The following is a 72,089-nucleotide window of genomic DNA, read 5'->3' as shown; positions in this document are numbered from 1 at the left end:
ACCTTTTCATAGATTTATGGAGTTATGGAAAATTATAGCTTTAAATTTTGGTATTTTCTTAATTGTAATTAATTAATATAACATTTATCATTTTACTCATTTTCAGTGGCATTATACTTATATTCTTATGCAACAATCATCATTATTCATCACCATATCTTTTCTTATCTTACAAAACCAAACCTATGTACCCATTAAACAACTCTTCCTTCCTCACTCCCCTAAACCTTGGAAATCACCATTCTACTTTCTGCCTCTATTAACTACTCTAGGTGCCTAATATAAGCTGATTCATATAGCACTTACCCACTTGTGATTGTCTTATTACACTTAGCATAATGTTTTCAAGGTTCACCCATGTTGTAGCATATGTCAGAATGTCCTTCCTTTTCAAAGCAGAAACGAAATGCATTCTGCATATATGACACGTTTTGTTTATTCATGTCAACAAACACAGTTATATATCAATTATATCTCAATAAAGCTAGAAACAATTAAATAACCAGAAATAAAACAATAATTCAGACTTAATAGTTTTACAAAAACTTTGTATATATTCATATACTTTCTCAGGAAAGCGATGTACTCTTCATTAACTTAAGGTTAATCAAATGAGACTCTGAATGAAAACTATTTTTTATAGAGGACTATTTTCTTATAGAAATTAATGTTTCTAATGTTAAGTCTATTCCAAGGCATTTTTAGAAATTTGTAGCATATATACCTTGCTCCTTCTAGCTCTGCTTTCCTTCCTTCCTCTCTTCTCTTTCTCTCCTTTTCTTCTTTCCTACTTTCCTTCCTTTCTTTCTTCTTTGCTTCCCTCTTTCCTTCTCTTTGTTCATCCTCTCATCCCAGTTTATACTAAAATAGTGAACTGTCCACTTATCAAAGTCCAGCCTAAAATATCCTCACCTTAGGGATGAGACATCTTCATGCTAACAGCTCACATTATGTAATACCTTAATATTGTTTCTTAGTTGCATTTTAAACTGAAGGTAAGAGCAAAATAAATAAAAGATCTAAATATATTAAGTGCCCAATATGTACATGGAATTTAGTAGACTCAACTAGAAACCTAATAGAGAAACACTATATCCACATCAAAACAAAACAAAAACAAATAACCACATGAAAATTTCTTTATTATACTATGAGGGAGAAAAATTTTCCACCCTCAAATGTCTCTTTGGTATGCGGATTATTTTGAGTTGAAAACAATCAAGGTCCAAAAGACTCCCAGAGAAATTTTGACATTTTGCCAACTGCTTGAAAGAATTTAATAGAGGGCAAGTTCCCAGAAAAGAGAGATCACCAGAGATCACTGTAAAATAATATGGGTAAATGTGCCAAAGACTGGACAGGGATTCTAGAGATCAGAATCGATTCAGTGTCCTATTGTCTCCATTCATCTGTGTTCGTGCTCAGTCGTGTCTGACTCTTTGCAATGCTATGGACTGTACCCCGCCAGGTTCCTCTAACCACAGGATTCTCCAGGCAAGAATTCTGGATTGAGTTGCCACGCCCTCCTCCAGAGGATCTTCCCAACCCAGGGATTGAACTTGTGTCTCCTGTATTGCACATGGATTCTGTACCGCTAAGCCATCAGGGAAGCTTGTCTCTGTATGGGTCGGCAAACATTTGCTCAACAAACCTTTGCTTTTTGATCTCTCTATGAACTGCCTCCCTACCCTTTTGAGTCTCAAACCATCACCCCCAACATCCTCTTTTGTCTTTGGCTGAAAATGGTGGCAACAGTGAAAGAGGAGAGTGAAAAAGCTGGCTTAAAACTCAACCTTCAAAAAATGAAGATCATAGCATCCGGTCCCATCACTTCATGCAAATAGATGGGGAAACAATGGAAACAGTGACAGATTTTATTTTCTAAGGCTCCAAAATCACTGCAGATGGTGACTGCAATCATGAAATTAAAAGACGCTTGCTCCTTGGAAGAAACGCTATGCCCAACCTAGACAGCAGAGAGATTACTTTGCCGACAAAGGTATGTCTAGTCAAAGCTATGGTTTTTCCAGCAGTCATGTATGGATGTGAGAGTTGGGCCACAAAGAAAGCTGAGTGCTGAAGAATTGATGCTTTTGAACTGTAGTGTTGGAGAAGACTCTTGAAAGTCCCTTGGAGCAAGGAAATCCAACCAGTCCATCCGAAAGGAAATCAGTCAGGAATATTTATTGGAAGGGCTGATGCTGAAGCTGAAACTCCAATACTTTGGCACCTGATGCAAAGAACTGACTCATTAGAAAAGGCCCTGATGCTGGGAAAGATTGAAGGCAGAAGGGGACGACAGAGGACAAGATGGTTGCAAGCTCCGGGAGTTGGTGATGGACAGGGAAGCCTGGCGTGCTGCAGTCCATGGGGTTGCAACGAGTCAGACACAACTGAGCAACTTAACTGAACTGACTGGAGGTGATAGCAAGTTACCCAGTTCTCCTGCGTCTCTCCCATGTATACACATTCTTAAAAAGTTTTATTTCTCCTGTTAATTTATCTCATGTTAATTTAATTCTTAGATCAGCCACAAAAACCTAGAAGGGTACAGGGAATCTTTTTTCCTCCTCAACAATGCTCACTCAGAATATCAGTAATAACATTATAGGATGAAGAGACATTATCACATTGCATCTTATCTAAGGATAATTGGGTAGCAAGCCAGCATTAATCCTTTAATTAATGACACATTAGGTGATACAGGAAAATCCCTCTAATAAATGTGTGGAGATGGTGGGATTATCTGAGTTACAAGGCAGTTGCTGATAGGATACTTGCATATTACTGCATATATTTTGACTTCCTAATCAAAGGCTATTCATATGATATGCAAATAATACATTCCAAGAGTAAGCATACAATAGAAATGCAAAATGATGAAGCAATTTCCTATTAAATTGACCAGGGATTGATGTAGGTGCTTTCATTTGCTTTATTCAGTATTAAAATCTTGACTTTTTTGTGATTGATTTGTTTTAAGGTTAACTATTCCATACACAGCAGGTATTCAATAAATAATGTTGACTGACAGGTGGTTAAATGTTAGAATGTGCTTCATCTTTACAAGCAAATAGACACCTGGTGATTGATCATGGCCAAATATTCTTTAAAATACATTTTGTGCATGTTTCAGAATAATTATTTGCTAAGTTTAATTCTGAATTTGGAATGGTTTATAACTATCATTAATTAGTCTGATTTAGTTTTTATTATGGGGTTGAATCCAAACTGGTTTAAATGCTTTAGCGCCACACTATTTACTGTTTAAAATTCTATTTTTAAAACTTGTAAAGATATACAAGGTAGTTTTTCCTCTGCTATTGTTGTAGTAAATTCCAGGAGAGTTAACTCTAAAAAGATTGCTACTTAATTATTAATGAGAAAATCAGCAGATTCTCTGTTTATTTCTTTTAACTCATGAAGCTGAGATAAATTATATGAAGTCCATTTTCTCACAAGGTAAGCTGGTGTTTGATAACTTTAACCATGATTTTTCCCAACATGGCAATGACTCTCTCAGGTCCTATTCTTTAAAGCACTAGGAACCTATTAACTCCATATTGTGAAGATAATCCATGTGCGTGTAAATGTCCTCATTTAAATGATTCACTTCATTTCTTCCAGTATGTAGAGTTCAGAGGAACTATGTTCTTTGGAAATAAATTCATGCCAGAACCCCAGGCACGGTTATCCAGTGAACAAAAATATTGGACAAAAAAGGTTAACATAGGTGACTTATTTTTTACAATATTCAATGGCCTCTTTTATTCAGACATTTTCACAATTCACATTTGGGTGCTTGGAGGTAAAAACTACATCAAGATAATACTTTATTTTAAACCATTGATTTAATATTTTATTTGAGTAAAAACTTCTCAAATTAAATGGTCAGGTCAGCTTCCAAACTGACATTAGAATAATAATATTAAAACAAAGCATAAAAAATTAGGTAAAATAATCAAAAGGCTACATGTGTGATCTGGAAAACAGTAATATGTAAATAACATGTCAGTCATCCTTACATGGTGATGTTCTGAATATCATTGCAAGAGTATTTGTTAAGACAACATGTGATACATTCTGGTACATTTTTCCCCCCATAAACTAATGACACATATTGTTGTTCCAAAGACAATTAACTAAAACTTTCCCTGAAATTCCTTTTCAAGACACCAGATGGTGCTCTGAATTATGAATTCATTCTAAATAAAGAATTCTTTGGAAATGCTAGAGAATAATAGCACCAAAGAAAAATTTTACATGATCTAGCCACTACTCACTCTCTTCCTACTCCCACATTTAACAAATGAATAATTTCTAGAAAGTTAAAATCTAGGTGACATTACCAATGTCCTCCAGCTTTCTAATGACCATCTGGGAAGGAATCCAATGATCCTGACACCCAGTTGTTTGAATTAGTTTTCATTATTTTGTGCTAAGGATCCTATTTCTGCCCTCACTGCTACAGGGGACTGTTTATACAATATGTAATAGGAAATTGCACTATGTAGATATCTGTGTGCACATGTGTGTTTGTGTTGAATTAAAAAAAAACCTCAGGTGATTTTCTTCCTTCATTATATCAACCTCATGTTAATCAATTTAACAATATTTAAATAAAAAGCTTATATCATCTCAAAAGATTTTTTTTTTACTAAGTTGTACTACATAAATAACTTCATTTTCAGGTAATATTATTTTGTAGAATTCTACTTCCCAAAAGAATTTAGCTAGAATGTGTAAATCATTTATTCCATGTTTACTGATAAATATATGATACTTTAAAAAATATTTCCAATAAGAACTTAGGAATTGTCATGCAAGGTTTGGACTATTCTGTGTACCACCAAAATAAAAAATATTTCCAATAAGAACTTAGGAATTGTCATGCAAGGTTTGGACTATTCTGTGTACCACCAAAACTCTATGCTGTCTCAATGAACACATCTAACAGGGATCTTAGAGGAAATATGAGAGGAGACATGATTCCTCCCCAATGTCACTTTAATGTAGTTTTAAACATACTAGCTCACCATTCTTTAGTAATTGGTCTTTCTTACATGGACTTATCAATGATTTTTGGTTTGTTGTTCTTTTCATTTGTTTGTTTTCTCATCTGCAGGACCTCTTATAATATTAGAGAAATTTTTCACAGCCATTTTTCAAAAAGATCATGGATTAGTTTTTCTTAGTCACAAGCCTTAGGAAGTATCTATATAGCATAAGCAAAAATTTGAAAGAGAGTGGAGGAGGGTCACAAATCAATGAATAAAACTAAATGATATATTATGAAGTATAGGCAGGAAGACTCAGTCCCAAGGAGGGTTGTAAGAAGGAAATGGGAAATCTGGGGTCTAGGAATCCTGTGTTTGCAGGCTGGTATTTTTGAGTGTAAAAGCATGAGTTAATTGAATTAAATTAGAATGTAATGACATGTACCCTTAATCAAAATTATGATATTCATTGTCATCTCCTCTTTATCATGGCATCATCAATTCCCTATAGATAAAATATTTAATAATTTTCTGCAATTTATCAGATATTGCATCTCTTTCATCTCACTGTATCAATGAGTTCCTAAAATATATAACATGTCATTGATAACAAAAATAGTACACAAATGTGAAGGGGACTTGAATAGACATTTTTCCAAAGAAGACGTAAAGAATCATCTATGGGCACATAAAATGATGCTCAACATCACTAATCTGGGAAAATAAAACCACAGTGAGACATCACCTCACACCTGTTAGAATGGCCAATATCAAAAACAACAAATAAGTGTTGGTGAGAATGTGGAGAAAATGCACTGTTGGTGGGAATATAAATTGGTGCAGCCACTATGGAAATTAGTATGGAGATTCCTCAAAAAAATAAAAATAGAACTACTATATGATTCAACAGCTTCACTCCCGAGTATTTATACAAAGAAAAAACAAAAAAACAAAATAAAACACTACTTAGAAAAAATAGGGACTTCTCTGGTGGTCCAATGGCTAAGAAGCGCACTCCCAATGCAGGGGGCCCAGGTTCTGTCCTTAGTCACTGATCCCACATGCTGCAACTAAGAGTTCATTCACGTGCTGCAATCTTTTAACATGCTAAAAGATTCTGCATGCTGCAACTAAAGAACCCACATGCCACAACACAGACAGAAAATCCTGTGTGCCACAACTAAGACCCAGCTCAGGCAAATAAATAAATAAACATTTTAAAATAAAACAAAAACTACATGCACTCCTATGCTCAGTTCAATTCAGTTCAGTTGCTCAGTTGTGTCCAACTCTTTGCAACCCCATGGAATGCAGTACACCAGGTCTCCCTGTCCATCACCAACTCCCAGAGTTTACTCAAACTCATGTCCATTGAGTCGGTGATGCCATCCAGCTATCTCATCCTCTGTCGTCCCCTTTTCCTCCTGCCTTCAATCTTTCCCAGCATCAGGGTCTTTTCAAACGAGTCAGCTCTTCGCATCAGGTGGCCAAACAAAGTACTGGAGTTTCAGCATCAGCATCAGTCCTTCCAATGAATATTCAGGACTGATTTCCTTTAGGATGGACTGGTTGGATCTCCTTGCAGTCCAAGGGATTCTCAAGAGTCTTCTCCAACACCACCGTTCAAAAGCATCAATTCTTCAGCACTCAGCTTTCTTTATAGTCCAACTCTCACATCCATACATGACTACTGGAAAAACCATAGCTTTGACTAGATGGACCTTTGTTGGCAAAGTAATGTCTCTGCTTTTTAATATGCTGTCTAGGTTGGTCATACTTTTCTTCCAAGGAGCAAGAGTCTTTTAATTTCATGGCTGCAGTCACCATCTGCAGTGATTTTGGAGCCCCCAAAAATAACGTCTGTCACTGTTTCCACTACTTCCCCATCTATTTGCCATGAAGTGATAGAACCTGATGCCATGAACTTCGTTTTTTGGAGCGTTGAGTTTTAAGCCAACTTTTTCACTGTCCTCTTTCACTTTCATCAAGGGGCTCTTTCAGTTCAGTTCAGTTCAGTTCAGTCATTCAGTCATGTCTGACTCTTTGCAACCCCATGAACCACAGCACGCCAGGCCTCCCTGCCCATCACCAACTCCCAGAGTTTACCCAAACTCATGTTCACTGAGTCAGTGATGCCATCTCACCATCTCATCCTCTGTCGTCCCCTTCTCCTCCTGCCTTCAATCTTTCCCAACATCAGGGTCTTTTCAAATGAGTCAGCTCTTTGCATCAGCTGGCCTAAATACTGGAGTTTCAGCTTCAACATCAGTCCTTCCAATGAACACCCAGGATTGATTTCCTTTAGGATGGACTGGTTGAATCTCCTTGCAGTCCAAGGGACTCTCAAGATTCTTCTCCAACACCACAGTTCAAAAGCATCAATTCTTAGGTGCTCAGCTTTCTTTATAGTCCAACTCTCACATCCATACATGACCACTGGAAAAACCAGAGCCTTGACTAGACGAACCTTTGTTGGCAAAGTTGTGTCTCTGCTTTTTAACATGCTATTTAGGTTGGTCATAACTTTTCTTCTGAGGAGCAAGCATCTTTTAATTTCATGGCTGCAGTCACCATCTACCGTGATTTACATCATTATTTAAAATAGCCAAGATATGGAAGGAATCTAAGTGCCTATCAATAGATGAATAGATAAAGAAGATTTGGTATATGTATATCTCACTGTATATACTTTGGGGCTTCCCTGAGGGTTCAGACGGTAAAGAATCTGCCTGAAGTGCAGCAGACCTGGCGTTGATCCTGGATTGGGACGATCCCATGGAGGAGGAAATGGCTACTCACTCCAGTATTCTTGGTTGGAGAATCCCATTGACAGAGGTGCCTGGTGGGCTACAGTCCGTGGGGTCGCATACTTCACTCAGCCATAAAGAAGAATCAAATCTTCCCATTTGCAACAACATGGATGGACCCAGAGGGTACTATGTAGTGAAATAAGTCAGACTGAGAAAGACAAATTCTGTATGCTTTCACTTGTATGCAGAATCTAAAACATAAAGCAAATGAACAAATATATCCAAAAAGAAACAGAGTATAGATACAGAGAACAATCAGGTGGTTGCCAGAGGGGTTGGAGGTGGAGGGGTCTGAAAGAAATAGATGAGAGGGCTTAAGAGATACAAAATTCCAGTTGCAAAATAAAAGAGTTAAGGGTATGAAATGTACAGCATGGGGAATATAGTCAGTAACTATGTACTATCTCAGTATACTGACATATTCTAACTATATTTTTAGTGGTAATCATTTTGAAATGTATAGAAGTATTACACACCATGTTGTGTGTAACAGGAACTAACATAGTGCTGTAGGTCAATTATACTTCAAAGACACCAAACTCATAGGAAAAGAGATGAGATTTTTGGCTTCCAGCGGCAGGGTTGTGGGGGGTAGGGGTATTGGAGGAGATTGGTCAAAAGGTACAAACTCCTACTATAAGATAAATAAATACAAGGGACATGATGTACAACATGATAAATACAATTAACATTGCTGTATGTTTCATATAAGAGCTGCTAAGAGAGTAAATCCTTAGGGACCTCATCATAAGGAAAAGTTTTTTGTTATTTTCTATCTATATGAGATGGATGCTCACCAAACTTATTGTGGTAATCTTTTCATAATATACGCAAGTCAAATCACTATGCTGTATACTTTAAACTTATACAGTGCTATATGCCAATTATATCTCAATAAAACTAAAAGAAGAAAAAAAGAAAAATCATACACAGGCATTGACAACTTTGCAAGGCAGAACACACATGTATTGCAACAGTCCTTATAGATTGCCTATGACTGTGAGCTTACATTGAAACACTTGTTTTGAAAGTAACTCATTTAGCATCACATTAATAGTCACATTATAAAAAGGATGATGTACAAATAATTTTCAGTGAAGGGCATTCTTGTGTCATTAAGGAAATGCTCTTTCTAAGTGTCAAACCATTATAGTTAGAACTGTCACTGAAAAGGTAGCCGTCTGTCATTATTTATTGCTGAAAGGAAGATTTGTTGACATTGCTTAAGTGAACTCTTTTAGCATTTCTCACTCCTGTTTAGTCATTATGTCTACAATTGGCCATGTGCATAAAAGCCCACTGGCACAAGTATAACAAAATTTTAAAATTAGATTTTATTTCATGCACTATTTGATTTTATTTTGATGAGAAAAGGAAGCAAGAACTACCAAAAGTATTTTTTTTTTTCTTTTTGGGAATATTGCCTAGTTTATGATCATGAATATCAGTAAATGACAGGTCAATAAGTTTTACCATGTGCAGCTTCTAAAATCCATCGCTAAATCTGAGTAAACTCTGTGTGTATCATTTCAGGATATAGTGCCAACAAGAACTATTCTATTTCAGGAATAATATTAGCAACTAGAGAAAGGTGGGATATATAAGAATAAATACAACCTTAACTTGAACATAGAAAAGAGAACATTTAGGATGACTACGAAATATTCAATTATTATTTTTTTAATTACAGGATCCAAAATGGTTCATTTCTTTGCCCTGAGTGCTTCTGTCTTTTTTCATTTGGAAGTCTTTTGCCTTTCATTCTATTCATCTTCTCCCAATTTTACATCCTTAAGATAAATTTCAAAAATATAACAAATTGTCTGTTAAATAGTTGGCCTTGTCAAACTGATAGGCAGGAAGGGGAAAAAACTGTTCACTGCTGAAGTTCTACTTATTAATGAAAGGGTAGGTTACTATATTTTCTGTGTATGAAGTACTTCAGTCAAGGTGGGAGCCTGGCAGACAGAAATGGGAGTGCTGTATAGTTGGAGAAGCCTTGAGACTACTGGAAGAATAAAACTGAAATCCAGAGGCAGGAGACTTAAGTCCAAATCCTGAGAACACCAGAAAACTCCTGACTACATGGAACATTAAGTAATAAGAGACCGTCCAAAAGCCTCCATACCTACACTGAAACCAACCACCACCCAAGAGCCAATAAGTTTTAGAGCAAGACATACCACGCAAATTCTCCAGCAACGCAGGAACATAGCCCTGAACGTCAACATACAGGCTGCCCAAGGTCACACCTAACACATAGACCCATCTCAAAACTCTTTACTGGGCATTCCATTGCACTCCAGAGAGAAATCTAGATCCACGCACGGGGATGAAAGGCTTTCAAAACGCCACTTAAAAAACCCATGACTCAGATTCCATTTGTTTGAGAAATGGTTTTGAAACTTTTAACTTCTATTTTACAAAGAGCTTGGAGGTAGACAAAATAGCACAACTAGTAAGCATCTTTTCTAGGGTTCCACATGGAACATTACTGGGAAATCTGTTCCATTATTCATTACCTGTGAGGTCTGGAGCAAGACATTTCATATTCCCGAATCTTCATATTCTAATCTAAAAAGGGGTTAAAAATTATTAGTCAGTAATGTTATCTTGAGGATAAGCTATATTAAGTATTTAGAGTAGCTCACACAGTTGGCACTAAATAATCGGTAGCCAATACTATTATTACTAGTGATATAAATATTGTGTGTTCAGAAAAATTGCAGTTATCCAATGGACAATATTGTATATAGTCAACAGTTTGTATTTAGTTTTGTGCTCTTTGTTATAAAGCTTATATTTTATGAACTACAAGAAGAGTTTATATACATTATATTCATCTTCAGGCTTCCCTGGTGGCTTAGAAGGTAAAGAATCTGCCTGCAATGCAGGAGACCTGGCTTCAATCCCTGGGTAGGGAAGATCCCCTGGAGAAGGGAATGGCTACCCACTCCAGTATTCTTGCCTGGAGAATTCCATGGGCAGGGGAACCTGGTGGACTACAGTTCATGGGGTCACAAAGAGTCAGATACAACTGAGCAATGAAGCAGATATTCATCTTAATGCTTTGTGCTGTGCTGTGCTTAGTCACTCAGTTGTGTCCAACTCTTTGTGACTCCATGGACTGTAGCCCGCCAGGCTCCTCTGTCCATGGGATTTTCCAGGCAAGAATACTGGAGTGGGTGGCCGTTCCTTTCTCCAGGGGATCTTTAAGAACCAGGGGTGGAACCCAGATCTCCCACATTGCAGGCTGATTCTTTACTACCTGAGTCATTGAGAACCCCAAGAAGACTGGAGTGAGTAGCCTATCCTTTCTCCAGGAGAACTTCCTAACCCAGGAATTAAACTGGGGTATCCTGCATTGCAGGTGGATTATTTACCAGCTGAGCTACCAGGGAAGCCCATTATGCTTTGTGATTGATTTTATATTTGCATAACCATTTTTGCTAATTTACCAATTACCATATATTTAGGGAACACTCCCAGTTTCTATTTAACTTATATGCAGAATACATTATGCAAAATTCTGGGTTGGATGAAGCACAAGCTGGAATCAAGATTGCCGGGAGAAATATCAATAACCTCAGATACGCAGATGACACCATCCTAATGGAAGAAAGTGAAGAAGGACTAAAGAGCATATTGATGAAAGTGAAAGAGGAGAGTGAAATAGTTGGCTTAAAACTCAACATTCAGAAAACTAAGATCATGGCATCTGGTCCCACCACTTCATGGCAAATAGATGGGAAACAGTGGAAACAGTGAGAGACTTTATTTTGGGGGGCTCCAAAATCACTGCAGATGGTGACTGCAGCCATGAAATTAAAAGACACTTGCTCCTTGGAAGAAAGGCTATGACCAACCTAGACAGCATACTGAAAAGCAGAGACATTACTTTGCCAACAAATGTCTGTCTAGTCAAAGTTATGGTTATTCCAGTGGTGGTGTATGGATGTGAGAGTTGAACCAAAAAGAAAGTTGAGCGCTGAAGAATTGATGCTTTTGAACTGTGGTGTTAGAGAAGACTCTTGAGAGTCCCTTGGACTGCAAGGAGATCCAACCAGTCCATCCTAAAGGAAATCAGTCCTGAATATTCATTGGAAGGACTGATGTTGAAGCTGAAACTCCAATACTTTGGCCACCTGATATGAAGAACTGACTCATTGGAAGGGACACTGATGCTGGGCATTATTGAAGGCAGGAGAAGGGGACGAAAGAGGATGAGATGGTTGGATGGCATTGCCATCTAGATGGTCATGAGTTTGAGCAAGCTCCAGAAGTTGGTGATGGACAGGGAAGCCTGGCATGCTGCAGTCCATGGGTCACAAAGAGTTGGACACGACTGAGCGACTGAACTGAACTGAACCCAGCTTCTAACACTGCCCTCCTTGGGCATAGGGTGCAGGACTTAACAAACCATCTATCACTGGTGAGTCTTTTCCTGTTCACATCAGCATGACAGATGTCAAATAACCTCCCTTCCCTCTCACCCAAAAAATGTACATGAGAGGAAAAACCCAGGTAGACTGTAAGTGGTCTCCCAACATTCACTACAAATCCTGACTAATCACTATTTTCTGATGCAGCCAAGATTATCAGATTTTGTCACCTACCTGTTTCTACCCCTTCAGTGGTTCTTACTGATTTTAGGGACATGAGCAAAACCTTGAGGCCAACACTCTACTTGTCTTCTCACTGACAAAATGCTAGCCATATTGTATGTACTTCTTCCCACTTCTCAAAAATCTTCATGCTCCCTGCTGCCATAATGATTTTTTCTCATGCTAGTCCCTTTAATTGAAATACTCTTCTAAGTTTCTCCTCATTTAGCTCACTCATATTCATCTGATACTGACTATTTCCCCCAGTGAATCCATCACAGATCATATTCTATACTCAAGTCCAGAACCTTTCCCTCTCACAGGATCACATTCCTTTCCTTCAGCGAAAAAGACATAACAATTAGGTCTGGAACTTCCCTGGTGATCCAGTGGCTAACACTCCATGCATCTAATGCAGGGGGCCCAGGTTCAATCCCTGGTCAGGGAACTAGATTCCACATGCTGCAACTAAGATCTGGCATGCAGCCAAATACATAAATAAATATTCTTTAAAACAAAACAGAAAAAATTGATTAAGCTTCCTTTAAATATGATATGTGTATATAGATTTAAAATTTTCCAGATATCTAAAATTTTCAGATAAGAGCCCTATAGTTGGGACAGTACATCAAGATGAATATGGATTATTTAAGTAGACAGCAATCAGCATCTCTCCTGCTTCTGAAAACAATATCTATTCTTAAGAACACTTCTGTTACCATACCACCCAGCAATGCTATCCCTAGGCATCTGTCCAAGGTAAATGAAAGCATATTCCACACAAAGATTTATACAATAATTTTCACAGAAGTTTTATTCCTAATGGCCCCAAACTGGGAACAATTAAATGGCCATCAACTGGTGAGTGGAAACAAAAGTGGCATATCAATATGACAGGGTACTTTTCAATAAGAAAAGGGAATGAAATATTGAGACATGCAACAACGTGGCTGAAGTTCAAAAACATTACAGGAAGTTAAAAAAAATCCAAACATAAGAGACTATATATTGTAAGATTCCATTTATATGACATGTCCAGAGAAGGCAGATTTATAGAAACAGAAAGTAGATTAGTAGTCACCTGGGTCTAGGCATGATAATGAAGATTAACTATAAATGGGCATGAGGGAATCTTATTTGAAGGATTAGATTGTTCTAAAACTTGTTTGTGGTGAGGGTAGCATCATTCAGTGAAGTTACTAAAAATCACTGAATAGTTACAAATATGAAAAATTTAAGTTAGGGGGAAAATAATGAGAGTAATGCAATGCATGTAAAGCATTTTGCACAACATCAGGCATAGAGTTAAAAGGTCATTTAACCTTGGCTAAAGGTATTTTTAAAAAACAATCCCACTGTTCATATGTGTATACCAGCTTTGCCACTAAATGTCTGATGAAAACAAATGTTCGTTCTTCAAAGCTGACTTTGTGTAATTACTCCTTATAAATGTGTTTCTTATAAACCATAGCTGTCGGAGAAATAAAGAATTAGCCACTGTGATTATCTTGGAGAGAAAGCAATACATGTCTTCTGCTGCTGCTGCTGCTGCTAAGTCGATTCAGTCATGCCCGACTTTGTGCGACCCCATAGATGGCAGCCCACCAGGCTCCCCCATCCCTGGGATTCTCCAGGCAAGAACACTGGAGTGGGTTGCCATTTCCTTCTCCATACATGTCTTCAGTTAACCATAATACAAAACTGTATATATTATTTCTTTTTTAAAAAAAATTGCAATTGAAATATAGTAGATTTACAATATCATGTTAGTTTCAGGTATACCACAATGTGAGATATATATCTATATATATCATATCTATATATACATTCCTTTTCAAGTTCTTTTCCCTTATCGGTTATTACAAAATATTGAGTAGAGTTCCCTGTGCTATACAGTAGGTCCTTGTTGATTATCTACTTGATATATATATCATTGTGTATAAGTTAATCCCAACCTCTTAATTTTCCCTCCCCCACCCCTCTTTCCTTTATCGGAAAAAAAACACAAAAACCTGTAAGTTTGTTTTCTATGTCTGTGAGTCTATTTCTGTTTACCAAACAGTATTTGATTGACATCAGGATAGTGGTTATGCTGTTTATTATCAATTTTTACCTATTAAATACACCAGCTAAGACTAAACTAAAGCAATTGAACTAAGCCCTCTAATATATACATACCCATGTACTCACATTAATTCACTCATACATATACAACTCTGTTCACTCATTAACCATATGCATGACTCTCTCAATAAAATCTTTCACAATTATCAATGACTCTAACACCAACGAAGATAATTCTTAAACAAATCTTGCTTCTCAGTTTCAGGATCTTCCTTCCTTGTGTGAGTTTTCCCTAAGCCCCCAGGCCATGATCACACACTAACATAGTCATTATTAATATATGCTTGCTCATCCTTCAATAATATGAGCTTCAAACATCTCACTCTCTAAAGATAACTTCCTCCAGTACCCTGACTGCATTTTTTTGAACTTGTAAGAACCAAAAATCTATTAATGTTACCATATTTTTACATGCTTCCCACTCTTCTAAGTCAACTATAATAACCTTGCTTTCAACCTTACCCAGTTCAGATTCCACAATACAACCTTAAGATAACTGCCTTACATGCCCCCTCAGTTTAATCCTTTCTGACTTCCCCTCTACCCCTGATTATACTTGCCTGAAATCTTGAGTCAAAACAGCTTGAGGTAGGACCTGAAATATGATAATGCTAATGGGGGTTTGGAGTGGACTGGAAGTTATCACTAAAATCAAACACAGAGAAGACCCAACTTTCTAAAATATTTTTTAATTCTGTCATATATAATTTAATGTATATGTTAAACTTAAAAGTTATTTGTTTTCATGGTGAGTAACTTGAGAAATACAAACACATTTCCAAGAGTCACCAAATCAAGGATAGAAACCTAAATTTAGTCTAAAATGTACACTGTTGAAGAACATAGTATTATAATCATTTTGATTTCTACTTGCTTCCCCCCAGGGCTAAGAAAATACTGGTTTCAATTCTAACTGGTTTCAAGTGTATTATATGAAATAGTGTCACTACATTTACCATGTAAGTATTTTCCTAAAATCTGAGAACCTGGCTAAATATATTTATTTCTTGACATCTAGTATAAAGCCAACTATGAGTGAGTTCCATCTGCTTTAGGCTTTTGCCGCATAATGAATGTCATTTAGTGACAGCTTAATTCTGTTGTGCTGATTATCTCAAACCTGAATTTTATGGCAAAACAGACAGGCTCCCTCATTTACCTTTATATGCCCAATAGAATGTATAATTACAGTTGGGATTAGCCTAATCCATTCTCTACCTAATGAGCTGAACTAATATTAAACCCAAAATGGAAAGAAATTCAGCATATTTTAACTCTTTTTCACTCTGGCATGGTCTTCTTTTTATAGCTTCACTTAGCTTGATCCATTACCACCCTCCCTTTCATTCTGGCACACATTCTAAATTAATCCATTTCATAATTTCATGAGTTGAAGTCAATGGCATTTGACCTGGAAATAAAAATGTTATGATTATTAAACCACAAGAAGGCAACTGGTAATTTGAATTTCTATATTTGCATTATAATGCACATGTAGAGAGAACATTTGGATAACAATGATTTATCTGTAGATGAAATAGTTTCTCTAAAGGAGATTGGATTTAAAAAGCTTGAGATGGTTGAAATAGATTACCTTTATTATTGACATCAAACACAAAGTGTTATTCTATGAGTTCCATAGTAAAAATCATATAATAAAGAATAAATAAACAGCGTACTTAAAATGAGTCTCTCTTATCTCTGGTGTACCCACCTCTTACAAAATATGGTTCTGATAGGTTAAAAGAAAATTAGAAATTGGTCACTTAGAAAGCATCCAAGTTTTAGAAACAAACCAATTAATGTTTATTTAAAGAACATGTATATAATGTGTGAAGTGATCATCTATGCATGGAACAAATGACACTAAAACATATAATAGTTCCTATTTTAAATAAGTTCTGAGCTAGTTGTTCATATAATAGATATAGATACATCAAGGTAATTATAATGGAAAATGCAAAACACTTGAACAGACAAAATATTATATAATAAATGAATAGCCAATACATTCAGCTAGATTTAAAGATAGATTTAACTACATAGAAATAAATATTAGGATTTCCCTGGTGGTCCAGTGATTAAGAATCCACCTGCCAATGCAAGGGTCACAGGTTTGATTCCTGCTCCAGGAAGATTCCACATGGAACTGGGCAACTATGCCCAGGCTCCACCACTACTGAAGCTCATGCATCACAACCTGAAGCCTGTGTCCCTAGACTCATGCTCTGCAACAAGAGAAGCCACTGCAATGAGAAGCCCGCGCATCACAACTAGAGAGTGGCCCCCAGTTCCCTGCAACTAGAGAAAGCCCACGCACAGCAACGAAGACCTAGTACAGCCATAAATAATAAATAAAATTTTCTAAAATGTCAAAATAAATAAATAAATACTACTCACTATTGTTTCATTTCAGCTAGTAATGTTTGAGTAGCTTCTTTTCAGAATCACCTTCCTGCAGAAAACCATTATCAACTCTGGTGTAAAAACTACTTGAAGGCACTAAAGAAGGGCCAGAATTAAATAAAACCTGGAGGAAAGGGAAGTGTTTTGAGTAAAATTCCTGAGTGATAAGACTCGTCTGAGGGCACTTCCCAGTTTCTCTGAGGCCACCAGAAGGAAAGGAGTGGTACTGGCTATAGGAAGAGTTTGTCCAGTACTGAAACAGCTGAAAAGTGATGGGCAAGTCTGGAAGGAGGGAGCCAAAGAAGGGACAGTCCTCAAATATACAGAAAAAGTTTGCTTATGCTCTTAGATAGTCCCTGAATATGGCATAAGTTGGAAAGTATGCAATAGCCGAAAGGTTGAATCAACTAAACAATTTCAACTGCTGCCCATCATGGAGTTAGGGGTTACGGTGAGGTCCTGGCAGGTACACACTTGGGATTCAATTGATTTAAGTTAACTTTTAGCTAGAACTAGAATAAGAGAGAGTGATCAGAATCTCTACAGTATCTTATCCACAATATACACTATATAACAAAATTTTGCTCATTATGTGAGAAATAGGACTCAAGAGAAAAAGTCCAAAATGTACCATATACAAACAGCTAACATTATACTTATTTAAGAAGTATGGAATGCTTTTCCCCTAAGATTGAGAAGAAGACAGTCTACTCTCTATGCAATCTGAACTGAAGTTACTAGTTAGTGGAGGAAAATAAAAAAAGAAATAACATAAAGACTAGAAAAGAAGTAAAACTGTATTTATTCACAGATGACATGATTATGTAGAAAACCTTAAGGAATTCATTTAAAAACTTCAAAATATAAGTGATTTTAACAAGGTCATGGGATAGAAGATTGATATACAAATATAATTTGTACTTTTATACACTAGCAATAAAAAAGAAAAAATATACATTTATAATAACCTGGAAATACTTAATATCCTGATAAAGGAATGTAATAAAAGATATTCAAGATCTTAACCATAAAAACAACAAAACATTGAGAAGAAAACATAATGAAGATTTGTCTTGTCTATGGGATTTGAAGAGACTTGATATTGTCAACTTGTCAATTCTCTCCCAACTGACATATAAATTTAATCTGAATAATAATCCAAGAAGGACATTTTACATAAGTTAATGTATTGAATCTAAAATGTATATGAAGATATAGAGGATTTAATATAAACCTTTAAAAGTAAAACTACACTGGAGGACTTTTACTACCTGACTTACTGACCAATATAAACTTAGAGTAATCATTGCATAGTGAAAGACAATAGTTCAGTGCAATACAACAGAGATGCAGAAATAGACCCTCACTTATATAGATAAATGATATATGGCCAAGGCACTCATATGTATACATGTGCATGTGTGCATGTACACACATACATACATATCAATACAAAAAGGAAAGTCTTTCCAACAAACAATGTTGGAATAACATCCATATGGAAACTAAATACACCCTGATCTTTACCTAACAACCTCTATAAAAATTAATATAAGATAGAGCACAGACTTAACTACAAAAAAAGTTAAATAAAACTTCATAAATAAAATGGCTTCCCAGGTGGCTCAGTGGTAAAGAATCGCTTGCTGATGCAGGAGAAAAGGGTTCAATCCCTGGGTTGGGAAGATCTCCTGGAGCAGGAAATGTCAACCCAGTCCAGTATTCTTACCTGGAAAATTTCATGGACAGAGGAGCCTGGGGGGCTACAGACTATGGGGCCACAAAAAGTTGGACACAACTTAGTGATTGAGCATGCACACACATAAAGAAAACATAGGAGAATTATCTTCACTAACTTGGAGTAGGCAAAGCTTTCTTAGCGAAGACACAGAAAAACAAAACTCCACAATAGATTAAAAAAATATACTTTAGCTTTCAGCAAAATTACAAATTTTGTTCATCAAAATAATTGGTAATTAATTATTAAGAAAATTAACTCCTGGAGAAATTGTTTACAAATTGCATGTGTGACAAAGTATTACAAAGTGTAATATACAAAGTATATACAAAGTGTACAGATGAAAGAAAGTTTTCTTGCTTTTAGTACCAGAGAATTCCCTCAAATGTTAATAAAAACACAAAATATATCTAATTTTTTGAGAATCCTCCATACTGTTTTCCAAAGTTGCTGAACTAGTTTACATTCCCACCAACAATGCACAAGGATTCTCTTCTCCATGTCCTTGCCAACATTTACCTTGTCTTGTTTTCATTAAATTTTTCTTTTTTATTGAGGTGTACTTGACTTACAGTATTATATAATTTTCAGGTATACAACATAGTGACTCACAATTTTTAAGGATTATACTCCACTTATAGTTGTTATAAAATACTGGCTATGTTCCCTGTGCTGTATAATATATCCTTGTGACTTATTTTATACATAGTAGTAGTTTGTACCTCTTAAGATTACCCCATCTTGCCCCTCCTCCTTCCCCCTTCCAAATCATAACCACTAGTTTGTATTCTGTATCCATGAATCTGTTTCTTTTTTATTATATTCATCCAGCATGTTTTCCTTCTGTTGTTTTTTGTGTGTGTGTGTGTTGTTTTTTTGGCCATGCCCATAGTTTATGGCATCCTAGGTCCCTAAACCCAGGCCCTCAGCAGTTCAATTGTGCAGTCCTAACCACTGGACTATCAGGGAATTCTCTTTTTTTGGTTATATTCAATAGTTCATTTTATTTTTTAGATTTCACTTATAAGTGATAACATACAGTATTTGGCTTTGACTTATTGCACTTAGCATAATACTCTCCAAGTTCAATCTCTTGTCTTAATAGTGGCCATTCTAACAGGTGTGAGGTGACATCTCATTGTGATTTTGATTTTCATTTTCCTGATTATTACTGACGTTGAGAATCTTTTCATGTACCCATTGGCCATTTTGATGTCTTCTTTGGGAAAATGTCTATTCAGTTCCTCTACCCGTGTTTTAATTGGATTTTTGGGGTTCTGTTATTTAGTTGTATAAGGTCTTTATGCATTTTGAATATCAATCCCTTATCCAATACATGGCTTCAGAAATCCCACTTCTGGGTATATATACAAAGGAAATGAAAACAGAATATCAAAAAACACGTGCACTCACATGTTCATTGCAGCACTATTCATAGCAACCAAGATAGAGAAACAATTTCGGCATTCCCCAATGGATGAAAGAGTAGTGAAGATATATATATAGTGGAATATTATTCAGGCTTAAAAAAGAAAGAAATCCTGTTATTTGTGACAACATGGATAGACCTTGAGGGTATTATGTTAAGTGAGATGTCAGAGAAAGGCAAATACTGTATGATATCATTTATGTAGAATCTAAAAAATAGTGAATTCATAAAAGCAGAGAGCAGAATAATGGTTACCAGGGACTGGGGAAAATTGGGGAGATAATGTTTAAGGATACAAAGTTGCAACTAGCAGATAAATAAGTCCTGAGAATCTTAATAATCAGCACAGTGATTATGGTCAATGATACTATATTATAAACTTCAAAATTGCTAAGAGACTAGATCTTAATTGTTCTCACACTATAACATAAATGGTAATTATGGGACAGGATGGAAGTGTTAGCTAAATGCTACATGGTAATCATAATGCAATATACAAATGTGTCAAATCAACAGGATGTACGCTTTAAACTTACAAAATGTTGTATGATAATTATAACTCAATAAAGATACATACATACATACATACAAACATATATACAATTCTACACTAAGAAGTGCCTCTCAGATTGTTGCTAGGGTAAATCTTATATTCATTTATCAAAATATCCTCTATTTTTCACAGATTTGAAATGAAGTATTGCCTGTTTGTTAAAGAAAAATATGCTTAATATACTGTAGGAACAAAGAATAAAGAGAACACAAATGTACCACTAAAATAATTAAATAACTAAACAACAACAGAAAAGAATAAGGTTTCCTTATTGGTGCTCATAAATATCTCTACAAAGTTGTTAACAATAAGAGATAAAGCCAATTAGAGACAGACTCATATACTAATTGTGATGGAAACATAATGTCTTTTAATTTTTCACTGTGATCACTTTAATATAATGCAATTTTGTTAATAGAATAAATAAGATGGTCTTTATTCCAAAATGATTTTTTAAAATCTATTTAAAAAACAAGGAAAAATGCCTTCTTGATTAAGATTTGGTGTGTTCCCAACATTCTGTTTTCAACTTTCTTCTGCTTTCCATTGGAATAGACTCACTTGATAAAGCTCATATCCTCAGAGTACTCAGATCAAATCTCTGCCATAATTTCCAAACCTAGCTTTCTCTAAACTCACCGCTAAGAATTCTGAATCAAACTTGACACCCACCTGGCTGGTTTAGCAAAACCTTTATTTCAGGGAGACATAAATCAGACTCTTCAATGTTCATTCCATTACAATGACCTTAGAGAAACAGTTTTTCTTTTCAGTATCGATAATCACTCATTCTAAATCTTCTAGTTTTCCTATGTGCCTACCGAGTACTATTGGGTAGGTACTGTGTACAACCCAGTCAGATCCAGACTGCTTAATTATCATAACTTCTCATTATGTTCCTTCATTCATTCATTAAACAAATATTATTGAAGGTCTACTATTTTCAGGGCATGTTTTAATGGAGCCAGCATTCTAACTGAATGGCAGTAAACATGATAAATTATATAGTACAATGCTGTCCTATAGAACTTTCTGCAATTATTAAACTGTCCTGGAATATCTGCGTTGTATGATATGGAAGACAGTAGCCGCATGTGGTTACTGAGCACTCAGGACATGGCTAGTGCTGGTAAGTAAATATTTTAGAAATTTTATTTATGCTTAATTCATTAAAATTGATATTTTAATGGTCACATGTGGTTAGTGGAACCATATTGAACCATGCAGAATACTGAAGTCGGTAAGTTTTATGAAGAAAGAAGAAAATGAAATAAGAACAGGATAAAAGGAGTGCAATACAGAGGTGGTTCAAAGGGAGATTAGCATTGTAAATAGGCTCCTTAGAGGTGACAATGGACACAACATAGATGTAAAAGAGGGAGAGAGTTGGCCTGATTCTATCTGGGGGGAAAATAAGAGGTGAAATCTGTGTCCTTATATCTTCAACTCACTGAATCTAGGTTTTCCTCAAAACAGATGCTTTCTTGCTGTGCTTAGTAATTCAGTTGTGTCCGACTCTTTGTGACCCCATGGACCATAGCCTGCCAGGCTCTTCTGTCCATAGGGATTTTTCAGGCAGAATACTGGAGTGGGTTGCCATGCCCTCCACCAGGGGATCTTCCCAACCCAGGGATCGAACCCAGGTCTCCCACATTGCAGGTGGATTCTTTACTGTGAACCACCAGGGAAGCCCAGATGCTTTCTTACCCACTCTATTTTCAAAACGACAATCTCTTCAACTCTATGAAGACCACATAGCATGTCTAAAAATTCGATTACTTCCAACTAAATTTCAGAATGATATATTTGTTGGTCAACTTATGTATTACATTATTCAAAAATAAGTTTTTCAAATTTATCTCTCCTCCCCTAAGAGATAGTCCATGGTAATGGATGTGGGGGGGAAAGTGTTAAAAAAGATTTCAAAATAAGAACCATTTTCTATCTAAAAGAAGGTCATGACAAAGTTCAGATAGCAAATATTGTGGAATTTTAGAAATCTGGACAATTCAAATACTGAATTTTAAGCAAGGAATCTGACTCCAAATTCCTAGAACTTGTAGCAAAAATGTGATGAAAAGTTAATTTACTCTTGTGAAAGAAAGGAAAACATAATCATTAGGTTACTTGTGTGAAGAAATACTTTTCTTATTTCTAGGAAGAAAAAAGTTTTACATGACTCATTCTGTAGGTGGTGCAGAATAATGCTGTCAACATATGTAAATATATAGTAATAGTGAAAGGAGTATTTTTGCTTAATTTATAATTGTATATATCGGGAAGATCCCCTAGAAGAGGGCATGGCAACCACTTGAGTATCCCCATGGACAGAGGAGCCTGGTGGGCTAAACTTGGACATGACTGAGGCAACTTAGCAAGCACACACGTGCATAGTCTTTGAACATATATTCTTGGTCCCTCTGACTACTTTTTATGGACTATTTTCCTTACTCTTCTGCATACCCATTCTTCCTTCCTGGAGTTAACCAGTATTATAAATTGATGTCTAACATATTGGAACTTGAGTCATATACTTGCACAAACATCTATTTATATACTCATGGAAATTCATAGCATTTTTGTATATATTTTCCATACATCACATCATTTTTCAACATGGTTTGTCTCCAAGCAATGTTTCTTGAAGTTCTGTCTGTGTCATACATTTTTGTCATTTATTCTAGTTATTGCATGGCACTCCATGAAATGGATATACCCCAGTGAACTGAGCTATACTATTTTTGATGGTCTGGCAAGTAGTTTTTATTATGAATAATATTGAAATGAACATCCATGTATAGAATCTTCATGTTCAGGTGCATTTTCCCCCCAATACAGAAACTTAGAATTTCTGCATGATTTTCTTTCTAATATATTCTGTCAAATTACCTTTCAAATTGTTTGAACTTAGGTTCACACACAACAGGATTATAGGAGTTACCCTTTCCTGGAATCTGTATATTGAACCCTTATCAACACATTTATTTTCCAAGGTCTGAATGATTGCCAATCTAATGGTTGAGAATAACCTCACTGTCACTTTCATTTTTTGGCCACACCACACAGCACTAGAGATCTTAGTTCCCCAACCAGAGATCAAACCCACACCTGCCCACTGCATTGGAAGCTTGGAGTCCTAACCACTGGACTACAGGGAAGTCCCTTATTGTTACTTTTAATTTGCCCTTTTGTGATGACTAACAGAATTGACTCTCGTTTCACATCTTTTTTATAACTTAAATCACTCTTTGATTCTCATTTTATTTTTGCCTGTATTTCCATTTCCATTCATTGGCTTCTGTTTTCCTTTTTGATTTCCAATAATTACTTAAATAATATAGAATATATATATATATATATATATATATATATATATATATGATTTCTCTCTTCATCTTAAATTATTCAAAATTGTTTAGATTTTCTTTTTTCATGTATGAATGGGGCTTCCCTGGTGGCTCAGTTGGTAAAGAGTCTGCCTGTGATGTAGGAGACCAGGGTTCAGTCTCTGGGTCTGGAAGATCCCATGGAGAAGGAAATGGCAATCCACTCCAGTATTCCTGCCTCGGAGAATCCCATGGACAAACACAAACAAACAAAAAATTGGAGCCTGGTAGGCTACAGTCCATGGGGTCGCAAAGTTGGACACGACTGAGTGACTAAACCTTTCCATGTATATGATTAATTTTAACGAAGTCACATTTCTCAATCTTTCTCTTCAAGTTTTTTCTGTCTGTGTCTGTTTAAAAATACATCTTGTAACATAAGATCATAAACATATTCACTTATGTTTTCTATTAACCTCTGTGTTTCATTATGAATTAATTTTTCTGAAGGGAAAAGTATCAAACATTTTTTTCACAATAGTCAACTGGTCTAAATTCTATAAAATCGCCTATGCTTTTTCTCATAATTTAAAACGTCACTTTTTCTCATATAATAATGATTATATACATGGATCTATTTCCAGACTCTATTTGGTTCCATGTATTTCTTTGTCTATTCCTATGCCAGCATCACACTATAGCCTTCAGTTTCAGTTTCTTATTACTGTCTTAACAAATTACCACAGGTTCATATACCACAAATTTGTGGTCTGACAGGTGTGGAGATCAGAAGTCTGACCTGGGTCTTACTGGGATGAAATTAAGGTCACAGCAGGGCTACATTCCTCCCTGGAGCTCCAAGGGACAAACCTCTTCTTTGAGTTCTTGGCTGAATTCAGTTCCTGACATTTAGAGGACTGAAGTCTCGTTTCCAGGCTGGCTGGCAGCTGAGGGCTGTTCCTAGCTGCTGGAGATGCAGCTTTTCTTGTCTTGTGGCCCCTTCCTTTGTTTTCAAAGCCAGCAATGGTGTGCACATCCCATCACCCTTCAAATCTCTTCTCCTTGTTCTTTTATCTTGTATTTCTGGCCCACCTTGGCAAGGTTCTCCTTTCTTAATGGGAGAAATTCTTTGAGAAAATCTGCCATTTTTATGATATTTGGGTTTATGACTCAATTTTTTCAGCAAGAAAAGAAGTATAGCTTTACACTTTGAAGGTCTTCCTTTACATTCTTCAGTAATTCTTCATTGCTTTCTCCTAAAATATCTTGTCTTTTTTGTTTTTTTTAGTTATGCCACATGGCTTGCAGGATCTTAGTTTCCCAACCAGGGATTGAACTCTGAACCATGGCAGTTCTAACCATTAGACAGCCAGGGAAGTTCTTGAATTTCTATTAATTACAATATTTTATTATTCTTTGGTAATTTTTAAATAAGTTCCTTTTTTGCCATAACTTCTTAAAATGATTTTTACCAATCTATAGGACAACTGTTAATTTGTTAGTTCTTGCTTTGTAAAGGAAACTTATCAGTCCACTGACGACATATTCAGTTCAGTTCAGTTGTTCAGTCATGTCCGACTCTTTGCAACCCCATGGACTACATGTATTACAGTTTGTCAATTGTTTCTTTTATATTTTACTCAGGATACAAAGACTATGCAAATTATAAATACCCAAACTTCTTTTTTATAAATAATCATTTACATATATTTCTATAATGTCTTATTATAAGCACAATCAATTCTTTGGAGAATAATAGATGAAGTATGTTTGCCATATTCATGACAAAAAAAAATTCACCTTACATTTCACTGTGATTCAAGCTATTACTTCCAATCTTCTGGTTGCTATCTTTTTTCACACTGTTGGACAAAGAGGTGCTTGGATGTTTGATTCCAAAAGGAAAAGACTGTGCAGATCCTCTGGTGTTTTTCCTGATAGTCATTTTTTTTCCCCTCTGGTTTACAGAATTCCATTTTTTTGTTTGTTTGTGTTTGTTTTTTAAAGGCACAGGTAGCTACAGTTTTCAGGACCATGAGTCTGGCTTCAGATGCTGGGGTTTACTGCAGAAAGCAAATTATTATAGACTCTTTTTCTTTCATTACTCATGATACACATTTGGGCTTATGACCCTATCTTGGCACATGGAACCAGCTGAGTGACTCCAGGATAAAATTTGCTATGCTTTATTTATTTATTTATTTTTTTGTTTTTCACCATTGTTTTGACCATGGGCCACTTACAGAAAGCAGAGACTTTTCAAATCTTTGCTGTCCCAAAGTCTTCAAGTATCAGCTTTATTTATCAAATTATGTATTTATACACTTATATGCTGAGGAGTAGAAAGTTTAATGTTTGTATTTAAAGTATAATACAAATTACTCAGTTATACCTGGAGGCCAATGTTTGTGCATAAAAATTTAATACCTCTATACACTAAAAATCAAAAGCAACTTTATTTTAAATGTAACTTATGTCATTTTGTTTTAAAAGCAAACAATGTGAAAAATTGTATGCCTGCAACAAAACATGTTAAGCATTGAATAATTCTATTAACATCTGTAGAAAATGTGTAAGAGGGCATAAAATCACAATTTCTCAAAAAATATATATATGCTTATTAACGGAACACAATTCAAGTTTATTAGAAATCATAAGAATATAAAATTAAATGCATTATCTTTTTAAATGTGTGGATTATGAAATTATAAGAATAAATAATACTATGGGATGATGTGCATAGAGTTATAGAAGTATTTCTCTTTACTGTCAGTGGTTGTGGAACTATACAGAATGTGCCTTAACTATTTTTAATGCATCAAGAGCATTAATTTGAATTTCCCTGGTGGTCCAGTGGTTAAGAACCTGCCTACCAGTACAGGGAACACGAGTTTGATCCCTGGTCTGGGAAGATTCCACATGCCGCAGGGCAACTAAATCCATGCTCAGCTATTGAGTCCAGGCTCTAGAGACCATGTCCTGCAACAAGAGAAGCCACCACAACAAGAAGCCCATGCACTTCAATGAGAGAGTAGCCCCCACATGCCGCAACTAGAGAAGGCCTGTGAACGGCAACAAAGACCTAGCACAACCAAAAATAAAATAAATAAATTTATAAAAGAAGAGCTTCAATTAAATTAACTACCATTTAATAACATCATTTCTCTTCTTAGATTGTATCCTAAATAAATAATAGGAGTTGCAGACCATGTATATACACACAAACACAAACTCAACTGTACTTCAACAGAAAAACGGCTCAATATGGATAGACCGATATAACAGAATATGAATTAGATGTTACAATATTTACAATCTGTATAATATTTCTCATTTTCTTCATTTCTGGGATCTGTGACCTTGAGAAAATTATTTTTTTTCAATTTCCTCATATGTAAATGAGATTAGTAACACATACCTTAGATATTTGTTATATAGATCACAAATGTGTTAACAATGCTTCTCACAGAATAGTTCCCTGAAAAGTGTTATCTATTATTTATTCTTACACACTGAATTAGCACAAGTACTTAGGGAGGTAGCTAATAATTCCTTAATCCTTGTACTAGAAAAACCACTTTCATTCTTAGAACTTTTGTTGCCTAAGAGTATGTACACAAGCAAACATAAAGAATCTATAATTTACAGTATAGACCAGTCCTTCTCAAACTTCACCTGGAGATCTTGTGAAGCTGCAGATTCTGATTCTCCAGTTCTGATTTGGAATGTACATTTCTAATAAACTCCTGTGTAATGATGATTTGACTGGTCCATGGAACACACTTTAAGTAATGAGAGTACAGACTAGTGGTCAAAGGCCCACAGGCCAAATCCAGTCTACTGTTGATTTTTGTAATTTTGTAAATAAAATTTTATTGGAACATATTCTGCATTCATCCTTTTCTATACTGTCTATGGATGCTTTCATGAGATACAAAGGTAGAGTTTAGTAGCTGTAACAAAGATCACATAGTCCACAAAACCAGAAATAGTCATACCCAGACTCTGAACAGAGTTTGCTGATCCCTAGTGTAGACAATATGGAGAAGGCAATAGCAACCCACTCCAGTACTCTTGCCTGGAAAATCCTGTGGACGGAGGAGCCTGGTAGGCTGCAGTCCATGGGGTCTCAAAGAGTCCCAGAGGACTGAGCGACTTCACTGTTGCTTTTCACTTGCATGCGTTGGAGAAGGAAATGGCAACCCACTCCAGTGTTCTTGCCTGGAGAATCCCAGGGACGGGGGAGTCTGGTGGGCTGCCATCTATGGGGTTGCACAGAGTCAGACACGACTGAAGTGACTTAGCAGCAGCAGCAGCAGTATAGACAATATACCTTATTAGTAGAATAGAAGAACAAAATCATATTTTCAGCATTTTAAATATATAAAAGCAGGAATTAATGAATATGAAACACTAACATAAGTGATAAGAGGTCAAGAACTTTCAAAAAATATAAAACACTGACACTAGAACATTTTCTCATACCATATGCAAAAATAAACTCAAAATGGATTAAAGACCAGAAGCCACAAAACTCCTAGAAGAAAACATGGACAGAACATTCTTTGACATAAATTGTAACTATTTTTTTGGATCTGTCTCCAAGAGCAAAGAAAATCAAAGCAAAAATGAATAAATGGGACCCAATTAAACTTAAACGATTTCACATAGCAAAGGAAACCATTGACAAAATGAGAGGACAACCTACTGAAATAGAAGATAGTTGCAACTGATATGACCAATAAGGAGTTAATATCCAAAATGCATAAATAGCCATACACTCAACATCAAAAACAACTTGATTAAAGAATAGGCAGAAGACCTGAAAAGATATATTTTCAAAGAAGACATACAGATGGCTAACAGGCACATAAAAAGATGCTCATCATTGCTAATCATCAGAGAAATGCAAATCAAAACCACAGTGAGATATCACCTCACATCTGCTAGAATGGCTACCACCAAAAAAACAACAAATAACAAATGTTGATGAGGATGTAGAGAAAGAGAACCTTTGTACACTGTTGGTAGAGATGTGAATTGGTACCGCTGCTGTGGGAAACAGCATGGAAGTTCCTCAGAAAACCAAAAATGGAACTACCATATGACCCAGAAATTTCAGTACTGGGTTTATATTTTTAAAAAAACCCCAAAACCCAAAATGTTAATTAGAAAAGATACATGCACCCAAATGTTCATTCGCTCATAGCAACATTACTGACAATTGCTAAGATATAGAAGTCATCAACAGATGAATGGGTATATGCATATATATATGTGTGTGTATACATATATATACATATATACATATACATATACTGAGTCATACAAAAGAATGAAATTTTGCCATTTGCAATAATGTGGATGGACTTGGAGGGTATCACACATAATGAAATAAGTCAGACAAATACAAATATTATATAAGTTACATGTAGAATCTAAAAAATACAACTAGTGAATATAGCCAAAAGGAAAGACTCACAGATCTAGAGAGAACAAACGAGTGGTTGCCAGTTGGGAGAGGGGAGAGGGAAGGGAGAAGGGGTAAGATAGGGGTAGAGGAACAAGAGGCACAAACTATGTATAAAATTAATAAGTTATAAAGATAAACTGTACAACACAAGGAATATAGCTAATATTTTATAATAATCATAATTGCTGTATAACCTTTAAAAATTGTGAGTCAATTTGTACACCTGAAACCTCAGTAAAAAATAGAACAATAACATCATATTTTCAACACTTAAAAACACAGGAGCAAGAATTAGTGAATATTAAACACTAAGCAATTTGGAACTTTTTCACTCCATCTCAATATGATAAATTCTATAGTCTTATCAGTCCAATCATACAAATAACCCATGGATTAAAATGGAAGAAAATGCATAGTTTCTGCAGAATCCACAAAGTCCATTTAAAGGAAGATGGGGGCTTGGGGGAACCATAAACTAAAATGTTCAAGGGATGCAATAATAGTACAGTACAGTAAGTCACTCAGTCGTGTCCGACTCTTTGCAACCCCATGGACTGTAGCCCACCAGGCCCCTCTATCCATGGGATTTTCCAGGCAAGAGTACTGGAGTAGGTTGCCATTTCCTTCTCCAGAGGATCTTCCCGACCTAGGGATCAAACCCGGGTCTACTTCACTGTAGTCAGACGCTTTACTGTCTGAGACACCAGGGAATAAGACTTCTCAATAATAGGTCTCTCTGAATGCTGATTAGGTTTGTAGGTCATATGTAGTGGGGTGATCAAATTAATAAGGGATCAGCAAGGCAATGGCACCCCACTCCAGTACTCTTGCCTGGAAAATCCCATGGACGGAGGAGCTGGTAGGCTGCAGTCCATGGGATTGCGAAGAGTCAGACATGACTGAGCGACTTCACTTTCACTTTTCACTTTTATCCATTGGAGAAGGAAATGGCAACCCACTCCAGTGTTCTTGCCTGGAGAATCCCAGGGATGGGGTCGCACAGAGTCAGACACGACTGAAGTGACTTAGCAGTAGCAGCCTCAAAAGTGCTTCCGTGTCACAGTCAACATCCTATTTTAGAACTATATCCAGAAGACCACGGTAAGTTCATCTCTGCAAAAGGTGTTTGACTCCCTAGAGAATATTATCTCCTCACATGACTACACAGATTAAGATTTTTTGATCAGGCTTCTATGAAAATGTCGGCTTTTTCAGGAGAGATACTTGCTTGAAGACATAAACTTCAAGCTTACAATTCAGTTCAGTTCAGTTCAGTCCAGTCACTCAGTCGTGTCCGACTCTTTGTGACCCCATGAACCGCAGCACTCCAGGCCTCCCTGTCCATCACCAACTCCCGGAGTTTACCCAAACTCATGTCCATCGAGTTGGTGATGCCATCCAGCCATCTTATCCTCTGTCGCCCCCTTCTCCTCCTGCCCCCAATCCCTCCCAGAATCAGGGTCTTTTCCAATGAGTCACTCTTCTCATGAGGTGGCCAAAGTATTGGAGTTTCAGCTTCAACATCAGTCCTTCCAATGAACACCCAGGACTGATCTCCTTTAGGATGGACTGGTTGGATCTTCTTGCAGTCCAAGGGATTCTCCAGAGTCTTCTCCAACACCACAGTTCAAAAGCATCAATTTTTCGGTGCTCAGCTTTCTTCACAGTCCAACTCTCACATCCATACAGGACCACTGGAAAAACCATAGCCTTGACCAGACGGACCTTTGTTGGCAAAGTAATGTCTCTGCTTTTTAATATGCTGTCTAGGTTGGTCATAACTTTCCTTCCAAGGAGTAAGTGTCTTTTAATTTCATGGCTGCAGTCACCATCTGCAGTGATTTTGGAGCCCAGAAAAATAAAGTCAGCCACTGTTTCCCCATCTATTTCCCATGAAGTGATGGGACCAGATGCCATGATCTTAGCTTTCTGAATGTTGAGCTTTAAGTCAACTTTTTCACTCTCCTCTTTCACTTTCATCAAGAGGCTTTTTAGTTCCTCTTCAATTTCTGCCATAAGGGTGGTGTCATCTGCATATCTGAGGTTATTGATATTTCTCCTGGCAATCTTGATTCCAGCTTGTGCTTCATCCAGCCCAGCGTTTCTCATGATGATGTACTCTTCACATAAGTTAAATAAGCAGGGTGACAATGTACAGCCTTGATGTACTCCTTTTCCTATTTGGAACCAGTCTGTTGTTCCATGTTCAGTTCTAACTGTTGCTTCCTGACCTGCATACAGGTTTCTCAAGAGGCAGATCAGGTGGTCTGGTATTCCCATCCCTTTCAGAATTTTCCACAGTTTATTTTAAGCTTATGATTAAAAGTAGATTAAGGAAGGAAGGCGTTACCATGTAGATATGGGAATTCAGCAATGATCAGTCCAGTTGCTACTTTGTATAAGTTGCACTTGCCTACCCTCACTGAGGGAATATTCTTCTCTATATTTATGCCATTGTGATTTACATAATGGACATGATGTAAGGATGCTATTCATTACTACTCTCACTTGTCTCACTAAATGGGCTCTTTCACATAAAAACTGATGTCGTTCATTCTGAAAAATTTGGTACACTCTCTTTCCTCCATTCCCCTCCTTCACTGCTAAAAGTTTTGCTTTTAGAGGAATGTTCTCAACTTTATTTTTTAGCTCTGCATTTAGTTTGGATTGGACAGTAAAGAATCTGCCTGCAATGCAAGAGACTCAGGTTCGATCCCTGGGTTGGGACAATCCCCTGGAGAAGGGAATGGCTATTCACTCCAGTATTCTTACCTGGAAAATTCCATGGACAGAGGAGTCTGGTGGGCTAGAGTCCACAGGGTTGCAAAGAGTCAGACACTACTGAGCGACTAGCACACACATTTAGTTCTAATGTCAGTTAACGTATATTCAATTTCCAAGATCTCTTTCTTATTTTATTAAAATGCTTTACACTTTCGTTTATAATATTACAATAAGGCTGCTAATTATGACAAATTTGAACTTATTTTATAGTCTGCGCATCATTTCTATTTTTACTAATTTAACTTTTTTTTTTTTTGCTGTTTTTTAGATGCTAGTCTTTAACCTTAGAGGCTTTTTTCAAATGTGTAATCATCTGAGGTTGAAAACATCACTGCGTGTGTATAAAGAGGTTTATTTACAGATAGAATTCACAGTATAGTGATTGGGTGATGAGTTTTAAATTGGAGAATCCTCAAAAGTTTCGAAGCTATAAGTCTTATCTCCATGGTCAATGAGTATTCTTAGAATATAATTCTTCATAATCTTGCCTGGAGTTCCTTACTCTAAAAGGTTTACAAAGCTGGAAGTGGGGAAGGTGATGGAGATTTGACCTTCACTCTACAGACTGCCATTGACTGCCACTGTGTTCAGCTTCCTATCTCTCCTTACCCAATTCTGCCTGACGGGAATGAGTTTTAACCCTGAATCAGGAGACTCTTCTCATCATTTTTCCAGAAAATAACTTTCAGGTTTCCTAATTGGGAGAACGGTAGCCATAAGAGAAGGGTCAGAGGGAGAGACTTAATGTCAAGATAATTGACTAAGGAGAAAAGTTTTAATTATGTAATGTACTTCAAATAGAAGGAAATTATCATTTTAAACCCTTAACTTTGCTGGACATCATATTTTAAATGTCTTTTGCACTAGTTTTAAAGATTAATTTAAGTGATTTTAAATTATCTTTATCATATTGTCACAATTATTTTCTGTACTATGTATCTGATTATACAGAGCAGGCTTATGAAATTATGGAGCTAATTATAACATCATCTCTTTACTGTTTGATCCTTAAAGATTTTCTTTGGCATTTACAGAAACACTATATTTTGTGTTTTTATTTACAGTGACTATTAAATCTACTGGTTTTATGGTCATTTTTTGTTTCAGATAAGATATATTGAGTTATGGCTGTCACAGTCTTTTGGAAGTATTGTAAAGTAACTGAAAACAGAAAGTTTCTAAAAGCCCAATCTGATATTCTATTAACCCTAATCTTGTTACATTAGTTACCAATGATTTTGTATTCTGAATCTTATGCTAAGTGTTGAATAATAATAATATCCTCAAGTATCATACCAGTTTAAATAACATTCATCAAAGAAAATAAAAAATGATAAAGACAATGATCTCTTTACAAAGAGCTATAAGTATTCAATCACTGTTTTGTGAGAGTTGATAAGGCAGTAAAATGAAGGAAAACATTTCAGAAGCTGCAGTTTTCTTCAACTGAGAGGCTAACAGAGAGTACAAGAGGATATAATAATCTCTGCTGGGTATAGATGAGTTTATTTGGTGGTTCAGTGGTAAAGAATCTGCCTACCATGTGGGAGCCGCTGGAGACATAGGTTCGATCCCCGGGCCTAGAAGATCCCCTGGAGGAGGGCATGGCAACCCACTCCAGTATTCTTGCCTGGAGAATCCCACGGACAGAGGAGCCTGGCGGGCTACAGTCCATAGGGTCACAAAGAGTCGGACACCACTGAAGCAACTTAGCACAACATGGCTGTGTATAGAATGGTAGAGAGAGGGAGATGGGTGGGAAATATAAGAGGTGGGAAGGTAAATGGGAAGTAATGCCCTATACTAATATTGAGCCAAACATGCCAGAATTAGGGGTGGACTTTTGCCAGCTGCTCAAGTTTGAGGCAATCTTTTAACTTCATATCTACCTTTCTTGTCTTTTATTTTTGGTTTTCCTTCTGAGTTGCCTCAGATCTCACTTCACCATTTAATAACCTGTAAAATTCTGTTGACAATTCAATCATCAAATGAAGAAAAACTTAAGTCTTTTGAAGTTTAATATAACAACTAAAGTTAAAAAACAAATTCCATTCAATTCAACAGAGCTTTGGCACAGGATGGACCAGAACCATCCTACTTTTAAAATTTAAAGTCCCATGTCCTGGGAAGTCCTCAGTCCTGGCAAAATCAGAATAATGGTCACTGTAGCTTGGAATATACTTTGACTCCCACCCTCCCAAAAAGAGTGAAAAGAATGGTATGACAAAGCATGTGGCAAGGCTAATAAATATTGTCTAGATAACCTGCAATTTATAATGATAACAACAACACAGAAACTCATTGGGTGTGCCAAGACATCAACTCATTATTTGAAAATAGGTAATTAAAGGACAATAAATCAGAATTAGTCTCAATTCAGGGTAACAAATAGTTAATGAGGCAAAGTCTTCTGTAGAAGAATTTTAGCTAATAAATGCTAAAGGAATGATTGAATTACAAGACACAATTCCTGATGAAACATGATCCTAAACAAACACTATCCCTGGGGGCTAAAAATATTCAAGTACAAGCCTAATGGGATGTGGAATCCTCCCAGACCACGGGTCAAATCAAAGTCCCCTGCATTAGCAGGCAGATTCTTAACCACGGGACCGCTGGGAAGATTCTACATGCTGTAGAGCAACTAAGCCCACGTGCTACAACTGCCGAGCCTGGGTGCTTAGAGCCTGTGCCTTGCCAATGCCAAAGCACAAGAGAAGCCACTGCAATGAGAAGCCCACACACCACAGCTGGAGAGTAGCCCCTGCTTGCCATAGCTAGAGGAAAGCTCGTGTGCAGCCAGGAAGACCAGCACAGATAAAAATAATAAAATAAATATACAAAAAAAAAATTTAAAGCTTTATAGAGTTTTAAAAGACCTAATGAGAAACTGGGCTTCCCAGGTGGCACTAGGGGTAAAGAACCCACTTGTTAATGGAGGAGACACGCAGTTTCCATCCCTGGGTCGAGAAGACCCCTGGAGGAGGGCATGGCAACCGACTCCAGTATTCTTGCCTGGAGAATCCCATGGACAGAGGAGCCTGGTGGGATACAGTCCATGGGGGCCACAAAAAGTCAGACATGACTGAAGTGACTTAGCATGCATGCACACAATGGGAAACTATGTGACAGATGAATTTGACTCCCAGCACTTGAACAGACTGATCCATTTTATGATTATTAAAAGAGAGATAAGCAGACATATGTGTCTCGATGCAACAGGAAGTGCACAACATCACCTATAAAGTATTCTTTATATTTATCATGGCTCTAAATCTAATAAGCAGTCTTCAGGGCAGGGGCTGGATGAAAATGTTAAATTTAATCATATCACAGGGAAGCAAACAGAAAAATGTGGGAAATTCAGCAGAACAAATGATCTGGTTTCTTAAACAAACAAACAAATACATAATTAAGGAGGAATTGTTCCAGATTTTAGAAGACTGAAGAGAAAACTCAACTAAATGTAACATGAGACTTTGTTTTCTGATACAAACCAACCAACCATAAAAATATGTATTTAGAAAATAATTGGAGAAAGGGGACTTGTTACTGTAGACAGGCTTAGGGGACAACTGGAGAAATGTGAAATATTACTATGATTATGTTGAAATAAAATAGTTCTTATAAAAAAAGTATTATGGAAGTCATCACATTAGATTTAAATTGTCAATAGTTTACTGTATCCTATATTCTACTTTCACCTCCTAGCAATCTTGGAAGAGAATCACTGAACTTATTTTGTGGATGGAGAAACTAATGACCAACATCACACAGGTAGCCGTTATCAGAGCTGTGTAGCTCAGGTGAGTTGCATTTCTAATGTCATCCTCATTTCTTTACTTGCCTAACCAGTGGTTCTCAAACTGGAATCACCTTTAGATTGCTTAAAAAAAAAACTGACTCTTGACTCCCATACTGAGACTTTCCAATCTAATCAATCTTGGATAAGACCAGGACATCAGAATATTTGAAAGTTTTCCAGATGATTCAAATATGACCAAATTTGGGGGACTACTGCTTTAACATAACAGTGTACAACTAGCTGCACACTAGAATCACTCAGAGAAATTTAAAATCTAACAATACCATGACTGTGACCCTGACCAAATACGTTAGCCTCTGAAGCTGGTGTCTTGGAATCCATATTTTTAAAAAGCTCATTGGGTGATTCCAATGTATACCAAGGACTGAGAACCAGTGTACTATAAGTTCGTGAGTGATTTATTTATCTCAAAACAAGAAACAGCACTTTCTTTGTCCTGCCCACATACCTTGCCTACAACACTCCCAATTTCAGAGAGAGAGTGCTTTTGTGCCCAAATCCATACTGGTGAAATTTAGATTCTCAGAAATTTATGATTCAGTACTCTATTCAAATCTACTCATAGAAATTTTTAACTTTTAGTCATCTCTGCCTTTGAGGATCCCTACCTGGTCAAAAAGCTTCATAGGTTCTCAGCATCAAGATCTGAACTGACAAATGTTATTTCGTCCAGTGAGAATTAGACTTTCTATATTCGACTTGGTGATTTTATAAAGAGATATATTTAGATTAAACTCTTAAACAGCTAATGGGATTTACTTCTCAGAAGCTTTGGTTGCTTAGCTAGGAACAACTTGGAAGTAGCACTAAATGTTTAAAAAAAATCTACATGGACTTTGAGGTTGTGCATCTATAAGAGTTGTAAACTACAGACTTTCAGACTCTTATTCAGTGGTGAGAGGAAATATAATTGGCAGAAAATAACTGTCTTGCTCCTAGGGCTTATTACTTTGAACTCTTGATGTTCTCAGTTGAGTGTGTGTGTGTGTGTGTGTGTGTGTGTGTGTGTGTGTGTTTTCCTACCAGGAAACTCCTAAGTAAGACCACCCTGCAACTCAGTTTTTGAAAGTCTCAATTTACTCCAAAATGAAGGAAGAAAAATTAAATTTTTCCTTTAGTTGTGTTGTTGATTCACTAAAAATAAAAACAGAAATGGAGTTTGCATTTTCATTTCTAGTTCCCCTTGTTGCTTATATGTATGCATGCTCAGTCATGTTCAACTCTTTGAGACCCCATGAACTGTAGCCCACCAGTCTCCTCTGTCCATGGGATTTCCCAGGCAAGAATACTGGAGTGGGTTGCCATTTCCTCCTCCAGGGGATCTTCCCGACCCAGGGATTGAACTCGCATCTCTTGTGTCTCCTACACTGGCAGGTGGATTCTTTACCACTGTGCCACCTTATGGATGATTTCAAAGGATAAGAAGGAATTCTGGTTTTACACCACCACCTTCAAACCAGAATTTGAAATCACTATAATTTTCAACATTATACTAAAATCTCATTTTCTTTGTTACACAAATTTTTGACAACTGTTGATACTCAATTACATCAGTGAGGGTAATGACTGTCTCAATAAAATCACCATCTCTCCCACCCCCACATGTATCTTCCATGAAGAATACTTAATTAATTATAGGGCAATATAAATATCATTTATATAGACTCTGATATTTTAAAAAATAATTGAATAATTAAGATGGAAGTGGAGGATGGGAGAGGTAGGCATGTTTTCCTTTTTCTTTATGGGAATGAGTTAAGGAAGAAAGGGATGAAGAAAGAAATGAGGGAGGTAAGAAGAAACTTTGATGTATCAATGTAATAGCTAAACTTTCTGTGGCTCTGATTACTCCCACATACCTTTAGTGATTCCCAAAGGGAGCAAGTGCCTCTTGTAGACAACTATCTAAGCAGAGCGGCAGCCCCATCCTGTCATGTCCTTTGCCAGAGTTCTGTCACCTCAAACCTGTCCTCTTTGGCTCCTAGCTGCTGCTTCCTCCATCCTTGGGAAATGGTGCCAAGTTTCACAGTGGTTGCCATGGTATCAAAACAATCTCTATAAGACTCATGTGGTCCAGTCTCAGCTGTCATGTCTCTCATCAATTTTCAGTTATAGTTTTCCAACTTGAGGTTTTAAAGACATAGAAAAAGTCTTTTATGGGGCCTTAATCCTGTATTTGAACAACTGAGCACTTGTCACGTACAAGGAACTTAATGAGATATTCAAAAGGAAAAAATAAAATAAGGGCACACACATGTGCTGCCTTCAAGAAGGCTGTAGTTTCATACTTTTTAACAGTTTTCATTGTCTCTAATTAAAGGTTAAAATTGATTGAAATTCCACTGTGAGTGCCTAATTGGGCAAAGTAGTACACAAAGATACTTTCCACGTGCTCTCATATCCCAAATCTTTTTAATCATTGAGCCTATGATTATCATTATAGGAAGAATACACAAAAAAAGCCAATAAATCACAACTTTATGTCTACATTCTGAGCTGAGTTTTAGTATAATACTTTTTATGACTTAGTCACTGCAAATGTCAACTCTATCATATAAATTTTTTAAATTAATTTATATTAATTGGAGGCTAATTACTTTACAATATTGCAGTGGTTCTTGCCATATTGACATGAATCAGCCACAGGTATACATGTGTCCCCCATCCCAAATCCCCCTCCCCATCCCTCCTCTGGGTTGTCCCATTGCACCAGTTTTTTTTTTTTTTTTTCCATTTATTTTTATTAGTTGGAGGCGAATTACTTTACAATATTGTAGTGGGTTTTGTCATACATTGACATGAATCAGCCATGCATTTACATGTGTTCCCCATCCCGATCCCCCCTCCCCTCTCCCTCTCCACCCGTTCCCTCTGGGTCTTCCCAGTGCACCAGGCCCGATCACTTGTCTCATGCATCCAACCTGGGCTGGTGATCTGTTTCACCCTAGATAATATACATGTTTCGATGCTGTTCTCTCGAAACATCCCACCAGCTTTGAATGTCCTGTTTCAGAGTACAATCAGTTTATAATTTGAAAATACATGCAAATCTTTTATACTCATCTCACAGAACAGGGTATATATCTAGCACCCTAAGTTTATTTATGTTGGTTTAAATTATTTAATGTTTTTTTTAGTGGCAATACAGTTATAATCTCACCATCATTGGACTGTTATTTTATTTGTGAAAGCAAAATCATTTTTACTTGATGAGGTCTGCAAACATATATGTTCTTTCAGAATAGCAAAAGAATGTAACACAGTGCAATTTCATCTATTTTATACCTCACTCATTTATCAATTTACTCATTCATAATTTTATAAACTAATAATCAAGATTAGTGTCTGCCATTCTCAGTATTTCCTGAACTCTAGACCTTATACAGAAGACTTGTATTCAGTATGTCATTACAAGCTTTTAATGATGACATGATCTAGTTTTACTATCATTCTTACCTGCAAAGGAAGAAGATAAGACTCAGAAAGATGAACATATTCACGAACTCACAGCTATTGAGATTCCATACTAGGTTCTTTTTTCTTTATATGATTATGCCTGCCATGTTGTTGTGGCCTTGTTGGGTAACTGAAATGCTAAAGAGATAAATAAATCAATAAGTGAGCCCTGTTCTTGGATTTCTGAGTTGGTACTAAACTTATGTTACTTTTCAATTTAAGATAGAAAACAAGACAATAACATATTCAAGAAAATAATGAAGTGCTGGCAAGAAAATGTAATCACATGATTTTCAACCCTATGCAATCAAAATACGAGAAGTAAATATTAAACTCAAGAGAATGCTTTTAATGTTTAAAAGACCTAGTAATACTCTATTCTATATAAACTCTTCAGGAATTTAAAAATTCCTAAAACATCCCACTTTGTTCTACAAAGCATATAAAATTCTTACAATGAACTCTGTACAAGAAAATTCAGAATAGTAAAATGTGAACAAATATCATGTAGAAATAATAATGCAGAAATTCTCAAAGTACTAACAGTACTAATACATGAAAAACAGCATATATTGAAGGTTATTATCATTAAGTATAGGTCATTTCTTGAATTACAAATATTTTTTATATCTTTTGAAACTTATTTCTCTTCTAAAATAATAATGCAAAATATTACCTTAATACAGTTTTGATATCTAAAAGTGAAAGTCACTCAGCTGTGTCCAACTCTTTGTGACCCCATGGACTATACATGGACTATATACAGCCCATGGAATTCTCCAGGCCAGAATATTGGAGTGCATAGCCATTCCCTTCTCCAGGGGATCTTCCCAACCGAGGGATTGAACCCAGGTCTCCCACACTGCAAGCAGATTCTTTAGCAGCTGAGCCACCAGGAAGCCCAAGAATACTGGAGTGGGTAGCCTATCCCTTCTCCAGAGGATCTTCCTGACTCAGGAATTGAACTGGTGTCTCCTGTATTGCAGGCAGATTCTTTACCAGCTGAGCTACCAGGGAAGCCCTGTTTTGATGTCTAAATAATATCTTAATTAATGAAAATATTATTTAACTATATCATTTATGTAATTCAAATACTATAACTATGTTAAAGGATTTTATATATTATTATAAAGAAAATATTTCTCTCAAAATATGCTGAAAATTTATTTGCTTAAGTCCAATAGAGACATTCCAAACTTACTTTTTCTTTATTATGCTAAAATTATCCATTGCCAAGTTATTACTCAAATTTAATTAGTATAGATGTATTAAAGTAATTTTCATTATATAGGGAGAAAAATGATACTCACTGTTAGTATTATTAACTCTTTCTTTTCCAGAAATCCAAGTAAATCCAGTTAGATTTGACAAGGGTGAACAGTTGTGGTCATTAGAAATGTAGGGGTATAATCATCATAATTTTCTTATGACATGATAGCCTCATAGGAGAATGATCATGATCTAATACTAATTATTAAACTACTCAATAATGTGTATATTGATTTCATGAATGTTTTTCTACATATCAGCAATTTTAATTATATAAACAGTCACCATTTTACCAATAGCTATACACATCAATTATAATAAATATATAAGCTATCTATGAACAAAGTAAGAATATTTTATTGAACAAAAAATTCTTAAATAAAGAGTACCAAGAATATTTTGATAGGAAAAAAGTAACATTTTAACGTCAGTTTTTTACAAGGATCTCTGCTTTTAGTTGGGCTTCCTCCGTGGCTCAGTGGGTAAAGTATCTGCCTGCAACACAGGAATTGCAGGACATGCAGGTTCGATCCCTAGGTTGGGATTTTAGTATAATTCAAATAAAACTCTTCAAGGGATTTTTTAGAACTTCATAAAGCTCATATAAAATTAAAAATACATAAGAATGGAAAATAAAATATTTGAAATAAAGTGAGAGTATACTTTCACTGATACATATGTTGAAATATTCTATATAGATACAATATACAAATCAAGTACTAGAGGGGCCAATAAACTTAGTAAGTAAAGAGGAATCATTGCAAGACTAGGAATAAATAATGAAATTTGCATTAAACATGTGACATGTTTTCAATGGGCAAAAGTTGGGATCTTTAATAAAAGATAATTTATACATATTTAGAAAATATAGTCAGATTTTTGCCTCATGTTTATAGACACAGAGAATATCCACAGGCTTCCACAATCTGATCACCCACCTACTAGCTTCCATACCTGTATCTTTTGCTTTCCTTCCTGTTGGTGTAGATAAATTTCAAAGACTCCTACATAAAGGCAATTTATGCACTAGAATCTGTTCACTTTTACCCACTTAAGGGCTTCACTCAAATTTTCCTTCTCTGTCACTGGGCTTCCCTTGTGGCTCAGCTGGTAAAGAATCCACCTGCAATGTGGGAGACCTGGGTTGGATCCCTGGGTTGGGAAGATGCCCTGGAGAAGGGAAAGGCTACTCACTGTAGTATTCTGGCCTGGAGAATTCCCTGGCCTGTATAGCCCATGGGGTTGCAAAGAGTTGGACATGACTGAGCGACTTTCACTTTCACTTTCTGCGTCATTATTTCCCCTTCCTACTGATATTATAATTCCCACTGTCCCAACAACATCCTGTTATAGCTACCATCTTAAATAAGTCCTTTTAATTCAATTTCCCTCTAGTTAAAAGTCCTACCATTTATTTATTTATTTTTTTGGCTACCTCTACAATGAGACTCATTGAAACAGTTGCTGTCTCCTATTTCTCTCCTCACATGTTCTCTTCAGTTCAGTTCATTTCAGTCGCTCAGTTGTGTCCGACTCTTTGCGACCCCATGAATCACAGCACGCCAGGCCTCCCTGTCCATCACCAACTCTCGGAGATTCCCATTGAGTCGGTGATGCCATCCAGTCATCTCATCCTCTGTTGTCCCCTTCTCCTCCTGCCCCCAATTCCTCCCAGCATCAGGCTCTTTTCAAATGACTCAACTCTTTGCATGAGGTGGCCAAAGTATTGGAGTTTCAGCTTCAGCATCAGTCCTTCCAGTGAACACCCAGGACTGATCTCCTTTAGGATGGACTGGTTGGATCTCCTTGCAGTCCAAGGGACTCTCAAGAGTCTTCTCCAACACCACAGTTCAAAAGCATCAATTTTTCAGTGCTCAGCTTTCTTCACAGTCCATGTTCTCTTAAACCCACTCTAATCAGACTATTCAACCTACCACCACTCAAGGGCAGTGATGAGATCCATATTACTGAATGAAATGGTCAGATCTCAGTCCTTACATTGCTTGACAATCTGATATCAAGTGATGTAATTACTCTCTGCTCCTTTCTTCACTGGGGTTCAGTACTCTGCTAAATCACTGGATGCTACATTAGTGCACTCAGGCTGTCATAAAGAAATGTCACAGATCAAGGGGCTTAAAAAACAAAAACTTGGGACTTCCCTGGTCATCTAGTGGCTAAGACTCTGCACTCCCAAATGCAGGGAGCTTGAGTTTGATCCCTGGTCAGGGAGCTAGATCTCATGTGACACAACTAAGGATTCCACATGCTGCAACTAAGACTCAGCAGAGCCAAAGAAATAAGCAAATAAATAAATAAATATATATATATATATTAAAAAAAACCAACAACAACTTATTTTCTCAGTTTTGGAAGCAAGAAGTCCCAATCAAGGGGCTATCAGGGTTGATTTCCTATGAGGCCTCTCTGACTTGTGTGCATGCTGAGAGAGAAATCTCTTTCATCTCTTCTTCTTAAGATCATCAGTCCTATCACACTTGGACTCTACCCTTATGACCTCATTTATATGCTAATTATATAATTATAATTCATATCATTAATTGGCATATAATGAGAGGGAAGCCTGGCGTGCTGCAGTCCATGGGGTTGCAAAAAGTTGGACACGACTGAGCAACTGGACTGACTGACCTCTTGTAAAGTCCTATCTCGAAATATGGTCACACTGCACGCAGGCTAGGTCTTCACCATGTGACTTTTGAATACATGTGGCTAGGTCTTCAACATGTGATGCATTTCAGTTCATAACAGATGTTCTCCCTCTATATTCTTTTACTGATAACTTTCATCTCCCTCTCTAATTCAAACTACCTCTGGGTCCAATCTATATCCCTCTTATATTCTCTATCTACAGTTAACCAAGTGATTATCTCAGCCACTATCTCTGTTTTAAATACCAATTCTATGATGGCAATTCCCAAACATACACTTATCATATGACCACAACCACAATGAGAAATCACTTCACATCCACTAAGATGGCTGTGTGTGTGTGTGCTAAGTCACTTCAGTGGTGTCTGATTCTTTGTGATCCCATGGACTGTATGTCTGCCAAGCTCCTCTGTCCATGGGATTTCCCAGGCAAGAATACTGGAGTGGGTTGCCATTTAGTCCTCCAGGGATCTTCCCAACTCAAGGATCAAACCTGAATCTCTTATGTCTCCTGCATTGGCAGGCAGGATTTTTATCACTAGTGCCACCTGAGAAGATGGCTATAGTAAACAGAAAATAACACGTGTTGGTGAGGATATGGAGAACTTGAAACCCTCAAGCTTTCCTAGTGTGAATATAAAATGGTACAGCTTCTGTGGAAAACATTATTGTAGTTCCTCAAAAAGGTAAAAATAGAATTACCACATGACCCAGAAATTCCATTCCTATATAGTTTTGGTATATACCCAAAATAATTGAAGTGTTCAAACAAAAACTTATACACAATGTTTATAACAGTATTATTAATAACAAGGGCTTCCCCAAGCGGCACTAGTGGTAAAGAACCTGCCTGCCAGTGCAGGAGACATAAGAGATGTGGATTTGATCCCTAAGTTGGGAAGATTCCCTGAAGAAGGGAATGGCAACCCACTCCAGTATTCTTGCCTGGAGAATCCCATGGACAGAGGAACCTTGTGGGCTATAGTCCATGGGGTCGCAAAGAGTCGGATACGACTGAAGCAACTTAGCACATTAATAATAATCAAATGGTGAAAGCAACTCAGTATCAATCAAATGACAAATGGACAAAAAAAAAATGTAGTATATCTATACAATTGAATAGTAATCAACCACAAAATGCAATGAAAATCTGAGACAGGCTATGACATGAACCTTGAAAACATTATGCTAAGTGAAACAAACAAGTTGCAAAACATCATATATATAATTCAATTTTTATGAAACATTCAAATAAGAAAATCTAGGTCTTAATAGGAGGGTGATAGGGGATGAGAGCTAAAGGGTATAGGGGCAACTTCCAAGTGATTAAAATATTCTAAAATTGTGTCCACGTGATATGATAGCTACACAGATCTGTGAATATACTAAAAATACTGACTTGTACACCTTAACTAGGTGATCTGTATAATATGTGGCTTAATTCTCAGTAAAACTGTAATTAAAAACAAAAACGTTAAAAAAAAAAAGATGAGGAAAAATGATAATGATAAAGGTCAGAATAGCTAATGCCTCTGGAAAAAGCAAGAGAGTTCCACAAAAACATCTATTTCTGCTTTATTGACTATGCCAAAGCCTTTGACCGTGTGGATCACAATAAACTGTGGAAAATTCTGAAAGAAATGGGAATACCAGACCACCTGACCTGCCTCTTGAGAAACCTGTATGCAGGTCAGGAAGCAACAGTTAGAACTGGACATGGAGCAATAGACTGGTTCCAAATAGGAAAAGGAGTTTGTCAAGGCTGTATATTGTCACCCTGCTTATTTAACTTATATGCAGAGTACATCATGAGAAATGCTGGGCTGGAAGAAGAACAAGCTGGAATCAAGATTGCCGGGAGAAATATCAATAACCTCAGATATGCAGGTGACACCACCCTTATGGCAGAAAGTGAAGAAGAACTACAGAGCATCTTGATGAAAGTGAAAGTGGAGAGTGAAAAAGTTGGCTTAAAGCTCAACATTCAGAAAACTAAGATCATGGCATCCAGTCCCATCACTTTATGGTGAATAGATGGGGAAACAGTGGAAACAGTGGCTGACTTTATTTTTCTGGGCTCCAAAATCACTGCAGATGGTGATTGCAGCCATGAAATTAAAAGACTCTTACTCCTTGGAAGGAAAGTTATGACCAACCTAGACAGCATATTGAAAAGCAGAGACATTACTTTGTCAACAAAGGTCCGTCTAGTCAAGGCTATGGTTTTTCCAGTGGTCATGTATGGATGTGAGAGCTGGACTGTGAAGAAAGCTGAGTGCAGAAGAATTGATGCTTTTGAACTGTGGTGTTGGAGAAGACTCATGAGAGTCCCTTGGACTGCAAGGAGATCCAACCAGTCTATCCTAAAGGAGATCAGTCCTGGGTATTCATTGGAAGGACTGATGCTGAAGCTGAAACTCCAACACTTTGGCCACCTGATGCAAATAGCTGAATCATTTGAAAAGACCCTGATGCCGGGAAAGATTGAGGGCAGGAGGAGAAGGGGACGACAGAGGATGAGATGGTTGGATGGCATCACAGACTCAATGGACATGGGTTTGGGTGGACTCCATGTGTTGGTGATGGACAGGGAGGCCTGGCGTGCTGTGGTTCATGGGGTCTCAAAGAGTCGGACACGAGTGAGCGACTGAACTGAACTGAACTAGGAGTAGGGGTAGGCTTGTACTCTCTGCAAAGTGACACTTCTCTGTAGTAGTTTAAGAGGTGTACATATTCATCAAATCTCACCTATAAAAAGTCTATTTGAACAAAGGCAAGTGATAAGAATTTCAAAATCACTAAAATGAGTAAATTATGATATATATGAAGAAATATATATCTCTCTAGTATTCAAAGACAAATCAACTTAAATAACCTATATTCTTTGTCAATCAAATTGAATAAAACTTATACATTCATTACTTTGAAGAGCAAGGGCTCCTAGGATCTACTATTTTTGTAAATTGTGATAAATTTTTGGAAGAATATTTAAAATATATAACAAACTTTTAAAACATGTGTTTTCACTTCAGCCTCAAAATTTCAAATCTGGTTGTGTATCCATCCTAACAGATTACTAGCTAAAATTTTAAAAGATCCAAGTGAAATAACATTTGTTGCATTATTTCTAAAAGTAGTCAAACTGGATAGCCTATAAGTCAACTTAAGAACTGATTAATAAATTAAGAAAAATACAATGGCCACATTATGATTATACTCTAAAATAATACTTATCATTGACCTACATTCTCAATAAATTCGTAAGTAAAAATTGTTATGTTCTAAATTACTATCTACATCAAAAACCCATTTTTGCTTAACTATTGTATATACATATTAATAGTTCATAAAACAGAAAATTGAGAAATGTATACTGAAATATTTATATTTTGTTTATTTGCTCTTGTATAATAAATATGTACTATGTGCATAAAATACAAAACAAGGTGTGCTCAACAGTGTCAAATTCAGCTGAGCTAGAAGAATAGATATTTTTAAAATAGTCCAAGTTTTGTAAATGAGAACATCTGGGATGACATTAAGGGTCATATTACTAGTTTCAAAACAAAAAGAAAGGGCAGAAGTCAGATTCTGATGGGCTGAAAATTTTGAGAGTTAAGTAGAAATAGAAAAGTTAGACAAGTCTTTTAGGAAGTTTGTATGAGGAAAGATTATATGGCAACTAGATGGGATCAAAGTTCAAGAAATATATTTAAGTTGCTAGAAATCTCAGCATGTGTGGCGAGGATGAAGAACAAGTGAAGAGATTGAAGAGACCGGAGTATTGTGATCATCAATGAAATAAGATACCAAGGAAGGAGGGTGTCAAAGTTACAGATGAAATGAGTAAGATTCAATGCAGTAAGAAAAGGTGGATGCAGGTGTTTTCAAGTTTGGGAACAAAATAATTGGAGCAATTTTCTCAATGGTATACATGTCAACTAGGTTATCCCTTGAGAATTAGAAGTCCACCAGAGGGGTGATTAGGAACAGACACTGAAGGATCAGGGATGGGATTAGGAAATGAATGCAGATAAGCAAACAGATTCTTGGGAAAGTTCTGGGGGCTGTGATATATAGTTGGAATCTTCGAATTTGTCATGGTACTTCTTGTCCTCATGTGTATATATACATGACTCCAGAGTCCTAATCACTGGACCATCATGAAATTCCCTATAAACCTCACTTGTAAAAAGAATATATCACAGTGAATGCCCTGGCTGTCCAGGGGTTAGGACTCTGTGCATTCACTGCAGAGGGCATGAGTTCAGCCCATGATTGCGGAACTAAATAAAATCCTTGAAGCCACATGGCATGAGAAAAAACATTAATCATAAGAACAATATATGTAATATATATTATAGAATAATATACTACATAGCAGTGATACATATTCGATATAACTATATATACAATCACTTGTATATATATATATATATATATATATATATATATATATATATCACTCAGTCATATCAGCTGTGTCCAACTCTTTGTGATCCTATGGACTGTAGCCTGCCAGGTTCTTCAGTTCATGGCATACTCCAGGCAAGAATACTGTAGTGGGTTGCCATTTCCTACTTTAATACAGTCACTATTGATTAAATATATTTATTTGTTATGTATATATTACTAATTTTCCATTTACTTTAGAACAAGTTCTACCTTAGATCATTTGTGATAATGCTTCTCAATTTTATATATTAAGATCAGTGCCAAAGTTTTTTTGGTAGCCATTTCCTTTTAAAATATAATTTAATCAAATCAATACTCTGGTGTAATTTGGTCATCAAGAAGAGGTACACTGAAACTAATACCAATTTTTCAGTTTAAAAAAAGAAGAGAAATCCATTATATAACATTTATTACTTCATCTATCCATAAAGTAAGTGTGAAAGTTTAATCTATAATCTACATTTCTCTATCACAACCTCCAATAATTCCAAAAGAATACGAAATATGCATTTTGGTGTATGATATCACAATATATTTATGTGTTGTGTTTGCTGTGGTACATTTTCTTTTTAACGATGCGCACAAATGAGCCTCAGTGTTTAAGGATGCAACACACTGGAAATAGTTTTAGGGAACAAATAATTAGCCTTTTGGAAGTGTGTGTTCATTTCACGGAGCAATCTGTTCCTTCATCTCCTCCTCCTTCCTGTTTTGAAGGCAATCGTGTGTGTTACGTGCACCATCTGCGGCCTCACTGACAGGTGCTGGGTCAGTGTTAGCCCTCCAAGCATGGAGTTTAGTGCAAGCTGGAAATTTCACCAAAGCAATTTAGGAGATTTTGAAACCAACCGAACACTGACAGCCTATTTTACCAGTACATATGAGTATTTGTGCAAAATGCTTGCAATTCTACTTGTAAGACTATATAGATTTATCTGATTCAGTTCATCATCCCCAAATAGTTCTATAGTCAGAATGTACCTTTTTACTACATGTAGATTAGAATTAATATGAAAAGAAAATTTAGCAATGTGTTATAGATTTAGTAACACACATTATTTGGTTAGATTCATATAAACAGCATCTTAGCATCATTCTACTAAGGTCCCTTTAGTCTTTGCTCAGCTGGCATTCTGTGTCCTGACAACTCAGAACCATAAGAGTCCCTGTGAACCTATTTAGAGTTGTCAATAGGCAAACAGATACATTTGGAGTCCCAAATGGGAAAACCGCCATTCCCTTTGGTGTCACGTCATACATACATATTAAGTATATAACTCAGTTACATCATTAATGACATTAACATTTGTGAGTTAGTCTCAGTGATTAACCATCATTGTTAACATCAGTTGAGTTAATCCCAGCAATGTTCCTGAGATTTGATATACTTCCTCACTTGCAGGCTCAGCCCCTCTCTAGTATGTAGGATTCATCCTGAACTTTCATATGGACACTATCTTGGTAAATTTATCTTGATTTGGGATTTTTCTCCAACTTTAAAAAACCACCAGCTCTTAGTGATCACACTGAAAATAGATACGTGTTTTAGGGGACAGTCATATATTAACCATTTTTTTTTGAGACAGGACATTAAATATGGAAGACAGTTTATTATTTTAAAATTAGAAACCCTGCCTATAACAACACTTAAAATAATTTATGCCCTGGTGGTTCAGTTGGTAAAGAATCTGCCTGTAATGCAGGAAACCCAGGTTCAATCCCTGAGTGGGGAAGATCCCCTGGACAAAGAAATGACAACCCCAGTATTCTTGCCTGGAAAATTCCATGGACAGAGGAGCCTGGTGGGCTACAGTCCATGGGGGCACAAAGAGTCAGACACAACTTAGCGACTAAACCACCACCATATCAATAGGGAACAGACTTGATAAGTTGGAGCCATGTCACAGAATGCTGGTCATGAAATTTTTAAACATTATAATCTTTGACACATGTGGATATAGAAAATGTCTGGATATATATACAAGAAAGATTAGTTATTCCTTCCAGCACAGTGGTCTGGGTTGGAAAAGAGTTGAATTTTCATGGCATAAACTGTATTCCCATGACCAGCAACGTGCTTCCATGTAGAGAGATTTGTGCTCAATACCACCTATTCTCAAAAGTTTGCTTGGTCTGCAGAGAATAAAGGAAAAAGGATTTCAAAATTCTTTTAAAAATGGTTAACTTCATCATCGTAAAACAATGATATAATGAAATTAGGAAGGATAGCTTTCCCTTGGGATTCTATCACTCAAAATGTGCTGGTGTGGGTTCCCTGGTGGCTCAGTGGTAAAGAATCTGCCTGCCAATGCAGGAGACACGAGTTTGATCCCTGGTCTGGGAAGATCTCACCTGCTGCCGAGCAACTAAGCCTGTGCGCCACAACCACTGAAGCCTGTGTGCCCTAGAGCCTGTGTTCTGCAACAAGAGAAGCCACGACCATGATAAGCCCGTGAGCTGCAACTAGAGAGTAGCCCCCACTTGCCACAACTAGAGAAAAGCCTGCATAGCAACAAAGACCCAGCACAGCCAAATAAATAAATAAATTTTAAAAATGTACTGGTCAAGACTTCCCCCCTGGTTATCACTTTGATGAGTTCTATCAGTATTTCTTATGTTACTTCTGCTTTTCTGTACATTCAGTACAAACCAACTTCCTTTTATTAACATGTTCTTTCTCTAGGTATGTGATGAATTTCTACACAGCCAAAGTTCATCTTACCTGGACTGCTGCAATAAATATTCTGTCCAGGTTTCAATATTCATTTAACTTTAATTCCTATATATTTTCTATTACTAACTACTACAGTAATCCACTATTATTATACATTAATGGACTTTCCTTCACTTTCTTATCAAGGGGACTTTAGTCTTCCCTTGAATACCAATCTTCTTTTAGATGATATTATAAAAACTTTTCTCTCTGTGTATTTTTGTGGTAATTAGTATCTACTGTACTACTCCCTGAATCAGTTCAAGTTTACTTTTTCATGTAACACAGAGGGAATTTACTGACCTTTATCATTTCATATGAAGTCAGAGTTCATCAAATAATTCTAGGGTAAACTTGACCTCAGTGATGTGTGCTGGTAGGTAGTCCATTAATTCTACATCACCAATAAATCATGTATATATGATATAAGCAATTTTGTGATTTTTCATTCTTTCAGAAAGTCTAGTTTTGATTCTGGGGTGGACAGGTTGAAAGGCCTAGAGAAGAAAGCAATCCACATTCTCATTTCTTTACCTCATTTTTCAGTGTTTCACGGGACCATGTTGCAGTATCATTTTTCTCTGGTTTCCCTCTAGGAGCAAAAACTAAAATCAAGTCACATATTTACAGATGACTGCAAATAATCACTGCCAGGCAATGTGGTTTGGGGATGTGATTTGTTAAACAGCCTATCACAGTATGATTTTTTTTTTTTAACCAACAAATCTCATCAGAAGTCTTGCCAATAGTTCTCATACAAATTTACATTTGTACCTGAAATACAATTCTCTTCTCCAAAATGACAGATCAGTTCAGTTCAATCACTCAGTCGTGTCCAACTCTTTGCAACCCCACAGACTGCAGCACACCAGGCTTCCCTGTCCATCACCAATTCCAAAATGACAATGCATAATTATTTTAAAGAAAAACTTGAAATAAAAGAAGGCATTTTGAGATCAGGTCATGCAGTGGTAAAGAATCGACCTGCCAATGCAAGGGACACAAGACACACAGGTTCGATCCCTGGGCCCAGAAGATCCCCTGGAGGAGGAAATGGCAACCCACTTCAATATTCTTGCCAGGAAAATTGCATAGGGCAGAGGAGCATGGTGGGCTATAGCCCATCAGGTTGCAAAGAGTTGGACACAACTGAGCATGCATGCTACTTGATCAAAATTGCTTGAAATGAAAAACAGTAAAAACTATCACTTGATAGCATGTAGAAAAAGAGTAGATGGCTAAATACCACTTTGGGTCTGCTTTTCCTCAAACTATATAGGCACATAGCTTAACTATGATTTTAAAATATGGTTTCCTATTCTAAATCATGATTCTGCTAACAACAGCTAACTTTCCTTGAGCATTATGTTAATTTTTTCATTCTTTATCTTATTTTCACTTAATAACCAAATCTGATGTTATTTCTCTGTGCTGATGGAAGTAGAGATGGAAGGAGAGTAAGCAGTGGAAAAACTAAGAATTTTTGAGGGTTCTCTTAACAGAGCACTTTTGAATCTGTTGGGTTGGCCCAAAAGTTCATTCAGCTTAAGACAAAAAAACCCAAGGAAACTTATTGGCCAATTCAATACATTGTCTCAGGGATGCTTTATAAATCTAAAGTTATTGAGGGCCCCAAAGAGCTTTTGTTTATATGAGTTATATCAATATTCATCATATTAGAAATTAAAACAAATTATACATAAAATCACAAATAGTTTTTTCATCCTACCTAGTCCTCATTAACAAATCCGTATATTATTCCTGATTCCAGACAGCAATCAAACAAATATAATTAAATACATGCTTGTTACTTCATTTAAAGTGGTACTAACTAGTACTTTACATATTAACCCTCAAATTACATATATTTTCACAAAGAATTTAGTAAAAAGAAAGGCGATTTTTTCTTTACATTACTGCAAATCTTTTGAATGATCAGTTTAATATAGGAGAGCTGAGTTCTCACATCTGCTTCCGTGTCCAATTTGTTGCAACAGCTCATTTTATGTAGCCTTTGAAAAGCTCCACAGTACACTCCTGAGAAAATAAGGGTAAAAAGGCAAATAACATCTTAATAATACTATGAAAATAGTTTTCACCTCAAAGATACCTGAAAGGGTCTCAGTGGGCCTCAGTTTCCCATAGTAAACATGGAAACTGCTAGCTGAACAGATTAGATAATGAATCATTCTCAGCTTCATGTTTTCATTTGTGAATGAATTCCTAAATTTTCCCTACCCTAAACCTTAGGTCCCACTATAATTCTGTTGTCAGATTACTGCCTGGAATCAGGGATGATATGAGGGGCTTGTTAATGAGGACTAGGTAGGATGGGAAAAACTACATTTGTGATTTTATGTATAACATGTGTATACAATTCAGGAATCCGTCATCTGGCCTACACTCTTACTCTTATTTCACTGTGTCTATAAAATCCTTATGGAGAAGTACTCTGGCATGATGGTGAAGATGATGTGTTTATACTCTTATACATATCGAATTATCTTATATCATTCTATGGCATAAATACTAGGACATGTTAAACTAATTGTGTTAAGTAATTTGTTGTTCACTAAATAAGAGAGAAACTTACCAAAATTCAGACGTATATGTAATGATGTTTTCATTCATTAATTTATTTCTTTATTTAATTCATATTTATTTTGCATGTAATTCATGCCAGGTACTGTTGTAAGTACAGGACATATACTAAGTGGATTAAAGAAAGAGAGTGCACATAAAACAATTTAAGGCCAAGTTTGTATTTGTGAAACCTAAAATCTTTTCATAAAGCAAACTCATTGAATTTTACTCTTTTTAGCAATTAAAAAGGAACTATAGTATGAGGTAAGGGCCATCAGAATCTTGAGAAACTTCTTGGATATTATTTAAATATTGTGGAAAGCTATCAGTGGATTATATGTAAAGAACAGGAGTCATCTAAGATTTAAGTTTTTAAAAAGGTCAGTGTGGTGATTTTATAGAGAGTGGCCTATAGAGGGGCAAGAATTAAGTGCAGGCAGACAAGTTAAAAAGCTACTGCAATTGTTCAGACGAGCTAATTGGAATTGAAACTATGATTGTTGAAATACAGCTTATAGGAAGTGACCAAATTCAGAGGAAATTTTAAAGTAGACCTAGACAAATATGTTGATGAATTCTATGCAGTAGGTAAGGAATAAGGAGAAATTAACGAGGACTTTCAAAATAAGTGTTACTCCTGAATAACCAGGAAGATACATACTGACAGATTTGCATGTCAAGAAGTTATAATTGTATTTGGTACATATTAACTTTGAATTGCTGGTTAGATAACCATACAGCATAACTGTCTAAAGACCAAATTGAACATTTGCACTTAATTGATGAGTTTCTACTTGTTACTAACATAACATACTAAAAACTTATAAATTCAATCTAAGCACTCCAATTGTACTATTAAAAAGAGGGGGTTCAGGATGGGGAACACATGTAAATCCATGGCTGATTCTTGTCAATGTATGGCAAAAACCACTACAATATTGTAAAGTAATTAGCCTCCAATTAAAATAAATTAATTAAATTAAAAAATTAACTCTTCATTAACTTTCAAAGCTTCTAAAGTGCACAGGACACTAGTAAACTATTTTCCACTAACCATTATTATTTTTGTTTCTCTTTTTTTTTTTTTTTTATTAGTTGGAGGCTAATTACTTCACAACATTTCAGTGGGTTTTGTCATACATTTACATGAATCAGCCATAGATTTACACATATTCCCCATCCCAATCCCCCCTCCCACCTCCCTCTCCACCCGATTCCTCTGGGTCTTCCCAGTGCACCAGGCCTGAGCACTTGTCTCATGCATCCCACCTGGGCTGGTGATCTGTTTCACCATAGATAGTATACATGCTGTTCTTTTATAATATCCCACCCTCACCTTCTCCCACAGAGTTCAAAAGTCTGTTTTGTATTTCTGTGTCTCTTTTTCTGTTTTGCATATAGGGTTGTCGTTACCATCTTTCTAAATTCCATATATATGTGTTAGTATGCTGTAATGTTCTTTATCTTTCTGGCTTACTTCACTCTGTATAAGGGGCTCCAGCTTCATCCATCTCATTAGGACTGGTTCAAATGAATTCTTTTTAACGGCTGAGTAATATTCCATGGTGTATATGTACCACAGCTTCCTTATCCATTCATCTGCTGATGGGCATCTAGGTTGCTTCCATGTCCTGGCTATTATAAACAGTGCTGCAATGAACATTGGGGTGCACGTGTCTCTTTCAGATCTGGTTTCCTCAGTGTGTATGCCCAGAAGTGGGATTGCTGGGTCATATGGCAGTTCTCTGTCCAGGTTTTTAAGGAATATCCACACTGTTCTCCATAACGGCTGTACTAGTTTGCATTCCCACCAACAGTGTAAGAGGGTTCCCTTTTCTCCACACCCTCTCCAGCATTTATTGCTTGTAGACTTTTGGATAGCAGCCGTCCTGACTGGCGTGTAATGGTACCTCATTGTGGTTTTGATTTGCATTTCTCTAATAATGAGTGATGTTGAGCATCTTTTCATGTGTTTGTTAGCCATCTGTATGTCTTCTTTGGAGAAATGTCTGTTTAGTTCTTTGGCCCATTTTTTGATTGGGTCATTTATTTTTCTGGAATTGAGCTTCAAGAGTTGCTTGTATATTTTTGAGATTAATCCTTTGTCTGTTGCTTCATTTGCTATTATTTTCTCCCAATCTGAGGGCTGTCTTTTCACCTTACTTATAGTTTCCTTTGTAGTGCAAAAGCTTTTAAGTTTCATTAGGTCCCATTTGTTTAGTTTTGCTTTTATTTCCAATATTCTGGGAGGTGGGTCATAGAGGATCTTGCTGTGATTTATGTCGGAGAGTGTTTTGCCTATGTTCTCCTCTAGGAGTTGTATAGTTTCTGGTCTTACATTTAGATCTTTAGTCCATTTTGAGTTTATTTTTGTGTATGGTGTTAGAAAGTGTTCTAGTTTCATTCTTTTACAAGTGGTTGACCAGCTTTCCCAGCACAACTTGTTAAAGAGGTTGTCTTTTTTCCATTGTATATCCTTGCCTCCTTTGTCAAATATAAGGTGTCCATAGGTTCGTGGATTTATCTCTGGGCTTTCTATTCTGTTCCATTGATCTATATTTCTGTCTTTGTGCCAGTACCATACTGTCTTGATGACTGTGGCTTTGTAGTAGAGTCTGAAGTCAGGCAGGTTGATTCCTCCAGTTCCATTCTTCTTTCTCAAGATTACTTTGGCTATTCGAGGTTTTTTGTATTTCCATACAAATTGTGAAATTCTTTGTTCTAGTTCTGTGAAAAATACCGTTGGTAGCTTGATAGGGATTGCATTGAATCTATAGATTGCTTTGGGTAGAATAGCCATTTTGACAATATTGGTTCTTCCAATCCATGAACACTGTATGTTTCTCCATCTGTTTGTGTCCTCTTTGATTTCTTTCATCAGTGTTTTATAGTTTTCTATGTATAGGTCTTTTGTTTCTTTAGGTAGATATACTCCTAAGTATTTTATTCTTTTTGTTGCAGTGGTGAATGGTATTGTTTCCTTAATTTCTCTGTTTTTTCATTGTTAGTATATAGGAATGCAAGGGATTTCTGTGTGTTAATTTTATATCCTGCAACTTTACTATATTCATTGATTAGCTCTAGTAATTTTTTGGTCCACTAACCATTATTAAAAGGCACGAATTTGGTAAATGAATCTAGAGTATGCCAGACATCTATATATGTAAATGCTTCTTTCTTCCTTTTTTAACATTTCAGTGTAACTTCTGGAGATTTTTTAAAATTCAAATTTTGTCATTTCTATAATTAAATTTGAAATTAAGTCTGTGGAGATTCAGTTTACATGTAATACAATTCATAAATTTCATGAGAGTTTTGACATGTATCTAGTTGTGAGATGACCATCAAAAGCATGATATAGTCTATCTCCATCAGCCCAACATGTTCTATTGCAATCATGAGAAGTCAAACCCGTCCTCAAACCAGTTGTCTCTGGTACTTACTGAAACACTTTCTGTAACTATAATTTTGTCTTTTCTAGAATTTCATATATATGGAATCAAACAGCATGTGCCTAACTTTCATTCATTTTGTCGTACATAGCAGTTCACTACATTTTATTGTTCAGTAGTTTAGAAATACCAAACTGAAAGTATCAAAATGTTTTTATACATTTTTTGACTGTCCACTACAATATTGTAAAGTAATTAGCCTCCAACTAATAAATATAAATGAAAAAAAAAGAAAAAGAAAAAAAAGAATAAAGCTGCCATGAATATTCAACTACAAGTCTTTAGGTAGACATGTTTTCATTTCTCTTAAGTAAATACTTAGCAGTGGGATTGCTGAATCATTGTTAAGTTTAAATTTAACTTTATATGAAACTATTAAACTGTTTTCTAAAGTTGTTGTACCATTTTACATTCACATCAGCAAAGTATCCGTTACTGTATGCTATGCTTAGTCATTCAGTCATGTCTGACTCTGCAGTCCCATGGACTGTAGCCCGCCAGGTTCCTCTGTCCATGGAATTTTCCAGGAAAGAATACTGGAACAGGTTGCTATTTCCTACTCCAAGGGATCTTCCTAACCCAGGGATCGAACCCAAGTCTCCCACGTTGCAGATGAATTCTTCACCATGTTAGGCACCAGGGAAGCCCCCAGTTGCTGTATATCTTCACCAAAAATTACTAATATCAGATTTAAAAATTCCAGTCATCTTAACATGTGTATAATGATAATGTACTGTGTTTTAACTTGTTTTTTTTTCTGGTGAAAGGAGACCTTCAAACTGAAATGAAAAGTGGCTAACCAGCAGCACAAAACCACATGAAAATGTAAAATTCCCCAGTAAAGGTAAGTAAACAGACAACTATAGAATCCTGTAATATTATAATATGGTTTTGCAAATCATTTGAAAATTCAGTATAAAAAAAGGGAAAACAAATGCAAAAAGTAGCTATAAATCTGTTAATGGACGTGTGTGTGTATGTGTGTTCAGTCACTTAGTCATGTTCGACTCTTTGTGACCTTATGGACTGTAGCCCACCAGGATCCCCTGTCCATGGAATTTTCCAGGAAAGAATACTGGAGCAGGTTGCCATTTCCTACTCCAGGGGATCTTTCCAACCCAGGAATCGAACCTGCATCTCTTGTATTTCTTATATTGGCAGATGGATTCTTTACCACTGTGCCATGTGGGAAACCTGTGTTAGTGGATACATGACATAAAACAGATAATTTGTGTCATCAATAACATAAATTGGGGGAGAGGGGTATGGATATTTAAATGAGTTGAGTTTTATATGTGATTTAAATTAAGATGTTATATCTTTAAAACATTGTTATAACTTTAAGATGTTCTACATGATTTCAATGTTAATTAAAAAAAGAAAATATGTCTAGAATACACACAAAGGGAAAAGAGAAGAGAATTAAAACTTATCACTATAAAAATCAATGAAATACAAAAGACAGAGACAGCAACACAAAAAAGACAGAATTTCACATCCTTGTTTTAGGTATGGACAGAACAACCATACAGAAAATCAATGAGTAATACAGGTTTGAACAACACCATTAACCAATTGAACCTAACAAACATGTACAGAATACTCCATCTAACAACAGCAGAACAGGCATTCTTAGCATGGGCACATGGAACATTTCCCAAGATGTCTTAAGACAAATGAAAATAAAACAAAGTTTATGGATGCAACAAAAGCAGTACTATGAGGGAAGTTTAAATGAGGGAGTACTATGAGGGAAGAACAAATTGCCAACATCCGTGGCATCATGGAAAAAGCAAGAAAGTTCCAAAAAACATCTAATTCTGCTTTATTGACTATGCAAAAGCCTTTGACTGTGTGGACCACAACAAACTGTGGAAAATTCTTCAAGAGATGGAAATACCAGACCACCTTACCTGACTCCTGAGAAATCTGTATGTAGGTCAAGAAGCAACAGTTAGAACCAGATAAGGAACAATAGACTGGTTCCAAATTGGGAAAGAACTATGTCAAGGCTGTATATTGTCACCCTGCTTATTTAACTTATATGCAGAGTACATCATGTGAAATACCAGGCTGGATGAAGCACTAGCTGGAATCAAGATTGCTGGGAGAAATACCAATAATCTCAGATACGCAGATGACACCACCCTTATGACAGAAAGTGAAGAAGAACTAAAGAGTCTCTTGATAAAATTGAAAGAGGAGAGTGAAAAAGTTGGCTTAAAACTCAACATTCAAAAAACTAAGTTCATGGCATCCAGTTCCATCACTTCATGGCAAATAAGTGGGGAAGTAGTGGAAACAGTGACAGACTTTATTTTTTTGGGGGGGCTCCAAAATCACTGCAGATGGTGACTGCAGCCATGAAAGTAAAAGACGCTTGCTCCTTGGAAGAAAAGCTGTGACCAACCTAGACAGCATATTAAAAAGCAGAGATATTACTTTGTGGACAAAGGTCTGTCTAGTCAAACCATGGTTTTTCCAGTAGTCATGTATGCATGTGAAAGTTGGACCATAAAGCTGAGCACCAAAGAATTGATGCTTTTGAACTGTGGTGTTGGAGAAGACTTGGGATTCCCTTTGACTGCAAGGACATCAAACTAGTCAATCCTAATGGAAATCCGTCCTGAATATTCAGTGGAAGGACTGATGTTGAAGCTGAAACTCCAATACTTTGGTCACCTGCTGTGAACAACTGACTCATTTGAAAAGACCCTAATGCTGGGAAAGATTGAAGGCAGGAGAAGGGGACGGCAGAGGATGAGATGGTTGGATGTCACCATCGACTCGATGGACATGAGTTTGAGTAAGCTCCAGGAGTTGGTGATGGACAGGGATGCCTGGCGTGCTGCAGTCCATGGGGTTGCAAAGAGTCAGACGTGACTGAATGACTGAACTGATGAGGGAAGTTTATAGCTAAAAATGCTTACCAAAAAGAAAAATAAAAGGAAGGAAGATTTCAAGTCAATAATCTAAATCTATATCTCATGGAAGCAGAAAAAGTTTCCAAAGTTAGCAGAAGGAAGGAAATTATTAATATTAGAGTAGAGGTAAAATAGAATCTATGAACATATTAAAAAAAACTGAATGATCTTTTTAAAAGATCAATACAATTGATCCTATTCTGGCTAAACCTTAGACATAACAACAAAGAAAAACAGACAAAAAGCCAAATAAGTAAAATTAGAACTGAAAGAGGGGAAATTACAACAGATACCACACAAATACAATGGAGACTAAGATACAATGAATATTTACATGCCAAAATTTGGATAACCTAGAAAAAATGGACAAATTCCTAGAAACATAGAATCTACCAAGACTGAAAGACAAAAAAAAAAAAAAATAAAAAATCTGAACAAATCTGTAACTACTAAGAAGATTGAACCAGTAATCAAAACATACAACAAAGAAAAGCCCAGGATCACATGGGTTCACTAGAGAATTCTACTAACATTTAAGGAAGAATTAACACTAATTCTCCTCAAACCCTTCCAAAGAATTGAACTGAACTCATTCTATAAGACTAGCATTACCCTGATATGAAAATCAAAGACACACTAAGAAAGGAAAAACACAGACTAATACTCCTGATTAATACTGACTCAAAAATCCTCAGAACAAACAAACAAACAGAAATCCAGCAAACTAAATTCAGAAACACATTAAGAGAATCATACACTATGGTTAAATGGGGTCTGTATCTGAGATGCAAGGTTAATTCAATATATATGAGTCAACCAATGTAATACACCATAAGTCAAGGACAAAATACACATGGTCATCTCAACTGATGCAGAAAAGAACTCAACAGAATTCAATACCTTTTCATGATAAAACCTCTTAACAAAGCAGGGCAGAAGGAAGCTATCTCAAAATAATGAAAGCTGTACATGAATAGCCCACAATTAACATCATATTCAATGATGAAAACTTTTCTTCTAGATTAGGACAAAGACAAGGCTATCCACTCTCATTACATCTAATCCTAGTCAGAGCAATTAGAAAAGAAAAGAAAAGGAAAAAATCACCCAAAGCTTGGAAAAGAAGTAAAATGATCTCTGTTTGCAGATGACATGATCTTATATATAAAAAGCCCTAGAAAGATTGCACCAGAAAACTATTTAACTAATAAACATTTTCAGTAGTTTAAGGATACAAAATCAACATAAAAACTAGTCTCATGTCTATACAAACAAGTTGAAAAAAATGAACAGTTTCATTTACAATTTACAATGTCATCAAAAAGAATCAAATAATCTTAGAAACAAATTTAACTAAGGAGGCAAAGGATTTGTATGAACTGATAACTATATGACAACTATAAAGCTTTGCTAAATGAAATCAAAGAACATAGGAATAAATGAGCAAATATCCCATATTCATCAGTTACAAGATAACATTGTTAAAAATCCATATTATCCAAACTACCCAAGGCAAGCTACTGATTCAATGTAATCTGTGTCAAAATGTCAATCATAATTTTTGCAGAAACAGTAAAAGAAAAAAAAATCCTAAAATTCATGTGGAATCCCAAGATTCTCTGATTAGTTAAAAAAAATCTTGAGAAAGAAAAGTAAAGTTGAAGTCCTTACACTTCCTGATTTTTAAAATATATTACAAAACTACAATAACCAAATCAATGTCAGATAGGCATACAGACAAATATACAGTCTATAGGAGGGAATATAAGGAAAAACTTCAGAACATTGGATTTGGTAATGATTTCTTAGATATGACACCAACGCCGGTGCTACGAAAGCAAAAATAGACAAATGGGACTAAATCAAACTTAAAAAAACTTCTATTAATCAAAGAAAACGATCAACAGTGTAAAAAGGCAACTTGCATAATGGGAGAAAAATCCTTGCTTTCATCACAGATCTGATAAGTGATCAATATCCAGAATATATAAGGAACTAATACAATTCAACAATAATAACCAAAAAAACAACATTATTTAAAAATATGTCAAAGCTCTCCAAAGAAGATACATTCAAGTGGTCAAAAACATATAAAAAGATGTTCAACATCACTAATTACAAAAGAAATACCAATTAGAATCACTATGAGGTATCTCTTCACACACAGTAGGACGGCCACTATCAAAAGAACAGAGAATAATATTGACAAGGATGCAGAGTAATTGGAATCTTTGTACACTGTTGATGTGAGTGTAAAATGGTACAGCCATTGTAAAAATCACAATGGGGGTCCTCAAAATATTAATAATAGAATTACTATGTGATCCAGCAATTCTACTTTTGATATATATTTAAAATAACTCAAAGTAGTATCTCAATTATTTGAACAACCACATTCAATGCAGGATTATTCACAATAGTCAAGAGATGAAACAACACAAATGCCCATTAAAAGAAATGGATAATGTGATATGTATATATCATATCACTGTATCTCATATATATATATATGTTATATAATGTAGCCTTAACAAGAAAATTCTGTTATATTCTAAAATACGGATGAACTCCAAGGACACTATGCTAAGATAAATAAGCCAGTCACAAAAGGACAGATATTACGTGATTCTACTCACATTAAGTTTCTAAAGTAGCAAAATCATACAAAAAAGAAAGTAGAAAGGTGGTCGCCAAGAGCTGAGGGAACAGGAAATTAATGTTTGATGGGTAGGTATAAAGCTTCAGTTTTGAAAGATGGAAAAGTTCTAGGAATCTACTATATAGCATTTTGAATATACTTAACACTACCAGTCCATCCTAAAGGAAATCAGTCCTGAATATTCATCAGAAGAACTGATGCTGAATCTGAAACTCCAATACTCGACCGCCTGATGCAAAGAACTGACTCATTTGAAAAGACCCTGATGCTGGGAAAGATTGAAGGCAGGAGGAGAAGGGGATGACAGAGGATGAGATGGTTGGATGGCATAATCAACTCAATGGACATGAGTTTGAGTAAACTCCAGGAGTTGGTGATGGACAGGGAGGCTTGGCATGCTGCAGTCCATGGGTTCACAAAGAGTTGGACATGACTGAGTGACTGAACTGAACTGAACACTACTGAAATAAATGCTTAAAAATGGCTAAGATGGTAAATTTAATGTTATGTGTTTTTTACCATGATAATTAAAAGAATAAATCTGAAAAGTTTAAAAACAAGGCTAAAATGGGAAAAGATAATCCTAACACACATAATGAAATATAATTTTAATCTAGGACATATGATGAATTCCTGCCAAACAATAAGAATTAAAACAATGTATCTCTAGGAAAAATAACAAAAGGTTTTAGCAGACATTTCCTAGAAAACATAACCAGTAAGTATATGAAAATATGTTCAATGCTGTAAGTGATCAAGTAATGAAAAAAAATTTTTAAATACTATAAGATATAATTTTACAAGACTGTAAAGCCTTAATAAAAATTTGGCAGCATCTTGCATTGTCAAAAATATTGTTCATCAGAAACTCTCACAAATTTGTATACACACCTTTGAAACTGTTTAAATATCTGCTATTCCAATTTTCTGCATCTGTAACCTAGATAAATGTTTGCCCATTTGCACAAAGGAATAAGTAAACATGTTCATAGTAGCATAGTTTGTAATAGCAGGCAACCTACAACAGTCCAGACGATCAACACCAGGAGAATGGATAAGCATGCTGTTATATATTCACTGGCTTGAATACTATGTGAAAATGAATGAGAAACACTAATGAATCAAAAACAGTGAATATATTATTGAATTTAAAAGAAGGTTACAGAAAATGAAGTATGTGACTCCATTGGAATAAAGGTTAAAAACTTGCAAAAATAAGGACATCTTATAAAATCATGAAATAAAACAAATGACCCATGAATAATTTTGGATAGTAGTTTTTTCCAGAGAGGAAGGATCCACAGGGATACTTAAAAACACTGATTATATTCTCTGATTCAGATCAGTGGGATTACAAAAAAATCAATCAGTTTCACTTTCTAAAGCTGTACAGTAGACATCAAGCAATCAATCTCTGAGTATATATTTTTCTAGAAGTTGATCAATTTAATGTATTTTCTAGATTGCATTAGTGTATAGTGCACTACAACTGAGCAATCAGAGAACACCTCAGAGAAAGAGTTGCTCTATGGCTGAGGAATCTCCATACTTAAATTTGTCTGATCACCCAATATTAAAATTCATTTAGTTTTCTCCTCACCACACCTCTTCCTCCTTTCCCCCAGGTATGAGAACAGCCATGGGTCTCTTTTCAGCTAAGAAAAGCTTTTCATTCTCTGGAACTTGGTTCATATAAGTTTCTTATGTTCATTTTAGTTTCTGGTTCTTAGGGTAAGGGCAGTACTCTTGTGTGGCTTTCTACACCCAAAACTTAAATCAAAATGAAAGTCTTTTCATTTTAAGTTTTAAACCTATAAATTTTTATCCCTTAACAATCAGGTATTTAAGAGGCAGGTATTTAAATATATCCCTTGTAGACTTGCCCTGAAAATTTTCTGTTATTTGTCTGGATTCTTATTTCTAGGTTGATATTATAGACATCATTTTTATCCCTTTGAGGAATTAGATTTTATTTTTAAGAGTACAAGGTCTATTAAAGGATTATAGCATTCTTACATCACTTACGTATTCAAGTGTATTATTGGGTTTGTTTCTCCTATAATGCTTCCAAGTGTGTAATATCTTTCTTTTTTGGCAAACATTCTGACATCATTTTGAAAATTATTTTTTGTTATGCCCTCACATTTGAATGAGAATGAGGTTCAATACTGCATTCTTGATCTAAATATATTTTTACTTAATTTGTAACATTCTTTAATTTTTGTGCTCAATTTTGCTGCTGATAATTCTGATATAATGGATAATCCTTATTCTCTTATAGATTATTTTCTTCTTACTCTATGATAATTTAAAATTGGTGTCTGTTATTGGTGTTAGTGAATATTATTATGTGTTTAGGTGTGAATTTTTCCCCCCTTAGCTTTCAAGAAATACTATAAATCTAAAGTTCTGGTCTCTGTTTTTTGTTTTTTTTTAAAATTCTGGGACATTTTTAAAACATTATTCCTTCAAAAATTAACTTTCCTCTTTTTCTTTTAGTTTTCTTTTTTTTTTCTTTTTGTTTTGTTTTTTTTTTTTTTCATTAGTTGGAGGCCAATCACTTCACAACATTTCAGTGGGTTTTGTCATACATTGATATGAATCAGCCATGGATTTACACGTATTCCCCATCCTGATCCGCGCTTTGAAACTCACAATGTTATCCTACTTCACTCTTAGCTTTAGTTTTTATATTTTGATTTATTTTCCCTTTCAGGTTGCCATCTAAGTGTTATCAACCTCATCTTTCAATTCACTAAGAAATTCTTTGGATATATCTATCCTACTATTTATTCAACTATTATATTCTTATTTTAAATACTGTAAAAAAAGTGGAAGTGAAATGAAAGTCACTCAGTTGTGTCCAACTCTTTGACCCTATGGACTATACAGTCCATGGAATACTTCAGGCCAGAATACTGGAGTGTGTAGCCGTTCCTTTCTCTAGGGAATCTTCCTAACCTAGGGATTGAACCCAGGTCTCTCACATTGCAGGCAGATTCTTTATCAGTTGCGCCACCAGGGAAGCCCAAGAATACTGGAGGGGGTAGCCTATCCCTTCTCCAGTGGATCTTCCTGACCCAGGAATCAAACCAGGGTCTCCTGCAATGCAAATGGATTCTTTACCAGCTGAGCTACCAGGGAAGCCCTAAATATTGTAAATTCTATATCAAATATTTCTACTTGGTTCTAACTGAAGGCTCATGATTAATGATTTTTATTTAAAAATATTATTTTTACTTACATCATCTCAACTATTTAACTAGACTTAATTTTTTGGTACTCCTAGCCTCCAACTAATAAAAATAAATGGAAAAAATAATAATAAAAAAAAAATTTTTGGTACTCCTGTTCTGTTCCATATAGTACCTGTTTAGCTTGTTGCTTTTCTTTTGAGGTGACTGTATTTTGAGTGTCTAATGTAGTTGGTCTGAGAGTGCGTGTTCCCTGGTAGTGTCAGCCATTCTGTTTGGTATTGGAATAAAGTCAAAGTCAAGGTCTAGGACAGTTCTTCAGGGTGAATTAAAAGAGAGGCAGAATATCTGGTACCCCAGATGCACTGCATGTCATTCCCAATTGCTGCCACTCAACAAAATAACCCCTCTGGCCAGGATTTCACTTTAAACTCTTCAGAAAAAGCAGCCCTGGCTGGAGATGGTCTTCCTAGATTATCATTCACTGGCCTTTAGGTTTGGAGTGTGAAGTCATAGAGAAAGAACTCTCTCAAGTGTCTGGTTAGCCCACATCTGTTGCTTTGAACTCATCCTTGCAGGACTTTTGTTCTACATTCTTATTTTCTACACCGGCAGTCTATTCAATTGCTGCAGAATTCTTTGTTGAAAGGCTGGTGGCTGTTGTCTCAGGGTAAAAGAGAGAGGTGAAAATGAAAGTTAACATGTTCCTTCCATTATTTTCTTGTATTGCTGTCTCAGGCTGCTCTCTGCCCCAAGCTACAGCACATCTGGTAAACGCACAGGCCATGCAAGGGGGCCTATGACTCCCCAGGGGGTTCCCATTTTTTGTTATTGTTATTTTTGCTTGAATCAATGAGACTTTTCATCTCTACAGTGTCTTTAGAGTTGATTTTTGGGATGAGACGTACGGCCAACACACTCTGAGGTAAGCCCTGGTGACTGACACCCATACATCAGCCTCCCAAGTACAGGTAGAACCTGTGACTTGATTCTGACCAACAGAATATGACAAAGGTGACAGGATGTCACTCCCATCATGGTGTTTTGTTACATATGAATCTGTCCAGCAGATGAGAGACAGACAGACAGACACAGAGACAGAGACTCTCCTGGTGGCTTTGAAGAAGCCCAGAGCCATGCTGTGAACTGCCTATGAATGGGGCCATGTGGCAGGGAACCGTGGCTGTCCTCCAGCCAACAGCCTGTAGGCAGCCACGGACCTCAGTCAGAGAACCATAAGCGAATTAATTCTGTCAAGAGCCTGAATAAGCTCGAAAGCAGCTTCTTCTCTAGTCAAGCATCCAATAAGACTCTAGGCAGCCAATATTTGACTGCAGCCTGGGTAGAGGACTCTGCCAAGCCGTGCTCAGACACTTGGCCCATAAAAACTGTGAGATAATAAAAGTGTGCTGCTTTAAGCCACTGTCTTTGTGGTAATCCGTTTTGCAACAGCAGAAAACTAATATAGTAGGAAATAGTTTGATTTAGTTCTAGAACTTGATAGGAACCAGAGCACGAGGTGGGTGGGGAAATAAATGTATATATTTTTATCATCTCACAGTGAGGAGTGAGAACCACTTAGAAGGTAGAATTGCCATGGTTTAGTAAAGGCCATCCACTGCAATTTTTTTTAGGATCACAAACAATATTTTCAGATCTATTGTCTAATTTGAGTGAATAGCTATGGTCTATTATAGATTGTTAAGAAAGACTATCAATATTTCTTCTGCTCAACTTCCCTATAAAATGTCAATAAAATGGATTAACTTCAATGTTATTCATACTAATGTTCAATAAATTCAGACTCATTGTTTCAACAGGAAATTTCTCCACCTGTCACTTAAATTTATGATACATGGACAATCATTATTTTTATCAAAGTTTACTATATTCAAAATAAAACTAATTGAAGATATGAAGAAGTAATATATCAACCTAATAGAATCTAGTCATAGTGTATCAGAATGTGGGCACTGTAGTTATATTGACTATGATTCTCTTTTGAAAACTATTATTCAGAGAACCTCAATTGAGTCAGTTGTTGATTCTGTGAAAGCTACAGAAAAGGCAGTGGGGCTCTCTGATAAGATATGAATGAATAGAAATAAATGGACTATCTCATGGAGCAAAGTTTAATACATAATACCTATGTAGAAGCTGATTCTTCACCTGTGAATCACTGATTCTTTCCTTGAATAAAAATTCATACCACATTCTCAAGCGTGTTGATCTCTGCCTCCTTCCAAAGACAAATTTTCTCTGATTTCAATCAGTATCTTACCTATTAAATGGCCCAGAACGAGATTCTTGGCAGTGCTGGAAAGCTTTGCTTAGTCCTGGGACACTGGTATTGCACAATAGGAGACTGTATATATTTGCTATGATGAACTTTTAGTAAGAATTGGGATCACTTGCATCAACATAGTTCAACAATTAAGACTGAGAACTGAGGCCAACTTTGTTAACATGAGAACAATACCTGTTCTCTGGAACTTCTTGCCCTAGAGGATAAAACTTTTAAATTGATACATAACAGCACTTTTTGCTTCAAGAAATTTTTACAAGCCAATTTGGCCAGACAGTTTATTCATGAGGACAAACAGATCTCCTTTGAGGATAAGGAATCTTAATCACATCAGCAAATAGCTCACCTATCAAATAAGAGCTGACTCATCAAGACTCATGTCAAGATGCCTATCTAGTGACTTTCATCAACTGTAACTTATTATAGCCACATTTGCCGGTATCCATCAAGTGGTCTGGAACCACTTGATTCCAGACCCTATGGCTCTATAAATATTCTCTCCCGACACCCTATCCTGATGTAATGTTAAGACTCTGTCAAAGTAGCGTCTTCCTTCACTGAAGTAAATCCAATTAAGCTTGTTTCTTTAATTAACAAGTTTTCTAGTGGTCTCCTGGGGAATCAACAGTAGCAAAGCAACTGAATGAATCTGAACTTTAGTGGTGGGGTTGAATGAAACAGTCTGTGAACACTTGTATTCCTCTTCGGGAAAATGTTGATGCGTCAACATTTTGATACTGATAATTTAATGTCAGTTCCCTCTCCGGTCTGTTTTGTTTTTTTTTTTTTAATTTGATCCATGATGTATTCCACAAGATAAAAGGGAATTCGGACTAAAAAGACTATAGTAGAAGAGAACAATAAAATCAGTAATTTATCATTAACTGATACTTATCTCTTTGGCAATTCAAAAGAATTTTCAACTACTACACAACTGCAACTCAGCTTACATGCTAGCAAAGTAATGTTCAAAATTCTCCAAGTCAGGTTTCACAGTACCTGAACTTTGAACTTCCAGATGTTCAAGCTGGATTTGGAAAAGGCAGAGGAACCAGAGATCAAATTGCCAACATCTTCTGGATCATTGAAAAAGCAAGAGAGTCCCAGAAAAAAACATCTCAGCTCAGTTCAGTTCAGTCACTCAGTTGTGTCCTATTCTTTGCAACTCTGGACTGCAGCATGCCAGGCATCCCTGTCCACCACCAACTCCCAGAGTTTACTCAAACTCATGTCCATTGAGTCAGTGATGCCATCCAACCATATTATCCTCTGCTGTCCCCTTCTCTCCTGCCTTCAGTCTTTCCCAGCATCAGGGTCTTTTCAAATGAGCCAGTTCTTCACATCACGTGGCCAAAGTACTGGAGTTTCAGCTTCAGCATCAGTCCTTCCAATGACTATTCAGGACTGATTTCCTTTAGGATGGACTGGTTGGATCTCTTTGCTGTCCAAGGGACTCTGAAGAGTCTTCTCCAACACCACAGTTCAAAAGCATCAATTCTTCAGCATTCAGCTTTCTTTATAGTCCAACTCTTACATTCATACATGACTACTGGAGAAACCATAGCTTTGACTAGACAGACCTTTGTTGGCAAAGTTATGTGTCTACTTTTTAATATGCTGTCTAGATTGATCATAGCTTTTCTTCCAAGGAGCAAGTGTCTTTTCATTTCATGGTTGCAGTCACAATCTGAAGTGATTTTGGAGCCCAAAAAAGATAAAGTCTCTCACTGTTTCCACTGTTTCCCCATCTATTTGCAATGAAGTGATGGGACTGGATGCCACGATCTTAGTTTTCTCAATGTTGAGCTTTAAGCCAACTTTTGCACTCTCTTCTTTCACTTTCATCAAGAGGCTCTTTATTTCTTCTTCCCTTCTGCCATAAGGGTGGTGTCATCTGTATATCTAGGTTATTGATATTACTCCTGGCAACCTTGATTCTAGCTTGTGCTTCATCCAGCCCAGCATTTCTCATGATGTACTCGGCATATAAGTTAAATAAGCAGGGTCACAATATATAGCCTTGATGTACTCCTTTCCCTATTTGGAACCAGTCTGTTGTTCCATGTCCAGTTCTAAATGTTGCTTCCTGACCTACATACAGATTTCTCAAGAGGCAGATCAGGTGGTCTGGTATTCCCATCTCTTGAAGAATTTTTCACAGTTTGTTGTGATCCACACAGTCAAAGGTTTTGGCATAGTCAATAAGCAGAAGTAGATGTTTTCCTGGAACTCTCTTGCTTTTTTGATGATCCAACGGATTTTGGCAATTTGATCTCTGGTTTTGCTGGCTTTTCTAAATCCAGCTTGATCATTGGAAGTTCATGGTTCGTGTACTGTTGAAACCTGGCTTGGGGAATTTTGAGCATTACTTTACTAGCGTGTGAGATGAGTGCAATTGTGCAGTAGTTTGAACCTTCTTTATCGTTGCCTTTCTTTGGGACTGGAATGAAAACTGACCTTTTCCAGTCCTGTGGCTGCTGCTGAATTTTCCAAATTTGATGGCATATTGAGTGCAGCACTTTCAGAGCATCATCTTTTAGGATTTGAAATAGCTCAACTGGAATTCCATCACCTCCACTAGCTTTGTTTGTTGTGAGGCCATCCATAGTTCTTCAGGCACTCTATCTATCAGATCTAATTCCTTGAATCTATTTCTCACTTCCACTGTATAATCATAAGGGATTTTATTTAGGTCATACCTGAATGGTCTAGTGGTTTTCCCTACTTTCTTCAATTTAAGTCTGAATTTGGCAATAATGGTTTTGTCATCTGAGCCACAGTCAGCTCCCAGTCTTGGTTTGCCGACTGTATAAAGCTTTTTTATCTTTGGCTGCAAAGAATATAATCAATCTGATTTCGGTATTGACTATCTGGTGATGTACACATGCAGAATCATCTCTTGTATTGTTGGAAGAGGGTGTTTGCTATGACCAGTGCATTCTCTTGGCAAAACTCTATTAGCCTTTGCTCTGCTTCATTTTGTACTCCAAGGCCAAATCTGCTTTATTGACTACACCAAAGCCTTTGACTGTGTGGATCACAACCAACCATGGAAAATTCTTCAAGAGATGGGAATACCAGAACACATGACCTGCCTCCTGAGAAATCTGTATGCAGGTTAAGAAGCAAGAGTTAGAACTGGACATGGAACAACAGACTGGTTCCAAACAGGGAACGGAGTATGTCAAGGCTGCATATTATCACCCTGCTCATTTAACTTATATGGAGAGTACATCATGCGAAATGCTGGGCTGTATGAAGCACAAGCTGGGAACAAGATTGCCTGGAGAAATATCAATAAACTCAGATATGCAGACGAAACCACATTTATGGCAGAAAGTGAAGAAAAACTAAAGGGTTTCTTGATGAAAGTGAAAGAGGAGAGTGCAAAAGTGCTTAAAACTCAACATTGAGAAAACTAAGATCATGGCATCCAGTCCCATGACTTCATGGCAAACAGATGGGAAAACAATGGGAACAGAGACTTTATTTTTTTTGGCTCCAAAATCACTGCAGATGGTGACAGCAGCCATGAAATGAAAAGACACTTGCTCCTTGGAAGAAAAGCTGTGATCAACCTAAATAGCATATTAAAAAGCAGACACATTACTTTGCCAACAAAGGTCCATCTAGTCAAGGCTATGGTTTTTCCAGTAGTCATGTATGGATGTGAGAGTTGGACTATAAAGAAAGCTGATTGCCAAGGAATTGATGCTTTTGAACTGTGGTGTTGGAGAAGACTCTTGAGAGTCCCTTGGACTGCAAGGAGATCCAACCAGTCCATCCTAGAGGAAATCAGTCCTGAATAGTCATTGTAAGTACTAAATCTGAAGCTGACACTACAATACTTTGGTTACCTGATGCAAAGAACTGACTCACTAGAAAAGACCCTGATGGTGGGAAAGATTGAAGGCAGGAGGAGAAGGAGATGACAGGATGAGATGTTTGGATGGTATCACTGACTTGATGGACATGAGTTTGAGTAAGCTCCAGGAGTTGGTGGTGGACAGGGAAGCTTGGCGTGCTGCAGTCCATAGGGTCACAAAGAGTCAGACATGACTGAGCAACTGAACTGAACTGAACTGATACTTTTCTCTAATATCTCTTTTCAAAAAAGGAAAAGAAACACCACTTCTTTGGTTGACAAAATGTATTATATGTTGCATCTTAGGAATTACAAGAACAAACACTAAGCTCTACTATGAGTCTGTGCATGTGTCTGTATGTACATCAGTGATGTGTATGTCTGTCTACAGATGGGAGAGGAATGTATGTCATGTGCACTCCTTACTAAGCATTTCAAAGAGGCCCAGTAGGTTTTCCTATCTGAAAAGAATCA

Source organism: Dama dama, chromosome X (genome assembly GCF_033118175.1).
Source record: "Dama dama isolate Ldn47 chromosome X, ASM3311817v1, whole genome shotgun sequence".
Taxonomy (NCBI): Eukaryota; Metazoa; Chordata; class Mammalia; order Artiodactyla; family Cervidae; genus Dama; species Dama dama.
Note: the sequence above shows the minus strand (reverse complement) of the source record.